This window comes from Hevea brasiliensis, chromosome 1, assembly GCF_030052815.1.
Source record: "Hevea brasiliensis isolate MT/VB/25A 57/8 chromosome 1, ASM3005281v1, whole genome shotgun sequence".
Lineage (NCBI taxonomy): Eukaryota > Viridiplantae > Streptophyta > Magnoliopsida > Malpighiales > Euphorbiaceae > Hevea > Hevea brasiliensis.
The window spans coordinates 34,811,026-34,883,114 of record NC_079493.1 but is presented as its reverse complement, the minus strand read 5'-3'; the positions used below and the strand labels follow the sequence as shown (position 1 = coordinate 34,883,114).

General features: G+C 32.8%; 2 protein-coding genes and 1 long non-coding RNA gene across 3 annotated transcripts; 2 read left to right on the top strand and 1 right to left on the bottom strand.

Annotated features, from left to right (window-relative positions):
• Positions 1-26,506: 26,506 nt before the first annotated feature.
• On the bottom strand, positions 26,507-29,779 carry LOC110656053 (uncharacterized). The gene is made up of 2 exons (XR_002495060.2): positions 29,588-29,779; positions 26,507-26,824 (listed from the first exon to the last, which is right to left on the bottom strand). It is a non-coding gene; the product is annotated as an uncharacterized LOC110656053 (long non-coding RNA).
• Positions 29,780-36,368: 6,589 nt separating this feature from the next.
• LOC131178600 (ubiquitin C-terminal hydrolase 12-like) lies at positions 36,369-41,957 on the top strand. Its single transcript, XM_058143683.1, has 3 exons — positions 36,369-36,475; positions 36,563-36,720; positions 41,355-41,957. Exons 1-3 carry the CDS (start codon positions 36,369-36,371, stop codon positions 41,618-41,620), a joined length of 531 nt encoding a protein of 176 aa, XP_057999666.1. The 3' UTR covers positions 41,621-41,957.
• A 3,782-nt stretch (positions 41,958-45,739) lies between these two features.
• LOC131183142 (uncharacterized) lies at positions 45,740-48,770 on the top strand. The gene is made up of 5 exons (XM_058153229.1): positions 45,740-45,744; positions 46,266-46,470; positions 47,056-47,160; positions 47,702-47,746; positions 47,961-48,770. Exons 1-5 carry the CDS (start codon positions 45,740-45,742, stop codon positions 48,690-48,692), a joined length of 1,092 nt encoding a protein of 363 aa, XP_058009212.1. The 3' UTR covers positions 48,693-48,770.
• Positions 48,771-72,089: the final 23,319 nt, after the last annotated feature.

Genomic DNA, 72,089 nt, shown 5'->3' with positions numbered 1-72,089 from the left:
GGTGAGTAGCTAGAAGTTGATTTGGCAATGGACGGTCTTCAAAGGATCCTTATGTTTCTTTGGTTAGCTCCTAATGGTAAATTGTTGATAAATGTTGAGAGATGCCAAAGGCATATTACTAGTAATGCTGAATGTTTAGTGTGTGGTGATATGGCTAAGACAGTGATTCATGTCTTGAGAGATTGTGTTTTTGCTAAGACTCTTTAGATGAAAGTAATGGTTGTGTCCAATACCATCTTCTTTCTTTGAAGTGCATTTTGCAGATAAATGGTGGTCGTATAATCTTAGCAGCATAGTTAAGTTCAATAGTGATATCAGTTGGGCTCTCCTTTTGGGACTATTTATTGGTTAATGCATGATAGAATCGGGCTGGCCTATTCAAGAGTGGGTTTAGGCTAGTTGTCTTTGTTTTGTCTCTTTGTTACAATATATGTATAATATGCCGTGCTAATCATCTAAAACATATATATATATATATATATATATATATATATATATATATATATATATATATATATATATATATATGTTTTAGATGATTAGCACGGCATATTAGCGTCACATTTGATATTTGCTTCAATGAGAATTAACTTTGGAAGTTGTTAAAACAAGAATGCAAACTTCTGGTCACATTTTTAATTAATCATGTTAGGGGCTGTTTAGTTTTTAATTCTTTGTTCTTGCATTTTTAATCATGTTAAGGTATTAGAGTTATATTTAAAGGCAATATATAAAATGCTACAAATTATCTTGCATTCCATCATGCAGAATACATTTGGAGTGCATTCGAAATATGATCATTTTATTTTACTTGATGATTATATATTGTGTGAGTATTAATTAAAATTTTGGGTTATAAATAGCTTGTATGTTGTTAGTAGAGAGATAAAGAATTTCCATATTGTTAAAAATATAAGAAAGGAAAGAAGTGAAAAGAAAGTGAAATGTATAGAATTATATATATTTAAGTAAATATATATTATTCTATGATGGCACTTGGCATGTATGTGTGTGAAATAAAATAATTATTTTATTTTAATTTTATAATTAAATTTGTAATAGATATGTTTATTAACAAGTAGACATCTCAGTTAATAAATCGACATGTCTATTACACACAAACATTACAATTGTTAGGAGAGGTTCCATAATAGATATGTCTATGATAAATATGCATATTTATTACACATAAACAATTACATCTGTTCGAAAATGTACCAATTTAAAACAAACAAAATAATTACATATGTTAGAAGATGTGCCAATTTAAAACAAACAGTCGTGTCTGTTGAGAATAGGCAGATGCGCATGTCTAGAAAAGATGCCATGACTTTTCATTACCTATAAATATGGATGGGTTGTTCAAATTGTATATACTACTTTTATTTCTTTTTCTTCTCTACTAATCTCTTTAAATTATGTTCGTACAAAAGTTCTTAAGGGAAATCTTCAAAAGTTGCTGTCTGCAAATTTAGGCTTTGTTGTATCCTAAAGGTATGTTGCTATAACCTTGCAGCAATCTTATGGGGGCAATTAATACTTAAAGATAGTGACTCATCACGCCTTAAAGCCTATCAATACTCATTGCCTTAACAATTTTAAGGTATTAATAATTTAAAAGTCAAAGAAGCAAATACTCCATATGATGTTTCATGCAAGTTAACTGAAAATTTTGATAGAAAAATTGCTCAAATTGAGTATGATAGTGCTATTGGTAGCTTAATATATGCTACGCATTGCACTAGATTTGATATTGCTTTTTTCAGTTTGTAAATTGTCAAAATACACTAGCAAATGAACGATGGGAAAAAATTTCAAGGGTTTTTGGATATTTAAAAAGGAACTATAAATTATTGATTATTTTATGATAAATTTTCAATTTGCTAAAACCATATAAAGAGTTGTATCTATACAAAAAGTTATGTCAATTGGCCAAAAGATGTAAATGAATGAAGAGATGCAATTCTTTTGAATAGTTATATGTATAAAGAGATGAATTTGTTGTTAGTATACTTTGAGTAATAAATATAAGAGCCTTACGAGACATTTGTAAGGAGTGACAAAGGATCAATGAGTGTGCATTTGTGTGTGTGCAAAGTTTGGCCTGGTTTTTAATTTTTAGAGGCTTTCATTTTAAATAAGTTGAGGACCAATTTATTTCTGTAAATAAGGTACACATCTAGACTATGAACTATCTATGTAGTTCATGTTGTAAACATGTGATTACATGGTAAACTAGTGAAACAAATATGATGCAGGTTCTAGGGTTATATAGATGGTAGTTGGATAACTAGTGCTAATGATAATAAGTCAATCTCCAGTTGAGTGTTCACCTTAGGTGGAGATGTTGTTTCTTAAGCATTAAAAAACCAAACTTGTATAACTCATTCTACAATGGAATATGAGTTTATAGCTTTAATGACTACAGGTAAAGTAATAGAATGGTTAAGAAACTTGTTACTGGATATTAAGTTATGGCCACAAATAATGCCATTTATTTCTTTACATTGTGATAGTCAAATCACGATATCTAAAACTAAGAGTAAAATATATGATAGAAAGTCTATACATATAAGCCTAAGACATAAAAATATGAGACAATTAGTCTCTGATGGTATTATTACCATGTTTTATGTTAAATTCTATAATAATCTAGCAAATCCTTTAACAAAAGGACTCTCGAAAAATATGATCAAAGGTACATGTGTCAGATTAGGATTAAGAATATTTCATTAAATTTACTAATAATGGGAACTTACTTTGTAGTATTATTACTAAATAAAGTTTTAAAGGTAAAAGCAAGTCATTAATAAATGTTATAATTAAGTACTTAGTGTACTAAGTTAATAGAATAAGGATCAGTATTTATACTCTTTATGAAGTTAAATATTGTTACAAAGGAAGCTTTATCTCTATGAACATAGGAAGTGGTGCTACTTTAACAAAAAGTTAGGATAACTTTAATAAATGTTCATGAAAATAGGAGATAGCACAAGGCCATATTAGTGCTAAATTTTAGTGAACTTTTAATTCAAACTAATTGGTTTATGTATGTAGTATTTTTTGTTCTATTTAATAGAAATCTATTATAATGATCAGGCTACAATCACTAGAGGAATTGTCCACTTTGGCCATAAGCATCACGGTTTTGTCCCATAGGTGGAATGGAGAACTTCCCAGGAGGTCACCCATCTTAGGATTTCTCTCAAGCGAGCACGCTTAACCCTAGAGTTCTTCCAACTCTCCAGGCCATTCCACCAAAAGGTGCCTCTAGTGATTAGTTTCCCCATTTTATATGTCATTACATTTTGAACCCAAGACCATTTCTGTGCTTTGCCGATGTGGGATTTGCCTAAGGGACCTTTCTCCCCCCCTTTCGGGACTCAGCGTCCTCGCTGAAGTTTGCCCCACCATCGCCCAAGAGGACACGCAAACGGCTCTAATACCAATTATAACGAACAGGCTCCAATCACTAGAGGAATTATCCGCTTTGGCCATAAGCCTTATGATTTTGTCCCATAGGTGTAACGAAGAACTTCCCAGGAGATCATCCAGAAAGAGAGGTGCAGTTCGAAATAGAGGTTATACCTGGTGTGGACCTAATCTCCATTCCACCTATGGGACAACACCGTGAGGCTTATGGCCAAAGCGGACAATTCCTCTAGTGATTGGAGCCTAATCATTACAATTGGTATCAAAGCCGCTCGCGTGTCCTCTTGGGCGATGGTGAAGCAAACCTCAGCGAGGACGCTGAGTCCTGAAAAGGGAGGAGAAATGTAATACCCCTAATTCTCAAATAATTATTTTATATTAAAATATTTTATTCTAACCCTGGTATTGTGGACTTCGCGTAGGTACTTTCATTTCGTAGAAATTCAATTGTCGCCCGGATCTACAATTTCGGACCGAGCAGATAAGCTACTGGAACCATTTCAGAATCGGGTCAAGATTATAGGTTATCCCACTATTTTTAGATGCCCCGGATGCGTTTCAAGCATAAGAATTGGCATAGGTAAACCCGAACTTTGAGTTTCTTCAATTTTATAGTGCCGGGTTTAGATTAAAAATTCATAAAATATTTGTGGGTAGTTTCTAAGGACCGCGAGACAAAGTTTTAGAGTTTTTAGAGCTTATTTGGGTAGTTGTTGCAAAATGGTAATTTTTCAAATTGCGATTGTTGACTATTTAGATGGGCTCAGGAGGGGCCATGCGATATGATTGAGATATGGTTGTGTGACTTGTGGATATAGAAGTGTATTTTGAGCCTTTTTATAGGTTGGGTAGGTCCTAGGTATAGGGGGAACTCTGCCAAATTTTTGACATGACTTAAGGCATCTTTGGTCTTTTTCTAAACTTGTATTGAGTCAAAAATATTAAACAATTGTAATGGAATTATCAAGTGAGCCGGGACAGCCTTCCTCCTCTGCCCAGCCGCCGCAGTGACCTCGGTTAAAGTCTATGAGTAAAATATTAATTTTAATTATAATTTCAATATTATTATATGTCCAGGTATGCCCATGCATCACTTATAAATATATATCTGTGTAGTTAAACCCTAGGCATGATTTATATTGCATTCTTAATTGATGAAGTGCTATGGATGTTATTTGTGGTAATTTGGAGCAGTGTGCGTGCGTTGGCGTGCGTGTGATGTGTGGTGTTGGATATGGACAGGACAGGTAGACATGGCTTGAGAGACACTCATTGGGGCTCGGTTTGTTACACCCCTTACCCGTCTACAGTATAGCCGAGTAAGATATCTCACACAGTGTACCGGAACACCCTATTTTATTTCAATCATTTTTATCCTTCCTTATTTATTTTTTTCATAGTTATGAAGTACAATTTGTGAAATATAATTCATTTAAGTCATTTATTGAAATTATAATTTATTTGAGGTTCCGCAAATTTTATAGAAAATCTGGCAGAGTGCCGGCTAAAAATGGATAAAACCGTTCTTCGGAACCTGTAAAAAACACTTCCAAAATTTTCAATCAATCTCAAACTCCATTTCATCAACAAAATCCTAATATTTCTCATATATACTCTCATTCTCATTCATTCATTTCATATGAAATTCATATAAAAGTCATAAATAAATATTTACTTGTTCATTCATAAACACAATTTCCATAATTTACATCAATACTTAAATACATTACATAAGTCTTAATTACACATGAGAAAATAAAAGTTAATTACAAAATTTCAAAATAAAACCTAGTGTCCTACCAATGCACTGATGACGGTGAGGTGACACGGACACTATGCAGAGCTGTAGAAGATCTCACCCAGATTATGGTCTACTGGGCTCTCGGTCGGTCTCTCCAGAACCTACGCGTGGCAAAGAGCAACGCACTAAGTAATAATGCTTAGTGGCGCCAATAATAAAATAAAAAGAAATAACAAAAAATAAATATGCAGTGCATATCCTGATGCCTTATGCAGATAATTTTTCGATCATTATTGGTAATCTTATTTATTTTGTACTTGTTATATTCATAATTGCACTAAATTTATCCACTTTCATTTTTGGTTGCCCAAGTAACCTATACTGGATGACTGGACTGGATAAATGGGTAAACTGGCACTGGGTATCAAGTACCTCGGGCTGTCACACCATCGGTCACATATGTATCTCCCGGTGTGCAACAGAACAGCTAATAAGCTATAATAACATTAGGCACAAGGCCAAGTATCAACACAATGTCAGAATGGCTAAAAGCCATAAAATCACAGAATGGCATGATGTCATATACAGTACTGCTAACTGAACCCTATTGGCATGCCAACCTATCCAAACCAATCTTGCTAGGTATACTAGGGCATGTTACACTTTTAAATTGTACAATTCTTGAAATTTAAGTTTAGGTGTTACTATTCATTTCATTAGTCAACTAAAATATTGACTTTTGCATAGACAATAGGTGCATTGGTTCTAATACTCCCAACATACCACATTTTGCATTCTAAAATTATTGGTATTGGTTGCCAATACCATTTCTAAGCTTAGTGTTAGTTATTCAAAATTTTCAGATTTTGAGCCTCATATTTACTGTTCTATTGGTCATTTATACAGTAGGAATTTGACAAAATTGTCTTCATAAAAGTTGTTCCTTATTTTTTCTAGTTATATTTTCTTTTTAAATCACTCCATTTGGAGTTTTGTAGCTCAAGTTATGGCCTAAACACCATAACTGGCTGGATTGGATAGAATCCAAAATTCTGGGCAAAACTGGTTCTGCCAGATTTGGTAACCTAAGTTTGGTTGAAAATTTTACTAGGTTATGGTAAGAATTTGGATTTATGTTCCTCATGAAAGTTGTAGATATATATCTCAGCTTTCTGCTGATAAAATTTCAGGTCAATTGGACCTTTTTCCACTGAGTTATGACCAAATGAATAGACACTGTTCATTTAGTCATTTTGCCCAGGCAGAATGCAAGTCACCCAAATTAGGGCAATTTTTAACTTGGTTTGGTTTTCTGGGTAGGGTTTCTTTACCAAAGTTGTGCAATTATGTGTCTCGTTTCATGTCAAATTGGCCTTGCACCAATTGCATCTACACCTTTCAAGTTATAGCTACCCAAACCCACTGGACTCACACCCAGCCTTGTAAGTCACCAAGGGCAGCATAACTAACTTCAATTCCATTGTCCTAAATCACTTCAATTCCTCATCACATATAGTTAAATGGTCACAATTGACCATTACAATGTTCCTATACCATTACATGAGCAAACCCTAATTTTGTTCAAGTCTCCAAGTTCTCAAAGTATAATTTATGCATTAAACTTACAATTTCAACTTATATCATGTCCTTAAACATGAATTGAGTGAGAGAGAGAATAAATTGGGCACTAACCTTGATTTAGCTAATTCCCAAAGCTTGAGAACTCTTCTTTTTCTCTTGCTTTTTGCTGCCCAAGACTTGCTCTAAGTGTAAGGGTAAATATTTGTGAAGGGAAGCTAGGGTTTTGGGGTGATTTGTGTGGGTTAGCTCAAGTTTGATCAAGCTTCCATGGAGTTTTCTTCCCTCTCTCTCTCTCTCTCTACGTTTTTTTAGCTGCCCAAAGGTTGAAGAAGCAACTAATTTTTCTTTCTTTTTTTCTGCCCGTTAAGTCATTTTAAATAAGTTAATGCCATGTGTCAAAGTTTGATTGGATGGGAGGATTTTTAATGACATCATAATGATGTCATAATTCCAATTCCTTTAATTTTCTTTCCTTTTTCTTGTCTACTAAATTTCAATTTAATTTTTAGAAATATTTATTCACATTTTATGTCATAATAATTATTTACTTAACTGAACAAGTCGGCCAAAAATCATCTCTGAAGACGAAATGACCAAAATGCCCTCCGTTTGGCTTATTGAGCCAAAATCGTCTGTACCAATTAAAAAATTTTTCTAAGCATTTTCTTGGCATTCTAATGTCATAGAAACTCAATGACCCTTCTCTGGAGTCCCAAAAATTATTTTATGAATTTTTTCCCTGGTCTAGGGCTCCTAATTGTAAGAACCGTAACTTTCCACTGGGTTACCCATCGCTAGGGCACCGGCTCATTTAACTTGGTGGTATTTTATTTCTAAAATTTTTCCTAAATTTTTCTTATTGATATTTGAGTTAATTATGGTTCCTCACTTTAGTTTAAATATTTTTCCAGACATTCTAGCTGTCCGGACCGACACCGGTCACTGAAACAGTAGAATGTACAGAGTTATTACAGGGAGGTTGTTACAACTCTTCCCCTCTAATTTAAATTTCACCCTCGAAATTTACCTGATGCAAACAGTTGAGGGAATTGTTGCCTCATCTTCTCTTCACTTTCCCAAGTTGCCTCCTCGATGTTGTGGTGCCTCCAAAGCACTTTCACTAGTGGAATCTGCTTATTCCTCAACTCTTTCACTTACCGAGCCAGGATCCGTATGGGTTCTTCTTCATATGTCAAATCCGATTGTACTTCAATTTCTTCCATGGAGATGACATGTGAAGGATCTGAGCGGTATCTTCTTAGCATAGAACATATTATGGATCTTGTCCAGCTCTGGTGATAAAGCTAGCCTGTAGGCCACTGGACCCACACGTTCAATGACTTCATATGGGCCAATGAACCTAGGGCTTAACTTACCTTTTCTTCCAAACCTCAATACCTTCTTTCACAGTGACACCTTGAGGAACACTTTGTCACCAACTGTGTATTCTATTTCTTTTCTCTTCAGGTCGGCATAAGATTTTTGTCTGTCTGAGGCAACCTTCAGATTGGCTTTGATTAGTTTTACCTTCTCCTAAGTCTGTTTCACCAGGTCTAGCCCTACCAATTTATCTTCGCCCAATTTAGTCCAGCACACTGGAGTTCTACATTTCCTCCCATACAGCGCTTCATACGGGGCCATTTGGATGCTAGCTTGGTAACTATTGTTGTATATAAATTCTGCCAGTGGGAGGTATCTATCCCAACTTCCCTCAAACTCAATGACACAACTCCTCAGCTTATCCTCAAGGACCTGACATATATTTCACGTTATTATTATCATTTCAGTTCTATATTTGTATTAGTTCAATTGGTTTCAATTGTTTATCTGGATTACTCTTTCTGATTGCCCATCCGTCTGAGGATAGAAAGTTGTGCTGAAGTGGAGTTGTGTACCCAAGGATTCATGCAACTTCTTCCAAAATCTCGATGTAAACCTTAGGTCTCGATCAGATATGATGGAAAGTGGAATTCCATGCAGTCTAACTATCTCACTGATATACAATTCTGCTAACTTCTCCAGTAAGTAGTCAGTCCTAACTGGCAGAAAGTGTGCTGACTTCGTCAATCTATCTACTATCACTCATACTGCATTATGCTTCTTCTGGGTGAGAGGTAGACCACTTACAAAATCTATGGTGACCCAATCTCATTTCCATTCAGGTATACATATGGGCTGTAGCAAATCCAATGGAACTTGATGTTCTACCTTGACTTGCTGGCATGTCAAGCATTTAGTCACATAGTCAGCTATGTCCTTCTTCATACCAGGCCACCAATACTGAAGCTTCAGATCATGATACATTTTTATACTTTCTGGGTGCATAGCATAAACACTGGTATGTGCCTTTTTCATAATACTGGCTTTCAATTTCCCATTATCTGGTACACATACTCTTCCTTTGTAGTACAGACACCCATCTGCTTTCACCTCATAGTCAGTTTCTTTCCCTTCTAAGATTTTACTCACAGTAGTCATTAATTTCTCATCTACATTTTGCCCATCTAAAATCTGCTGTAGCAGGTTTGGCCTCACTTGCAACTCAGCCAAAATAGATCCATCTCGAGCCAAGGATAAACGAGCATTTAATGATCTCAAAGCTGTGATGGATTTTCTGCTCAAAGCATCAGCAACTACATTTGCCTTCCTAGGATGGTAATCAATCACGCAATCATAGTCCTTCAGGAATTCAATCCATCGCCTCTGTCTAAGGTTGAGCTCCTTCTGGGTTAGCAAGTATTTCAGGCTTTTGTGGTCTGTGTAAATATAACACTTTTCACCATACAAGTAGTGCCTCCATATCTTCAATGCGAAGATAATTGCTGCAAGTTCTAGATCATGGGTAGGGTAATTCTGTTCATGTGGCTTTAGTTGCCTGGAAGCATAGGCGATGACCACTTTCCCCTCTTGCATCAATACACACCCTAACCCGTTATAAGAGGTATCACTGTAGACCACAAAGTCCTTTCCCAACACTAGCTGTGTTAACACTGGTGTCTCAGTTAACATAGCCTTCAACTTCTCAAAACTGGTCTGACACTTGTCATTCCAGTTAAATCTGACATTCTTGTGTAACAACTTGATCATTGGAGCAGCTATTAAAGAAAATCCCTTCACAAATCTTCTGTAATACCCAGCTAGCCCCAAGAAACTTCTGACCTCAGTTGTATTTCTGGGAGGCTTCCATTCCATCATTGCTTCTATTTTCTTGGGATCCACTCTAATCCCATCAGCTGACACTATGTGTCCAAGGAATGCAATTTCATTCAACCAGAAGTCACACTTGGACAACTTAGCATACAGCTTCTTTTCTCTCAGGGTTTGCAGGACAATTCTCAAATGCTCATCATGTTCTTCCTTGGTCTTGGAATACACCAAAATATCATCAATAAAGACCACTATGAACCGATCTAGGTATGGATGGAAGATACAGTTTATAAGGTCCATGAATGCCGCTGGTGCATTTGTTAGGCCAAAGGGCATCACCAAGAACTCATAATGCCCACACCGGGTTCTGAATGCAGTCTTTGACACATCTGCATCCTTCACCCTCAACTGATGACACCCTGATCTGAGATCGATTTTTGAAATACTCCTGCTCCCTTCAATTGATCAAACAGGTCATCAATTCTAGGCAACGGGTATTTGTTCTTCACTGTCACTTTATTTAACTGCTGGTAATCGATGCACAACCTCAAAGTCCCATCCTTCTTTTTCACAAATAGCACTGGAGCTCCCCATGGTGACACATTAGGGCGTATGAACCCCTTATCCAGCAACTCCTGTAACTGGATTTTCAGTTCCTTCAATTCTGTGGGTGCCATCCTATAAGGAGCAATAGAGATTGGTGCTATACCCGGCAGTATCTCAATCGCAAATTCAACTTCCCTTTCTGGTAGTAAACTAGGCAATTCTTCAGGGAACACATCTGGGAAGTCTTTTACTATGTGTATGTCACATAGATCTGGCTTAGCCTGCTTAGTATCCACCACATGTGCTAGGTAGGCTTCACAGCCTTTTCTCATCAGTTTTCTTGCAACTGTGGCTGAGATGACATTGGACAAGAAATCTGTCCTTTCCCCCACAACTGTGATCTCATTACCCTCAGGAGTTTTCAAGGAAATTCTCTTCAATTTACAATCAACCATTACCTGATGACGTGACAACTAGTCCATTTCCAAAATCACGTCAAACTCATGGAGAGGCAACTCAATCAGGTCTGCCATCAATTCATACCCCTGAATCCTTAACGGGCAACCTTTGTACACTTTGTTCACCACTACACTGTGGCCTAATGGATTAGTGACCAGAATGTCTTAGTCATTCTCCCCTACTAGTATCCCCCTTTCTATGAGTAGGTTGATGTAGATGTATGAATGAGAGGATCCTGGATCCACCAATGCATGCGCAGATGTATTGTAGAGGGAGAACGTACCCCTGATGACGTCCGGGGCATCTTGCTCCTCCTGAGCTCTTATGGCATAGGCTCTGGCAAGTGCTCTACCCTTAGGCCTCTCTGCTAGCTCAGATGCAGGCCTCTGTGATGGTCCCACTGCCTCAGATTTTCCAGATTTCCTACCCCTTTGTGGTGCAGGATCAGGTCTGTCTGCTTGTGTTGGAGCAGCTGTAGCAGTTCTGCGTGGACAATTCCTCAACTGATGCTCTGTCTACCGACACCTTAAGTAGGCACCGTTCACTCTCCTACACTTCCCCTTATGCCATTTCAGGCAATGCGGACATACAGAAGATGCTGGGGTTGGTCCCCTGAACCCCGTCCCTAGAGAGCTGCCCACTGATGGTGTGGACTGACCTCTCCTAGGGGTGAACTGTGGCCTGGGTCCCTGGGATTGACCCTGACCTTGTGCTTGACCCAAACTCTGTGCAGGTGGACCTTTGAACTTCTTCCCAGGTGTAGGAGATGAGCTAGACTGACCCTGGCCTCTCTTCTGCTGTCTCTGTCTTCTAATTTGCTCACTTATTCTTACTTTTTCAACTTTTATTGCAGCTTCCACTAACTTGGTGAAGTCTGTAATTCTCAAAGCTGTAATCATGATCTTTATGTTGTCATTTAATCCCTCTTCAAATCTCTTACACCTTTCGGCCTCAATAGGGACTATCTCCCTTCCATAGCGGCTCAGTCTAATAAATTTCTTTTCATACTCTGCCACTGTCAGCAGTCTCGGCCTCAGGTTAATGAACTCTCTTCTTCTCTCTTCTAGGTATACACTACCCACATATTTTTTCTTGAATTTTGAGAGGAAGAAGTCCCAAGTTATTACTTCTGGCTGTACCTCACTGGACATTTTATCCCACCATTCATATGCATCATCTTACAACAGAGATACAGTAGCTTCTAGATTTTGTTCAGGAGTGCAGTGGAGTTGTTTTAAAACTCTGCTTGTTCTGTTCAACCAGTTTTCGGCTGCAACAGAATCATCTTCTCTCTTGCCAAAGAAATCTACTGCTCCAAATTTTCTCAATCTTTCTAGGTGGGATTTCTGCTGTGGAGGTGGTGGTGGTGGTGGCATTACCCCAACCATTTGTCTGAAGAACTCGACCATTTGCTAAAACATGGCCTGTGGAGGCTGAGTAGGCTCTGCTGCAGTTGGCGGAGCAAGTTCTCCCCTACCCCCAGTCTCAGCTGCTGCAAGTGGAGCATGACTCTCCACTTCCTTCTCAACTGCCCTCTGAGATGTGGGGTCCATATCCTATTCAAAATAACAAAGACAATAGATCTGCATTAGTGTCACCTCGACTTTTACAAATGTAATGCATGGTATGGACTCGATCTAGGGCCAGAAACGCCTAAATCGTGCTCTGATACCACTAAATGTGACACCCCTTACCCGTCTATAGTATAGCCGAGTAAGATATCTCACACAGTGTACCGGAACACCCTATTTTATTTCAATCATTTTTATCCTTCCTTATTTATTTTTTTCATAGTTATGAAGTACAATTTGTGAAATATAATTCATTTAAGTCATTTATTGAAATTATAATTTATTTGAGGTTCCGTAAATTTTATAGAAAATCCGGCAGAGTGCTGGCTAAAAATGGATAAAACTGTTCTTTGGAACATGTGAAAAACACTTCCAAAATTTTCAATCAATCCCAAACTCCATTTCATCAACAAAATCCCAATATTTCTCATATATACTCTCATTCTCATTCATTCATTTCATATGAAATTCATATAAAAGTCATAAATAAATATTTACTTGTTCATTCATAAACACAATTTCCATAATTTACATCAATACTAAAATACATTACATAAGTCTTAATTACACATGAGAAAATAAAAGTTAATTACAAAATTTCAAAATAAAACCTAGTGTCCTACCAATGCACTGATGACGGTGAGGTGACACGGACACTATGCAGAGCTGCAAAAGATCTCACCCAGTCTGTTGTCTACTGGGCTCTCGGTCGGTCACTCCAGAACCTACGCGTGGCAAAAAGCAACGTGCTAAGCAATAATGCTTAGTGGTGCCAATAATAAAATAAAAAGAATTAACATAAAATAAATATGCAGTGCATGTCCTGATGCCTTATGCAGACAATTTTTCGATCATTATTGGTAATCTTATTTATTTTGTACTTGTTATATTCATAATTGCACTAAATTTATTCACTTTCATTTTTGGTTGCCCATGTAACCTATACTGGATGACTGGATGGGATAAACGAGTAAACTGGCACTGGGTATCAAGTACCTCGGGCCATCACACCATCGGTCACATATGTATCTCCCGGTGTGCAACAGAATAGCTAATAAGCTGTAATAACATTAGGCACAAGGCCAAGTATCAGCACAATGTCAAAATGGCTAAAAGCCATAAAATCACAGAATGGTATGATGCCATGTATAGTACTGCAAACTAAATGCTATTGGCATGCTAACCTATCCAAACCAATCTTGCTAGGTATACTAGGGCATGTTACACTTTTAAATTGTACAATTCTTGAAATTTAAGCTTAGGCATTACTATTCATTTCAGTAGTCAACTAAAATATTGACTTTTGCATAGACAATAGGTACATTGGTTCTAATACTTCCAACATACCACATTTTGCATTCTAAAATTGTTGGCATTGGTTGCCAATACCATTTCTAAGCTTAGTGTTAGTTATTCAAAATTTTCAGATTTCAAGCCTCATATTTACTGTTCCATTGGTCATCTATACAGTAGGAATTTGGTAAAATTGTCTTCATGAAAGTTGTTCCTTATTTTGTCTAGTTACATTTCCTTTTTTGAATCACTCCATTTAGAGTTTTGTAGCTCAAGTTATGGCCTAAACACCATAACTAGCCGGATTGGACAGAATCCAAAATTCTGGGCAAAACTGGTTCTGCTAGATTTGGTAACCTAAGTTTGGTTGCCAATTTGACTAGGTTATAATCAGAATTTGGATTTATGTTCTTCATGAAAGTTGTAGGTATATGTCTCAGCTTTCTGCTGATAAACTTTCAGGTCAATTGGAGCTTTTTACACTGAGCTATGACCAAATGAATAGATACTGTTCATTTGGTCATTTTGCCCAGGCAGAATGCAAGTCATCCAGATTAGGGCAATTTTTAAGTCAACTTGGTTTGATTTTCTGGGCAGGGTTTCTATACCAAAGTTGTGCCATTATGTGTCTAGTTTCATGTCCAATTGGCTTTGCACCAATTGCACCTACACCTTTCAAGTTACAGCTGCCCAAACCTGCTAGACTCACACCCAGCCCTACAGGTCACCAAGGGCAGCATACCTAACTTCAATTCCATTGTCCTAAATCACTTCAATTCCTCATCACATATAGTTAAATGGTCACTAATTGACCATTGCAATGTTCCTATACTATTACATGAGCAAACCCTAATTTTGTTCAAGTCTCCAAGTTCTCAAAGTACAATTTATGCATTAAACTTACAATTTCAACTTATATCATGTCCTTAAACATGAATTGAGTGAGAGAGAGAATAAATTGAGCACTAACCTTGTTTTAGCTAATTCCAAAGCTTGAGAACTCTTCTTTTTCTCTTGCTTTTTGCTGCCCAAGACTTACTCTAGGTGTAAGGGTAAATATTTGTGAAGGGAAGCTAGGGTTTTGGGGTGATTTGTGTGGATTAGCTCAAGCTAGATCAACCTTACATGGAGTTTTCTTCCCTCTCTCTCTCTCTCTCTCTACATTTTTTTAGCTGCCCAAAGGTTGAAGAAGCAACTGATTTTTCTTTCTTTTTTTCTACCCATTAAGTCATTTTAAATAAGTTAATGCCATGTGTCAAAGTTTGATTGGGTGGGAGGATTTTTAATGACATCATAATGATGTCATAATTCCAATTCCTTTAATTTTCTTTTCTTTTCTTATCTACTAAATTTCAATTTAATTTTTAGCAATATTTATTCATATTTTATGTCATAATAATTATTTACTTAACTGGACAAGTAGGCCAAAAATCATCTCTGAAGACAAAATGACCAAAATGCCCTCCGTTTGGCTTATTGAGCCAAAATCGTCTGTACCAATTGAAAAATTTTTCTAAGCATTTTCTTGGCATTCTAATGTCATAGAAACCTCAATGACCCTTCTCTGGAGTCCCAAAAATTATTTTATGAATTTTCCCCCGGGTCTAGGGCTCCTAGTTGCAAGAACCGCAACTTTCCACTGGGTTATCCATCGCTAGGGCATCGGCTCATTTAACTTGGTTGTATTTTATTCTAAAATTTTTCCTAAATTTTTATTATTGATATTTGAGTTAATTATGGTTCCTCACTTTAGTTTAAGTATTTTTCCAGACGTTCTAGCTGTCCAGACTGACACCGGTCACCGGAACAGTAGAATGTACAGATTTGCTACAGGGAGGGTGTTACACGGTCCTTCGGGGTAGACACAGCTTGAGAGACACTCGCTGGGACCTCGTATTTGGTTTATTAAGTGAAAGTCTGGCTTGAAAGACACTCACTGGCAGAGGTTGGATTAAGAGGGCTGTATAGGGGATCAGCTCCCATATATGTATTGTTTAACATTATTAGATGTGTGAGTGCTCCAAATTGCCTTTTCGCTGTTATGATGTGAATTGTATGAAAATTTATGATGATATTGCATATCACTCCATAGGGTGCATTAGCTTTAGATAGCTATAGAGATTATGGTTAAAATTAGTATTTTACTCTTTGAGTCGATCGCTCACTCCTGTTCACCTTATTTTTCCAGGATACAGGAGATTTCTTGTTGAGTTCTAACCTGCCTCTCTCTCCCTCACAGGTCGCCCATTAATGTCTGTAATATTTTGTATAATTCTGTTAACTCCTAGAATTCTGCGTGTGTTAGAAATATTTATTTGATTTGGGTCTGTAATATAATTGCCATGTTAGACCTGTAAACTTATTAAATACATGTATGGTTGGACTGGATGAGGAAGCCAAGCTCCCATTTATTTTTATGGCATCATGATTATGTGGAGGGTGAGCTGAGCTCCCCAGATGATTATATATTGTGTTTACAGGTCGAGTGAGTCAAAAACTCCCCGTTGTATGGTCCATTTTATGGTCTGACTTTGTTCAGTTGAATTCTTAAAATTTGGGCCCAAAATGGGCTTTAGGATTGGGTTGAGGAATAGTTAGGCTTACTACGGGCCTCGGGGGCTTTAGGCCGGCCCAAGTCCTAGTGCTGGTCCAGCCCATAGGTTGGGTCATGACAGAGCTTAGGCTTTAGGTTTATGGGAAAGTTTGTACCTAGAGTTGTCACATGCAGAGTATAGGATTTTGTTTCATCTTCTTCTGTAATTCCTTACTTCTAAATTCTGCGTTATTCCTCGGTTAGTATAAAAGTGCTTCAGTTTAGCACCTCAGTTTTGTGAAGTACATGGTGACGGGAAATAGATTTAGCAGATGTATTGAGGTCTGCCATGAAAATACGTACTCCAAGAAATACTATGTTTTTATCAGTATGGGTTTAAGTGGTGTGGCTATCTGGTACAAGGCACGAGTACATAAAGATGAGTTTTAAAAGTACAGTTGCCCTAGATAAGGGTGAGGATACCACTGCTGGCAGTCATCAGTGGATGACCCAATCAGAGTAAGTTTATGATATCAGTAGATTCAAGAGAGATAAGAGATTGGGAGACCTAGTCTATCGGTACATATCGTAGTAACTATACAATGTTCTTGATGTCCACTCTGCAAGCTGTAGATTACAGTACTGATATGGGATTATTGTGTAGAGCTGTGTGCTTCCCTGTGGTGCTCCATGATAAGGATGTTTGTAGATGTCCTGTGTTTGGTATAGATATGCCAAACAAGAGTTCTATATCTGCAGAGCAGTTGGGAACTCCTAGTTAGGGGTTTAGAACTAGAATATCGAAAGGTCACAGTTGGGTGTTAACTAGAGTCAATGACTCGGTTACCCGAGTATGAGCTAGAGTTACATAAGGAGTTTCCATCAGACTAGAGGTTTTGGATTAGTTGCAAAGTAAAGTTGACACCCATAGAGTGAGACCATTTGGTCTTTGGTATGGGATTTTGGACAGTTTTTGCAGTACGATGGATGCTTTACCTAGAGTGTAGTGAGAATAGTATTTCCCTTGCATGGCAATAAGGTGCATAATACGACTTTGCTTCTAAAAGGAGACAAGATACTATGAATGATGTTTATAACCTGTGAAGTAATGCTTTAAGGGATTTGTAGTATGATAAGACAGTAGACAGTCTAAGATGATTGTGGCAAAGGGGTAGATGCAGTACCTCGACGAAGGTTAGTTGTTATGTAAGGTATGATCTTATCCTTACAGGAGAGACAAAAGTTTACTATTATTGATGGTGACCTACAGAATAGTGTCCCAAATGGGGCTGTAAATTATGGTAAAGAGTTATTGGTTTGGGTATCCTGGAGAGGGTATTAGTTTCACTATAAGGATCATAAGAGATCAAATCAGATCATGATGGATTTAGAGCTTTGGAGTAGTAAGGAAAAAAAGGGATCTTGTAGATTCCCTCTTTGAGGTATTAGAAAGTAGTTTATAGCTAAGCAGAGGAAAGGACAATGACTGCAATTCAACGAGAATAAGTCATAGAATGTCAGTAGATAAAAGGAAATATAGAAATGAAATTTGGATAGTTGGTTTCAGATGTAACAGGAGAGAAATTCGAATGGCAGTGGAAGTGCTAATCAGAGTGGTTGACAGACCAATTATGAGTAGTACAAAGGTGAATATGACCTAACAGAGATACTAAAAAGTATAGTTATCTAGCGTAGTTGTCAAGTTAAAAAGAAGAATGGAGCTAGAGAATAAAGTAATCAAGGTTCTATTTTGGATAAGATAAAAGAGATGAATTAAAGAGCAAATTGAATAATCAAGAATGAGACAAGGTTAGGAAGAACCAAGTGAAATATAAAGTACATAAAGTGCCATCCTGGGCAAGGTAAATAAGATGAACTGAAAAGCAATATTAGAAAGCCACAACGAGATTACACGAGTGAAGATAGTTGTCAAGATATAGGATTTCGAAGTGTAGGATTTAGAGCATCTTATAGTTCGAGCAATGTCAGGAGCCAAAACATGGAGTTCAAAATTGCAAGATATGGATCAAAGTTAATCTATTCCTGTTCCCAAGATAGAGGAGGTAGTAATGGGATAAAATCCATTTAAATTTCTAACAGTATGAGAAAAGTTAGTTGAGGAATGCAACTAGAGCAAGTAAAAGTTATAGGATGTGTAATGGTGTCTTGAACTATCCTATCAGGCAAAGGTGTGAATTAGTAAGTGGTAAGTTAAATAAAAGTAAACCAAATTGTTCAAATAGGCATGACGAATAAAAAGGATGGTGGAAAATGGCACATAGGATTAGGACCTGAGTAGAGATGGTGAGATAGCAGTTATGGGGTCTGCGATCAAGGGTTAGGTAAGCATTTTCAGTATGATCAATAAGATCACTTTGTAAGGAAACATGAATGAAAATAAGTGACAGAACGATAGTAGGAGATAGAGCAGGAAGAGATAGGTATGAGTGGTAGTCACAAGTCATTGCGAAATACAAGGATAAGAGTTATAGCAGGAAGTATGATTGGAATCCATTTTGAAAGAATCTATTAGTGAGAGGCATCTTCTTAAATACAGTAAAGTATAGGGATGCAAAAGAGTTAAGGTAGGCATAAAATGATAGAAATGGAGTACAAGTGGAGATAGAAAATCTTAAGATGATATGTCTGGCAAATCGGTGGTACAACAGAAGGATTGTTGTGATTGATATCTTATAGAAAGAGATGATGAAATTTCAGGGAGAAGACCATGAGGTATGAATAGTGTGCTAATGCCAGTAGGAGAAGATTTCTCTTTCTCTTCAAGTTTATATCATACTTTTGGCTCTGAAAGTCTACATAAGCAAGGGAAATAATGTTGAGATGACCTAGTATTTAAGAATTTGGTAGGCACCAGTCTGTACACATTCTCCTTAAAAGGAAATAACGTTAAGTGTGTACCTAATGTTAAGTATGGAAGGACGATCAGAGTAGTGACAGGAGTTGAATCGAGTTAGTTATCAGGGCTTACAACCTTTCTGAACTATAAGCTGGAGGAAGTACTATTTATGGATGAATTACAGTGGATGAAATTGTTGCTGATGGGTAAATTTGAGGCTAAAGTTTGAAGAACTATGGGCAGTATATGTGGTTATGTTAAGGAGATGGACATGTAAAGTATCTTATCTGGAATTATGGCATAGCACACATTTCCCATAGTCATATTAGTTCAAGTGGAACTTATAGTTTCGAGGGCTCCTATCTAACTATGACGAGTGATTTCCTACAAAGGGTGGTAGGGAATGACAACTTCTGATGGTCAAGTTGAAAAAGAAGATATAAGAAGAATTTTCTATGGTAAATCACAGGCGTTACATAATGTGAAAGATATGCTAGTTAGAGCCAATCGTAATGTTAAAATTCCGGAAGTGATGGAACTAGTAATCAAGATAGGACTAAGAAATAAAAATTAGATTAAAGTTGATGATGGAATGGACATTCTTGGAGGAAAAGGTATAAAGGTGAGAGAGGACAAAAGTTAAAGAATAAGTACAGTAGGTTGAAAAAGATATCAACAATAGCAGAAATAGGAAAAGGAAGTAGATAAGATCTAAAGAATAGGAGAAAAGCTCGGTAGAGTTGGCTATAATAATGAGAATAAGAAGGAACAAGTATGCTAGGGACACACTAAGAGATATTTAAAATAAGTTATGGTGAGATGATATACTAAACAAATAATAGAGCCTCGATTTAAATACTAATGTGTCCGAAAGCACGTCAAATAGTAAGAAGTTTCAAGCAGAAGTTAAGGAACTCTCTTTTCAGGAAATGAGTAGGCTATGATAAGTAGTGTTAACTGGATGGAACTCTACACAACTAATTACCTAAGATAGGTAGGAATAGTTACAAGGAACTCTTTGGTGACACAAAATAAGTTAGAAGCTTGCAATATCATGGAATTAGGAAGGTAAAAATATTTTTAGTATGGGAGGATCTAGCTAAAGCTTCAATGGCCAACAGAATTAGCAATGATCTTGGGTAAGGTGCATGCAAAAGTAGTTGTTTCAGAAGGGTGTTTCATGAGACATTGTAAAATAGACAATATGAGTCACATCCTTACACCACAGAGATTGGTAATAAAGGGGAGCAAAGGTTAGTGCTACAGGATGCCATATCAGAGTGCAGAAGAAGCATAGATGGTGTAGGTACACTTGGCATTTCGATGGAACTCTTCATGACTAGTTGCATAAGATAGACAGAAGTTGGTCTAAGGACCTTAGTAATGACACAAAGAGATTGGAAATTCAAAGTATCATAGGGGATGAGAACATTTATAGGTATTGACCGTTGAGGTCATAAGACAAGTAAAGATTTCAAACGAGATATATATGATAGGTGCTACAGGAAAGCATTTCATAGGATACTATAGAGTAAGGAACATAAGTCATGTTTTTGGGGAACAGAGATTATTGAAACAGAGGAACGAGGACTGAAGTCACCAAGAGACACGTTAGGGCATAATGAAAGTGAGGTAAGCAGCAAAGTTAATTGAAGTTATCAGATATCAAGTCAAGAGCAGTGGAGTTATAGTGAGTCCTAGAGATGATAAAAAAAAAAAAAAAAAAAAAAGGTAAACGAGTAGTCAAATGTGATGGTTTAGTCTCAGAAGGAGGGTGGTAGCTGGCATATTACGACAAGGGCAGATAGATGTAAAATATTTTTAACCATCCATGCAGATCCAAGGCTGAAAGATGTAAAATTTGCAATGGGTGATTGTGTTCTTGAAGGTTTCTCCTATGAAAAGGGTTATGAGATTTGGAAAGAAAAGACAAGTTGACACTCCGTTACATAGGACCTTTTGAGATCATGGATAAAGTGGGAGCAATTGCCTATTAGTTATAGTTGACACTAAACTTTTCTCATGTCCACCCAGTATTCCACATCATGCTTAGAAAGTATCTTCCCGATCATTCTCATGTGCTGCAACCAAACACAATGGAGTTAAATGAGAATTTGATCTTTGAGGAGTAACTAGTAGCCATAGTAGACTATCAGATGAGACAACTTTGGTCAAGGCAAATCCTTATGGTTAGTCCTATGGAGGAGTTAATCTATGGAGGAATGCACTAGGGAGTTAGAGCAGGATATGCACAGCAAGTACTCATAAGTTTGATATGCAACTATGTGTCATTGTTCTGCCTTGTGTAAAATTCGAGGATGAATTTTCTATAAGGGCGAAAGAATGTAACACCCCTAATTTTCAAATAATTATTTTATATGCAAATATTTTATTCTAACCCTGGTATTGTGGACTTCGCATAGGTACTTTTATTTCGTAGAAATTCGATCATCGCCCGGATCTATAATTTTGGACCGAGCAGATAAGCTACTGGAACTATTTCAGAATCGAGTCAAGATTATAGGCTATCCCACCATTTACAGACGCCCCGGATGCGTTCCAAGCGTCAGAATTGGCATAGATAAACCCGAACTTCGAGTTTCTTCAATTTTATAGTGTCGGGTTTAGATTAAAAATTCATAAAATATTCGTGGATAGTTAGAAAATTGTAATTCCTTTTGTATTAGCTTAGTAACATTACTAAGGACCGTGGGGCAAAGTTTTAGAGTTTTTAGAGCTTATTTGGGTAGTTATTGCAAAATGGTCATTTTTCAAATTGCGGTTGTTGACTGTTTAGATGGGCTCAGGAGGGCCCATGTGATATGATTGAGATATGGTTGTGTGACTTGTGGATATAAAAGTGTATTTTGAGCCTTTTTGCAGGTTGGATAGGTCCTAGGTATAGGGAGAACTCTGTCAGATTTTTGGCATGACTTAGGGCATCTTTGGTCTTTTCTAAACTTGTATTGAGTAAAAAATATTAAACAATTGTAATGGAATTGTCAGGTGAGCCGGGACAATCTTCCTCCTTCGTCTAGCCGCCGCAATGACCTCAGTTAAAGTCTGTGAGTAAAATATTAATTTTAATTGTAATTTCAGTATTATTATATGTCCAGGCATGCCCATGCATCACTTATAAATATATATCTGTGTAGTTAAACCCTAGGCATGATTTATATTGCATTCTTAATTGATGAAGTGTTATGGATGTTGTTTATGGTAATTTGGAGAAGTGTGCATGTGTTGGCGTGCGTGTGATGTGTGGTATTGGATATGGACAGGATGGGTAGACACGGCTTGAGAGACACTCGCTGGGACTCAGTCCTTTGGGGTAGACACGGCTTGAGAGACACTCGCTGGGACCCCACAATTGGTTTATTAAACGAAAGTCCGGCTTGAGAGACACTCACTGGCAGAGGTTGGATTAAGAGAGCTGTATAGGGGATCAGCTCTCACATATGTATTGTTTGACATTATTGGGTGTGTGAGTGCTCCAAATTGCCATTTTGCTGTTATGATGTGAATTGTATGAAAATTTATGATGATGTTGCATATCACTCCACAGGGTGTATTAGCTTTAGATAGCTGTAGAGATTATGGTTAAAATTAGTATTTTACTCTCTGAGTCGAACGCTCACTCCTGTTCACCTTATTTTTCCAGGATACAGGAGATTTCTTATTGAGTTCTAACCTGCCTCTCTCTCCCTCATAGGTCGCCTATTAATATCTGTAATGTTTTGCATAATTTTGTTAACTCTTAGAATTCTGCATGTATTAGAAATATTTATTGGATTTGGATCTGTAATATAATTGCCATGTTGGACCTGTAAACTTATTAAATGCATGTATGGTTGAATTGGAAGAGGAAGCCAAGCTCCCATTTATTTTTATGGCATCATGAATATGTGGAGGGTAAGCAGAGCTCCCCAGATGATTATATATTGTGTTTACATGTAGAGTGAGTCAAAAACTCCCTGTTGTATGGTCCATTTTATGGTCAGACTCTGTTTGGTTGAATTCTTGAAATTTGAGCCCAAAATGGGCTTTAGGATTAGATTGAGGAATAGTTAGGCTTACTAAGGGCCTCGGGGGCTTTAGGCCGATCCAGGTCCTAATGCCGATCCGGCCCATAGGTTGGGTCATGACAAGAAAGGTCCCTTAGGCAAATCCCACATCGGCAAAACACAGAGATGGTCTTGGGTTCAAAAAGTAATGATATATAAAATGGGGAGAACTAATCACTAGAGGTGCCTTTTGGTGGAATGGCCTTGAGAGTTGGAAGAACTCTAAGATTAAGCGTGCTCACTTGAGAGAAATCCTAGAATGGGTGACCTCCTGGGAAGTTCTCCATTCCACCTATGGGACAAAACCGTGAGGCTTATGGCCAAAGCGGACAATTCCTCTAGTGATTGGAGCCTGATCGTTACATCTATATTCAAATTAAGGCTACCATGATTTCTTTAGAACTTTGAAATACTTACACTAAAAAAAAAAGTTTAAATCAAAAGATACTTTTTATTATGCATGAAACAATTGGACTAACATTACAAGCTAAGTGGGAGATTGTTATAGATAGCTTGTATGTTAGATAGTATAGAGAGAAAGAATTTCCACATTGTTAAAAATATAAGAAAGGAAGGAAGTGAAAAGAAAGTGAAATATATAGAAAAATATATATTTAAGTAAATATTTATTATTCTATGATACCACTTGGCACGTATATGTGTGAAATAAAATAATTATTTTATTTTAATTTTATAACTAAATTACTAACAAATGTGTTTGTTAACAAGTAGATGTGTCTCTTAATAAATAAACATGTCTTTTACACACAAACATTACTACTGGTAGGAGGGGTTCTATAATAGATATATCTGTGACAAACAAATATGTTTGTTACACATAAACAATCACATCTTTTAGAAGATGTGTCAATTTTAAACAAATAATTGTGTCCGTTGGGAATAGACAAATATGTCTATCTGGAAAAGATATCATGACTTTTTATTATCTATAAATATAGATAAGTTGTTCAAATCATTTATACTACATCTTTTCTACTAATCTCCCTGAATTCTATTCATACAAAAAGTTAAGTTCTTGAGAGAAATCTTTAGAAGTTACTATTTATAGATTTTAGGTTTTGTTGTATCCTGAAATATATTGTTATAATTAATACCTTAAAGCAAGTGATTCATCACGCCTCAAAGTCTATTCAATATCTACTGCCTCAGTAATTTTCAGGTATATTAATATATTTAGTATCATACAATTTACTACACATACCATTAGACAAATAGATAATAAAAATAAAATAATCAAATTTAAATTTTACAAAATTTTACATATATTAGATATTAAAATGATGATGGAATGATAATGAAAACACAAATTATGCTATTTCACTTGCATTAGGACATTCAATGACCTTATAATGGTTCTCCTAATAATAAAATTATTAGAATTTGAATTTGAAATTATAAAAATTATTAGAAAATTTTGTAGTGTTGCCATTTTGGTAATAAAAATGCATACCATTAAAATAATATTTAAAAAATTATTAAAAAAAATTTAAAATTACACCTTATACAACCAATTATTGATGAGCTTGAATTTTTACGCTATAAGCTCAAAGATTTTTTTTATTTTTTATTTTTGCCAAAGATAATTGTATTCAAAAGTGAAACAAAGGATTACAAGTTGAGGCTCAAGGCAGATCCCCTATTAATAACAAACCAACCAAAGCCCATACAAAGAAAGGCCCATAGCCTAAAATAGAAGAAACCATAATGCCATGGGTGGCTTTGACTTGTAGAAAGTGACCTACATTGCAAAAAAAGTAACCTTGCTGGAGTCACTTATAGCATCGAATAATCAATGATTAGGAATGACTACATTACCATGGAATCAAAAGCAAGGAACTCTCCCTAGTTACGTGCAAGGCTCCATTGAGGCTAAGGAGAAGCCCTAGTTATCAAGCGTCATTCCAAACCTGCTGCTCAATCAAAGATAGGAAACCAATGACAGAGGCTTTATGGGGCGGTAAAGCAGAGCTCTTGGCAGTTAGTCTCCTGCCAAAGGGACTGGAGGCTAAAGCTAGTATTGAGAGTGTCCTCGGAGATGTCTACCTACCAATGACCCTAGAGCATAAGCTTTTTAACAAATTAACCCATAAGAAAAAACAACACATAGGGCAAGAAAAAAACACAAAACAGGTCTCCATATCCCTTTCCATGAAGCCCAGACCTGCGGTAGAAAAACCCAAAATCAAAAAGCAATTTAAGTTAAATTACTTTTGAAATAAGATCTATAATGGAATATCAATATTAATTATTTTTATAGTATTAAATTTTTAAATTATAAATAATATAAAAAATCATGAATATTTTTATTCATTCACAATTCCCCAACACTAATTCCTGCATCAAAAGTAACATGGAAGGAAGGTTTTGAATCTGGAGCAATAAGGCACCTTGGATTAAAAAGAGGCCTATGGCCAGCCTCAAATCTCAGTCTTTTAAGATAATTTTTTTTACATTGTTTATATTTATTGTATATATTCATAAGTTAGTTGTCTTTATATGTAATTTTAGAAAAACTTTCATATTAATTAATTAATTAATAAACCTTAAAAATTAATAGAAATTTCCTTTAGAACAAGTTTAATAATATAGCAAATTTAAGAAAACTAAACTAAGGATCTAAACTAAAAGTATGCAAATATCTAAAAAAGTAGTTTCATTATATTCTATTGTATGTATTTAAATAAATAACACGCATTGTTATTTATCAATAAAATCCTTTTTTTTTTCAAAGGAGGATTCAAAATATCCGTTTTCTCACTACAAGAAAAAATCGTATTAGTGACGAAAAAATCCATCACAAATCTGTTACAAATCTAATTTTGTGACAGATTTGTGACAGAAAAATTGACGTCATAATTTGCTTGTCACAAATATTTAGTGACGGATAAGAAAAATCCGTCACAAATTTTGTGATAGAATTGTGACAGAACATACGTCAAATTTGTGAAGAAATTCATTCATCCTTCATAAAATATTAGCCGGTTAAAACACGAATCCATCACAAAAATTGGGACGGATTAGTGACAAAAAATCCGTCACAAAAAATTGTCCATCACAAATTATTTTTGCTAATTTTTCTTTTTGTGACGGAAAGGATCTATCACAAATTTATGACGAATTATAATTAGTCACAATTAATTTTTTTATTTTTTTTAATAATCTAATTTTTTAATAATAAACAAATAATAGTGAATTAAGAATTATTCTATTTATATAATTAGTAATAAGAATAAATAAATATAATAATAAAATTTACAATAATTAGAAAATAAAAATACCATATATTATATAAAAGTACAAAGTTAACCATACAAGTAACAAGTTCAATTAGCAAATGTGTATAAACATGATCAAGCTATAGATTCAGCGTGCTCTGATCATGGGGATCAACAGAATCACTTTAAGGGCGGGATGATACGCCATCTACCTCATCTCCTCCTACATAGAGTGAAACTGCTCTTCACTCTGTTACCTGAGGCGCGATACCTCCTCCTCAATGCATTGCTAGAGAATTCACACTTGATTTTCCCTCATGCACGCATGATCTCCTCCTCCTGATGAAGTTAATGCTTTTTTTCCCTACTAATAGCAATGATAAAATTAGTATATGAAAGCATTTAGCACAATGATAAGTGCACACAGTCGCTATAAAATCAAAACTTATATAACTGTTTCTGATCAATTAGCCACTTTTATTTATAGAAATGCCATTCCCTTCTGTAAAGAGAATACTACAATTGAAGTCATAATTCAAGAATTAAGAAATGCCCAGTGCTTGTGAACCCTTCACAATGTCTGGTGTAAAAGCAAGTGATTGTCAAAACCATGAAGGACTTTATGATGTGTCCATAATTGGAATCATTGTGTGTGATTAGGACTGATGCATACCAAAGGCCGAGTTCATAGGAACCAAAAGCTAATAGCTGGGTGAGGCCATAGTATGAGAATGAGCAAGAGTGAAGATATAAAATACCATCATCCATATTAAAAAGACAAAAGAAGGAAGCCCATTGGAAAATAATTTGTAGCTCAAAATAAGGGAAATTGATTAAATGAAATTCTTCTAATTAAGATCAGTTGGATTTCTCTTCAAATGGTGGAGATTGAGGGAAGAAGATCCAATACTGGGAAAAACATCAACATAAGGATCTAAAGAATTAATGTTGTTCCAGTGCATCATTTTTTGACACTTTAGTTCTTGTCCAGAGAAGATGTCTGTGCCTTCTGATGGTATGAAAAGGCAAATTAGGAGCAATATGAATTCAAAGTTTTAGATCCCATAGATTAGACAATTGATAAGGCATGGGAGCGGAGGAAGTGAGAAAGTGACAATATGAACCAAGAGGTGGATGTACTGAAGGATTCATAGCAATAATCAGATAAAATAATATTTTTTACATGAAACATTTACAAGAACATTTATCCAGTAGCCATTAGCTAATACCTACACATACTCATTTAAGCATAGCCGCAATTAGCAATTTTTTTTTTTTTTATAGAAAAAAAGAAGCTCCATATTCTTTGATCATCACACATAAATGATCTTCTAGCCTCTTATTAGGCATATATTCATACACAAATAACCGCTGGATCCCTATTTCATCATCAATCGAGCAGTAACAGAGATTAGTCTAAATTACAAAATGCAAATAATTCATTCATCCAAAAATAAAGAAAAGAGAGAGAACAGATTCAAGAATGAGGACACATATTTCAAAATTAAACCACATACCTGAGTTTTGTAAATCAAGTAACATTCCTTGCTACACAGAGCCTGAGAAGGAAAAGCAAAAACAAATCAAACCAAACTGCACTCTTGCAAAAACACCATATCGAGCCTATACCACAACTTTAGGTGCCAATTTACTTGCCAATATATCAGGCCTCTTACTCACAAAATTACATAACACATTATAAAAGATAAAAAGGTGAACAAGTTTTTTCATCCACTTAAAATTCTTTCAGTTTATATATGTCCCAGCAAGTAGGTACCCAAAACTCCTCTTTGAAAGCAACCTTATCTGTTCATTAGTCTTGGTTATCAGGATTAGAAGAAAACCTATACCACAACTTCAGCTTTCTGATCATTAGTCTACATCATACTGATTTTACCAGCAAAATGATTGAGAAAGCCCATATTTTAGAATTCATTTATGCTAGGAATAGATGGAACATAATTTTATTTTAGATAGGTTAAGATTTGAACCTGAAAAACTATGTACATGGCTTCAATTTGCTTCCTATATCAGTTGGAAAGGACTCCATTTCTGTTGCAGAAAATTAGTTATTTCTCCCAGTTACGATTTGGGTGAGTTGTTAATCTTTGAACTTTAATAAGATCTAATGTCATATTGCAATCTCCAAAGTCTGAGGAGTGACTGTTACTCTTATTTTATGAAATATGAAATTGTGAATAATAAAATTTATAGTAACTTTCACTGACATGGATAAATGACTAAAACCCATTAAATACTCAAGTAGCAAGTTCTATCAATTATAATGCTTAAAGCAAGAAGGAAACCAAAATAGAAATAGGCTTATTTGTTTTGGCTAAAGAAGAATAAAAGGAGATTTCTCAAAACTTAGTTTTTTATACATTTGATCCCAATATAGAAAGAACCACCTAAAGCATCTATGGCACCGTAACTTTCAGGGCCAAATTGACATTTGCCAATAAACCAAGAAGCCATAAATTTAGACTTAATGTTTCTACATTTTTCATTCTTTACAAATTTTATCTCTGTCCTATGCAATTTTATGTTTTAAGTATCAGATTAAGATGTAGTTTCCATCTCAGAGTATAAAAGTATATGTGAATCAAACAAACACACAAACTGACCAGAACAAGATAAGTAGATGCATAGACAACCAAAGAATCAGTCAGTTCAAAATCCATTCGAGTTTAATTTTGAGAACTCACTAACATGAATAAAATCTGTGTTATCAACAAAAGACTCCATGAGTATCATCAATAATCAAACAGAGAACTTTAAGGACAATGTCAGAGAAAAGAGCATATTTGTTTTTAGATATAATATTAACGAAAAACTCAAATAATCCAAAAAATTACATGGGGCTAATTAGCTGTAATGGGGTTTCTCTAAACAAAGAAAAGAAACTCATAAGATTAGAAACTTCAATTTCACTTCCATTTTCATACTTTCTCAGCAACCATAAAACTAAATATAATACTAATTGCATCATTTACACATTGCCAACAACTTAAACAAACACTTAGGCAAGAAAAGTTTCACAAGGAAAAATAAAGGAACATGAAGGCTCGAAACCATTTCTTACGCTAATATCACTACGGTTTCACGTATCAAAAAATGAAAAGCGAACCTTGTTGGGTTTTCTTAGGGCCACCATTGCCATTCAAAGCAGCCTCAGGCCTGCCTCTATTGCGACCACCGCCGTACTCCATCGTAATTTAAGATCCACCACTAAGAGGAAGGAAGAGAGTAGCAGAAAGAGAAACACAGGTAAAGAACAAGATAAAAAAAAAATAAAAAAATAAAAAAAAAGGAGAGAAAGAAAAACCTAGACAGAACTAGAAAGCTAGGTTTTGAAGATGGAAGGAGAAGGAAGAGGCAGGAGCGCCGGTGACAGCTGAGAAACAGAAATGAAAAAGACGCGAAATAAAAAATTAGGTTTAAATGATATTATTATATATAATTTTTTTATTTATATAAAACTTTAATATTAATTTTTTTTTCATTTTACAAATAAAAACATTTATTAATTTTTAAAATTTTCTGTACCAGTACTTTAAAAAATTGACATATAGTATTTTATTTTATGGTATTGTCACGTGATGTTCATTATTATATTATTACGTGAATTTCTCTATTAAATTTTTTCTATGTTTAATTAACTATATATTTAATTACTTTAAATTATAATAAAGTTATTAATTTTCTAATTATATATGTAATTTATAAATTACTTAATAGTTACCTTTTTACTATTAAAATAAGTAATTATTGTTATAAAGTAAGTTATAATATATTAACATATATTTTTATATATTTTACTTGTTATATATATATATATATATATATATATATATATTGTAATTATTTTTATTACGAAATTTTTATTAAAAAGTTTGAGAAATGAAAAAATAAAAATAAAATATATTATAATTAATAAAAATTTAAACATATTATTTTTATATATTAAAATTAAAATATATATATATAAATTAAAATTATTAATAACTATGTATATAAGAGGGTTGATCGTTTGGCTAAGAAATTTTAAATTTTTAAGGTTGAGCTTTAGTTAATCCGTCACAAATTTTTTAGGGAAAACATAATTCTATCACAAATTTTTGATGGAAAACATAATTTTATCACAAAATTTATGACAGAATATGTTATGCCATCATAAATTTGTGACGGATAAGTTAATTCGTCACAATCCGTCACAAATTTATGACGGATACGTTAATTCGTCATAAATTTGTGACAGAATAATGTATTTCGTCATAAACTTTGTGATGAAATTATGTTTTCCGTCAAAAATTTGTGATGAACAATTATTTTTCGTCAAAAATTTATAACATAAATATATTACATCACAAAGTTTTTGATGGTAACATTGTTCGATCACAAATTAGTGATTGATAAATCTGTCAGTCACAAATTTGTGATGAATTAGAGACGAAATATTATGTCCGTCAATAATTAAAATATTAAAAAAATAACTAAAATTTTTTAGCGGATATTCCGTCATAAATCCTTCTAATGATACAATCTGTCAAAAATCCATCTCTAATTTGTGACGAAATTGTTCCGTCACAAAAAATCTATCACAAAATTCTATTTTTCTTATAGTGTGCTTAGGTAAAGTATTTCCTACTCCCAATTTTTTTTTTCATAATTTCAAAAAAATAAATTAATCCTAATAATAAAAATTTAACATTTTTGCACTTTTTGCTATTATAATTAATTGTTTAAATTTTGGAAAGTTTAGCTTGCTTTTAAATATTATTATTTTTAGTTAGAATTTAAAATAAAATTAAGATTTTAATATCTTAATTATTATTTATAATAAACTAAAATTTATAAAAATAATTTAATCAATTCATAAATTTTCTCTTTCATATTTTTATATTTATCAATTAATTATTAGAAAAAGAATGCAAGATACCAACAAATGTTGAGAGCAGTGGTAAGCCCTACTGCACTCCCAAAGGGAGAACTTAAATTTGATCCTTGGAGAAAGCATTATTGATAGCGGTTGCCACAAATCCTAAAGGGATTAGTCTTTTATGGACCATAAAATGAATATAAAGGATGCTTGATAAATCCAAAAAGAAAAAGAATACAATACTATATGTGTAAAGTTTTATTAATGATTGAATGGATTTTATAATTTTTTATAATTATATATATAACTCTATACAATATAAATAAAAATATAATAAATTGAAATATTTATAAAAAAGCATATATCACAAATATTACACCATTAAAAATATATCTTATAATTATATATTATATGTTAATTTTATTCTTTAATATAATTTCAAATGCTTATATATTTGAGTAGTTAGATAATAATATAATTTTTTTTAAATAGATAAAAATTTGAAATGAATGAGAATTTAAATTTGATATTTTATTATATTTTAATAAAAAAATATTTATTTTTTAAATGATTAACTATCTAAATAAAGTCTAAATGATTTTTATGAATAATATTTTTAATTTTTTAATAAATTTATATAAATTAGAATGTTTTGTTCACACAAAAAAGTCAAATTTATTTGAAAATAGGACTAATTAATTAAAAAACAACTCTATGCACTTTTTTCAAATTTATTTAAAACTTTAATTTAGTTAATATTATCGAGATTATAAAATTACTATTAGTTTTATTACATTTACCAAAATTAGTCAAAATTTAAATAATTTTATTAACGTTTTCAATAAAAATTATCTTTTAAATTTATTATAGCTGAAAATATTTGAAAATATAAAAATATTTTATTTTTATTTTTATGAAAATTAAATAAATGAAAATTTGTTCATATGAAAAAATGAACTCTAAGTTTGATTAAAATTATATTTTTATCAATATCAATAATTTTTTTAAAAAATAGCTATAAATTTGTGATAAATAAAGTAACTGTTATATTTGAAATGGATTAAAAATTCAAATTCTTCTATTACGAATATTTTTTTTAAATGGCTAAAAATTTGGGACAAATAAAATATTATCTTTGAATAGGATTAAAATTTCATATATATTGATATTATTGTGAATTGTGAAAGTGTGTAAATTACAAAGAAACAAAGGAAATAACAATGATAACATTCACTCTTTTAACATAAGACTACATCCACAAGCATGTCTTTTTTCCACTAACTTCAATAAAATCATCAATTACAAACTCAAATCTATACCATCCATCAACTCAATTGCATCAAAGCGAATTTTACATCAAATAATTAGTCCCTTTCTTATTTTTTTGATATAATTTAATATATTTATTATTTTAATTGCATTATACACCATATAAGTGTCTTCAACTACAATAAATAATAATCCTTTTCTCTTGGGCTATACCCTTCTATACCTTAAGTCGAAACCTCTTTAAATGGATGAGAGCCTCTGTTTGTAATGGACGAGCCAAAAAATTTTTTTTCACAATAACACTATAATAGAAATTTTATCTAATATATAATATAATTATTTATCCTATTGAGAAATATTTCTCGCATTCTAATTAAAAAAATGTCTTTTCAAATCCTACTAAGATTTTGAGTTACAAATCTAGGAAATATAAATACATATTTTTATTTAATTAAATATTTAATCTTTTAATAATAATTCTACAATTATTTTAATTAAATAATTAATTTTTAATAATTAATTTATAATTCTATCCCCTCGCCTTTCCACTTATATATATATATATATATTGTAGCACAATTTTAAAGGTCAGTTGTAATTGTAGCCTATGATCAAAATTGAATTTAAAGAATGCAGGTGCGTCATGCAACTTAGCAAAACTGTATTATTATTTTATTATTGGGTTCATATTTCTTACAAACTAAATAATGATAAAAAAAAACCTTTTAGAATTTTTTATAATTTTAACCTAATTTAAAGGTTAGTATTAATTATAGTCATTGAGTCATTTGACCCAAATTAAATAAAATTTTATTACTTAATATAATAAAGATGTATATATAGTCCTATATAACTGCATTTATAACAAATGATGATATTTTTTTCATTTATTTAAATATTGAGGATAAAAATTTTATTCTAAAAATATTTTTATTAGTTTTTGTAATAATTATAAAATAAATATGTTAATCTTTTTTTTTCTAAAAAATTGCCAAAAATAATATTTTTATTATCACAATTCATAAATACTGAAAATTATGTTTATTTAAATTTTTTTTTTACTTGATGAAATTTGAACTTTTCTTAGAAAAATTGAGGAATTATATTTTAATAATTTTCTTAATAATAACAAAAGTTCAACTTTAAAATTTTCAAATTTGTCCTAATTTTTTTATTTAATTCATTTTAACCAACAATATTAATATTGATACAATAGGGGAAAATATACTTAAAGTATCTTGTACTATCGCACATTTAATATTAAGAGCATGTACCTTTTTTTTTTTTTTTTAGCTAAAAGGGACTTATGCTTTTTCATTCTATTAGAACATTGGTGATAAAATGACTAACAACATTAAAAATTACTGACTAGCTGCTAATATAGTAGGAAAACATTAACGTGGCGCTAAAGTCTATCTAACGTTAGCAATTTTAATATCGTTATTTATTTTGTCATCTAAATGGTTGAAAGTACATGTCATGAATGTTAAAGATATTTGTCCTTAAAATGTTTAATTAACCTAATGCCATCAAGTTAATGACACTTAATTTTGGCACCACATAGAATTTTTTTTTTTTTAATATTTTACAATTTTGTTTTGGATTTGTGAATCTTGCAAATTCTTTTGGATTTTGGAAATCCTTTGAGAAAAATAAAGAGATAAACATGGAAAAGATAAGAAGAGAAACACAAAAAAGAGAGATAAAATGATAAGAGAGAAAATAAGAAAGCAGGAGAAAGAAAGAGAGATAGAGAGAGACATAAATAAAAAGAGAGAGAAAGAGAGCGAACGACATGGAGTGAGAGAGACACGGGGAGAGAAATGGCAGATATATTATAAAATAATTATAATATTAATTATCTAAGTAATTATTTATCAAAATATAAGGAGTAAGTACCATATAGTTTTACAGCTTTATAATTTATGGCTTGAACTTTTTTTTTTTGCCGATTTAAAAAGTGTACTTTCAATCTTTTTTATACTTAGATAACAAAATAAACAATGTCATTAAAATTGTTAATGTGGTGCTGACGTGAATCTGACGTGGCATTGACGCTAAATAGTCTTTAGCATAATGTACATTTTTTTCCTACTACATCAGCACTTAATCAGCAATTTTAAATGCAATTAGTTATTTTATCACCAAAGTGCTAACAATGCAATAGCGTCTTAAATTACAACAACAAAATTGTAGGACTTGAATACTAAAAAGCATGACAATACAAAGAATGTAATTTTTCCCAGCAATAATAACATATTTATGAGTTAAAATATTCATGTAAACCCCATATAATTATTTTAATGAGCAAATAAATATAATTATTATATAGAATTTATATTTACACTTTTTTTATTTTATTAAGTAATAAAATATTATTTCTAACTTTTAATTTTGATTAATTTAGGTCAAAATTATCAACTGTCTATAGTTAATGCAAACCATTAAATTGGGCTAAAATATAAAAAAAAAAAAAATTGAAAGGTTTGAATTTTTTTAACCGTTACCATGCAAGCATCATGAGACCTGCAATTGGCTTTTTTTTTTTTTTTTTTTTTTTTATAAAATCTGAAATTTGCAACAAAAATTAAGAGAAAGCTTTCCAAAATATTTCATTAAACTATAATATCGATAGATTTCTTAAATTTTTTTATTAGAAAGGTAATATATAATTTAACTTGCATTAAAATATCACGAAACAAATGTGGATATTATTGAAAATTGATATATGAAATACTTAACATGATAATGTATTTACAAATAAAATCTAAAAAATGCAAAAAAAAAAAAATCGATTTCCATTTAACTAGTTTTCATTTTTAAAGAGCATATTAATTATTGTTATCAACCAATTTATCCCACGTTAGTTTAAGATAAAGACTTTGTGCTAAATATAAGATTTGAGAAAATTTTTTCCTTTTGAGCTAATTTTTGGGGTAGAGTTAGGTCCGGTCCATTTTTTCTATATTCAAAATTTGCAAGTTAGAAAGTAAATTATTTTAAAAGAAATGGAAATTATATAAAATATGATTTTATTCTATAACAATTCCCATATATTCAATTTAATTTAATTCTATCCATGACTTTTGTCGGCAATGACAAAGAAAAGCACCGAATGAAACATAAAGGAAGAAAGGAATATTGATGCAACAAACAAGTAAGAAGTGGAAAAATTGGATAAACTACACACAGTGTGCAGGCAATTCCTTCATATTAATACAAAGGAAAAGAAGGAATCTTAAAAATTGAAAATTAAGAAATGGGTCAGAATATGGAAAAAACCAAATTAACAAGAAACTAAAGCTTCTCTCTCTCTCTCTCGCTATATATATATATATAGCAGCAAGAAGTTGATTAGCTTATGAATTTCAAGAACTTGGATTTTGTCAATAGTCATTAAGTCATGGCAGGTATTTAAGTTGTTCTTAGTTTGATCATATCAAATCAAATTGCTTCATAAACAATTTCCTTATTTGTTATTTTTATCCTGGAAAACACAGTAGAGAAATGCTATATTATCTGAAATATTTCATATAATTAGAACAATTTGAATTATTTATATTGGCTTTTCTTTTTCATAATTTTAGATTCTACAAAGGTATTATAATATTTTTTTTTTATTAATTTCAGTACAATTAAAATTCAAACTTAAAACTTCAAACTTTTTCATAATTTTTTCTTCTTCAGACTATTGATTGTGTGATATGATTATTATTATTATTATTATTATTACCAATTGCATTATGCAGAAGGCAAAGCAATGTGGAATGCTGGCCCATTTAAATTCACATGGAGAATTAACAACTTTTTCAAATTGATAGAAGACATAGTGCCTTCAGAAGTTTTCTGTGCTGGTGGTTGTAATTGGCATTCTTTATCTCTTCTTTCTAACCTTTTCTTTTCTTTTTTTTTTTAATTTTTTTTGAAACGTTGTTTCTATTTGTTGTTTGGCAGGCGTTTGGTTATTTTCCCCAAAGGAAACAATGAGAATTATTTGCCAATATACCTGGGAGTTGCTGGTTCAAAAAGTTTGCCAAAAGGATGGAGTAGAGAAGCAAGATGTAGCATCGCAGTTGTCAATCAAATCGATAGCAGGTCCACAGTCAAGAAAGGTACTCTAATTTATTAAAGCAATATATATATATATATAAAATCTCTTATCTATCCTTATCCAAATAAAAAACTTTATTAAGGATTCATCAAGCAAGATGGGCTGAAAGTTGCAAATATACAATGAGTGCCTTTTCCTTCCTCCCTAACTTATACTTCCATTTCCCAATCAGAGCATTAACATCAAGAATTCTAGATAGAGAGATAGAGAGACAGGGGTGGGAAAGAAAGAAATTGGGCTGTTTATATGAAGACCTTTTTTTTTTTAATCCCATTCTGAAACCCTTAAACTATAAGATATATTTTTCAATTGAGGTCTATTCAGCCTTTTTGTTTGTATTTTTTGTCACATTAAGTCTTTTTTAAGGGTAAAAATAAAAAATAATTAAATAAGTTAACAATATTAAAAAATAATAATTTTTTATCTATTCTGCAAGTTTCTAGTCCTCTCATGAGTGCAAACAAAATCTACCTACTAAAATTTTCTTTAAAATTTAACTAGTCATATTGTGTAAATTATTTTTTATTTATTTTAATAATATAGTTTAATATTTATTTTTATATCTTATAGTTTTAACATCATATTAAATTTTTGTTAATATTAAAATTTTCAATTGATTATGTTAAATATAAATTGTATTTTATTAAAATTTTAAACATTAGTATCATTGGCCCGCCAATAAATGATAAGAGATATGAATAAAAATGAGCATTTCCATAGAAACTTTTATTATCTTATTTTTTGGGCAAATGTGTTTTTTAAATCTAATATACATAATTATTAAAATAAAATTATTAAGTCAAATATTATTTAATACTAATAATTAAGTTTATAATTAAAAATAAGTTACAATAAAATTTCAACTAATTAGGCCTTATATAATAAAATCAATTTTACTTTTAAAATGAAATTTTAAATATTTTATATTTTTAAATAAAATTATTATTTTTTTCTAATAATGTTAGGTGTATATATATATATTGTTTTACCGGTTTGCAATTTCGTTCATTGTATTATAGGTATATTAAATTAAAAAGTTATAAATTTATCAATTATAGAATTAAATTTATGATTTATTTGTAAATCAAAACAATCAGAATTTCTCTACAATGACGACAATATCGTCCTAAAACAGGCGGAGAATGGAAATGAACATTACAGATGAGGTCAACATTGTAATTTTCATCGATGAGATTTAGATTAATACTTTCTCGATGGGCTTCGGCAGGGTAGAAGAGTTAGGCGATTGTATTATCCGGGGTTAGGAAAGAGGTTTTCACTAAGGCTGCGCATGTCAATGATAGGAAGAGGTTGGAAGATGAGGATTGAGGTTCGGGTTTGAGCGGAGATACAAAAGGGAATCATAATTCAGTAGGACCATTTATGGATATAGAGAATTTGGGAGTAGGGTTTTGAGAAGCCATTCTTTTGTTTCAAAGGAAACGTGGAGAGAGTGATGGATAGGGTTGTGTGTTTTTTATTTAAGCTGAAATTTTTCTATTTATTCCGTTTGATTTTTCAATCCAATCAGTTAGGTTTAGTTATAGATTTTTGAAAAATTCGATTTTTTGATTCGATTAAGTTAATTCAATAAAAAAATTGCAACCGATTTTCTCCATTGCCTAAATACTATATTGCTTTAGCCATGTATACAAGTGCCATTTACGAATTTTCATCCTTTCCTACGCCCTCTAGCATTGTTTTTTTTTTCTTTTTGTTTTTTTCGCTCGACAACACCCTCCCTCCTCCTCATGCTTCTTTTTCTCCAATTACCTTTACCATTTCGCCTCCCTCCTTTGTCTCCTCTTCCTTAGCTCCTTCTTATTCTTCGTATTGTGCTCCTGTGTGCTGTGTTGCTTCGATGCTTATTTTTCTCTGGTTACCCTTGCTTCTTCTTTGTAGAGGCTCAGATTTCAGCTTCATTGTTGCTGTGTTGTTCATGATTGCACTAGATATCTTCATATCACTAGATATCCTGTACTCATTGTTGTTTTGTTGCTTCATGCGTTGGGTCGGATCTCTTGCGATTCTTCATGGTTTTGTAATTCTGTTGTGATTGATCTCTTCATAGGTGCTGCAATTGAAAGAACAATATATGGGGATTGTTATATGGGTTTCTTTCGGGATTTACTTCTTAGGTTTAACTTTATTTTTTTTTTTTTTTTGATTTGATTTGAGGATGTTTTGGTATTTATTTATTTTTTTTTATCATGATTTGTGAATCAATAATTGAGTATACAGTTAGGTAGTGGTGTAGTGGGTATTGGGAATTGTTTATGCTTGCTAAAAGCTGAAATCATCATCGTTTGCTCTCTGTAGCATTTTGTTCAAAACTGATTGAACTGAATTGAATTCAGTTTGATTACTAAAAATTCAATTTAGTTTCAGTTGATGTTTTATACAAAATCTGTTTTTTGATTTTTCAACTTTGGTTCGGTTCGAAACCGAGCAAACCAAATGCTTCTCCTAGTATCCCTAACTGGAAAGCTAAAAAATAGAGCATCCTTAACTGACTCGAGTCAGTTATAGTGATCGTGAAAAAATATGCTAGACGCACTTAATTGGTGGGTGAAATTTTTATCCTAAAAAAATAAAACAAATGTCAGATAATTTGTTGTTTGGTCTCGAGGGAGTTTCATCAATCCGACGGTACCTTTCTAATGCCCAAGAGCCTTTAATGTTGAATCTAAACTCCATTTTTTTGATATTCTTCGACATATGCCCAAAATTGGTCAAATTAGTCTCAACAATCTATGAGTCTAAGCCACAAGGGTCACGATGGCGCCCTTGGGTTGCTTGTTTGATTAGCATTGCAATTTGGCCAGAATTGCGCTAGAAAGATCATAGCATTGCAATTTTCACTTTTTGATTTTGCCATTTCAAGTGATGTCTAGGGGCGGGGTTGGCCAAAAAATGTTATCTAGAGAGTGAGGAGCTTTTTGTTGGCAGTGATGTGTCCTTTCAATCTCGGGAACATCAAGAAAATGTGAAAAATGTTCTAGAGGTATTTTTTTTTTTGTCTCCTCCTATTCTTGCCATTTTCGTCGTTGTTCATCGCTTTTTTTTTTTTTGGGTGCCATGGAGTCACTCGGCACTCGTAGTGGCGTCACTAGTTGAAAACAATGATTGGAGGTGGAGTGGGGAGAGAAATTGGTATGAGGGAAAGGGGGAGTTGCGGATTGCAAGTCGTATGTTTGACCTACTCATTGGTTCTCTCTCTCTCTCTCTGTCTCTCTCTCAACTACCCAATCTCTCTTTTTCTCTTTTTTCGTTAGGGAGAGTTAAGACAAAAAAAAAAATATTTTTAGCTTATTAAAAATAAAAAAAAAACATCGAACACCAATAAATCATTTAGGATTTGAAAATCAAATCCTAAAATTGCCATATTGAACCTAAATCATTTATAAAATAAATAAAATGAAATAATTTCAAATACTTTAAATAAATTGAAAAATTCCAATAATTCCTACAAAATCAAATACATAGAAACAATAAAATATTGAAGCTGAGTTTACACTATGGTCCATAGATAAAACCAAAGTCAAAATCTAATGATAAATTTAATTGTCAAAATTACCTTTTCCATTTTCTCTCTCTCTCTTATGTCTCTCCTCCCGGGTTTTCTCTCTCTCCCAATGTTCTTCTTTGTGAGAGATTTTGACTTTGAGAGGTGTTATTATTTCTTTTAAAAGACATGTCATATAAGTAGACAGTTTTATTTTATTTTATTTTTCTTTTTTCACAAGCAAATTGTAAATATGAGTTTTCTATCTTATTTAATTACTGAAATCATTGATTTTGATAGAAGGATTAATTTACTAATAAAGTTAAACATTAAGGATTAAATTATTAGGTATTCAAATAGTGGGAAGAACTAGTGAAATTTGCATAAACTCGGGATTTTTTTTTACATAAAATACCCTTATTAAAATAATAAAAATAAATTAATAAACTCAAAACTTTTATCACTACTCATCAATCCAATTGCACTCAAGAAATACCATGGTAAATGCACGTATGCTGCTAATATATAACTAATATATGCACTAGCTTTACACCATAGTACACTATCAAGGGCATCTTATCAATATTGACAATAGTCTTATCAACAATGAACATGATTGTCTTCCTTTGGACTCTATACTCTTTTTCCATGTATGAGTTGCAACTCTCTACAATATTTGTATTTATATTCCAAAAGAAGCCATTAGGATTTACGTTCTCACCCTAGCTAGTAAGTTAAATCAATTTTTATATTATTTCAAGTTCAAAATTTTTCATAATATATAATTTAATTTTTTGCTATGTCAAAAATTATCAATAATTTGATGTTAGTGATTTGTTAGAAAATAATATTTATTTTGCGAAGAACTTAAAAACAAAAAGTGCAAAATATATTAAAACATCAAGTATTGTATTGATTTTTATTGTAATTTAATTTGACAATAGATAAATTCTTGAGTTCAATTTTTTATAATTATCAACTCAGTTGAGTTACGGCCGAGTATTATATTGAGCTATGTTCAACATGAGTTTTGCAGTCAAGTTTTGTGAATTGGATTATATATCCTTATAAATTAAATCATAATGCCTACAAACATTTGTTTTTCTCCTTAATCTATATATGTTTTGCAGATTCACAAGCAAAACATGTATTCAATGAATTGGGAATCATGTGGGGTTTCAACTCTTTCATTCCTCTTAGCAAATTAAGAAATCCTGCAGAAGGGTATCTTGTGGGAGATACCCTTATAGTTGAAGCTGAGGTTCTTGTTTATAATGTCCAGCATTACAGCTCAAGCATTGACCCTAAAAAAGAAGTAGCTAGTAATGAAACTGTAGAAAGAGATGATTCTCATATCTTTCAATTAATCTGTACATGGGTATTTATATACAATTGATTCCTATAATTGTGTTATACTAATTAGGAAGAAATCCTAAATAAGAAATCCTAAATAGGAATACAGAATACATAATATACACAGAAATAATATAATGATTGACTTTCCATAACACTCCCCCTCAAGTTGGAGCATAGATGTTAATCATGCCCAACTTGTTACAAATGTAGTCAATCCTAGCTCCATTCAGAGCTTTTGTGAAAATATCTCCTAACTGCTCTCCAGTTTTGATATGTCCTGTTGAGATGATCTGTTGTTGAATCTTTTCACGAACAAAGTGACAATCAATCTCAATATGTTTGGTCCGCTTATGAAATACCGGATTAGAAGCAATATGGAGAGCGCTTTGATTATCACACCACAATTTCGCAGTGTGGGGGTCTTAAAACTGTCTCATCTAGTAATTGAAATATCCACATTACCTCACATACGATTGTGCCATGGCTCAGTATTCGATTCACACTAGATCGAGAAACTACACTCGCTTCTTGCTCTTCCAAGACACCAAATTTCCTCCAACAAAACGCAATATCCAGAGTTGACCTCCTATCAACCTTAGATCCACCAATCGGCATCAAAAACATTCAACATTTAACTGCCCATGATTACCATAAAACAATCCTCTTCCATCAGCTCCCTTCATATAGCACATGATTTGTCCAAAGTCTTCCCTATGAGCAACAATTGGGGAAGACATAAACCGACTTACCACACTAACGGCATAAGCAATGTCAGACGAGTGACAAGAAGGTAGTTCAATTTTCCTACCAATCTCCTGTATCTCTCGGATCTTCAAACAACTCACTATCCTCGCTAACAGCTTGTAAATTTGGAGTCATTGGTGCACTACAAGGCTTAGCACCTAATTTTCTGTCTCACAATAGATCAAGGACATATTTTCTTTGAGACAAGAAAATACCCTTCTTACTTCTCATAACTTCAATACCCAAAAATACTTTAATAATCCCAAGTCTTTGGTCCAAACTGGTTTGGAGGAAGGTTTTAAGAGATGAAATACTGCAGAGTCACTCCCGGTGATGATAATGTCATCCACATAGACTACTGTGAGAATTAGACCACCTCGATTGCTTATAAAATACCGAGTGATCACACTTACTCTTTTGCATACCAAATTCTCAGATCGCTTCACTGAATCTCCCAAACCAGGCCCTAGGACTTTGTTTCAAGCCATAAAGAGACTTCCGAAGCCTACAAACTTTACCCAACTCCCCCTGAGCAACAAACCGAGGCGGTTGCTCCATATACACCTCCTCCTGAAGATCATCATGAAGGAAAGCATTCTTGACATCCAATTGGTGCAGGGGCCAATCATATGTAGCTGCTAAAAAGATAAACAAGCGAACAGAAGTAAGTTTAGCTACAGGAGAAAAAGTGTCAGAGTAATCAACCCCATATGTCTGAGCATATCCTTTTGCTACAAGGCGTGCTTTTAATCTAGCCACGTAACCATCGGATTTACTCATCAGTAAATACCCATTTGCAACCAATAGCTTTCTTACCAAGTAAAGGCAACAGCTCCCATGTACCATTAGCATCTAAAGCCTCCATTTCCTCTTTCATAGCAAAGACACCGGCCCAGATGAGACAAAGGCCTCACCAATGATTAGGGATGGGAATAGAGTCTAAAGAAGTAACAAAACACCGAGAACAAGAAGACAATTGATTATAAGAAACAAAAGAAGAGATAGGGTAAGTACATGAACGTTTACCTTTACGAAGAGCAATGGGTAAGTCTAGATCGTAATCATGATCGCATGAGGCACAGGATCTCCCAACGAAGTAGCCGGTGGAGGATCTCGAGTCAGAATCTCCAATCTCCTAGAATAAACATGAACAACGGAGGCCGAGTAGGTCTAGAGACGGAAGAAATAGGTGTGAGAGAGGACTAGACATTGGTTGACAAGATATATTAAGATATCATCTTCCTCCCCGACTCTCATACACAGATGATTGAGAAAAAATGGAGTGGACTCAAAAATGTGACATCTGCGAAACAAGATAACGATTAAGAGTAGGAGAGAAACAACGGTACCCTTTTTGGATCCGGAGTACCCAAGGAAGACACATTTGAGAGACTTTGGATCCAATTTAGTAACTCATGACGAACATCACGCACAAAACAAGTACAACAAAAATACGGGTTCAACGGAAACAAAGATTTTGTAGGGAACAAAGCGATAAGGAATATCCCCATTAAGGATGTAAGAAGGCATACGATTGATCAAAAATATGCCGTAGAAACTGTGATCACCCAAAAGTGTTTAGGAACTTTCATCCGAAAAGAAGAGCACGAGTTACCTCAAGAAGATGTCGATTTTTTCTTTCGCCACGCCATTTTGGGATGGGGTATCCACAGAAGACGATGAAGAATTCCTTTTTTTGTCATATAAGAATGAAATTGTGATGAAAAATATTCTTTAGATTTGTAACTTCTTAATATGCGCACATAAATATTAAATTGATTTTTGATTTCATTACAAAAGGTACAAAAGATAGAAAACAACTCTGAACGATTCTTCATTAAATATAACCAGTAACACGAGAATAATCATCAACAAAAGTAACAAAATAACGAAATCCGCTTTTAGAAGTAACAGTAACAAGGACCCCAAACATCGAATGAACTAACTCAAAAGGGGATGAAGCCCGCTTTATTGACTCTAGACACGTAAGGCAAACGATGATGTTTTGCAAACCGACACGACTCACATTCTAAATCGATAAAGATCAAATCGAGGACACAACTTCTTCATGGTAGACAAAGAAGGATGACCCAATCTACAATGAGCTTCAAGAGGTGTTAAGGTAATCGAGCAAACAAGCGATCGCGTACATGATTTTCCGAATGTAGAGACCACGACTCACGCCCTCTACCAATAATCCGCCGTCGTAAGATCCTCAAACAAACACCGATCGTAAAAAGGAAATAGAACAATTTAAGGTACGAGTAAGTTTACTAACAGTAAAGTAGATTAAAAGAGAAATTTGGTAGACACAAACAGATGACAAAGAAATTGTGAAGTAGGATTCGCAGCCTAACCCATGACACAAGAAGTAGAACCATCGCCTAAAGTAATGAGAGGAAGTGGGATTAGATGAAAAGTAGATAGAAGACTAGAATTACTGTCATGTGATCTGTTGCACCGTAATCAATAACCCATGTGGATGAGGAAGACACAAGGCATGTAGTGGATTTACTCGACTCGTGATCGCAGATGATAGGGAACTGGTAGGCTTTAGAGATGCCGATACTTGGGAAAATCGTGCAAAATCCTCTGCGGATACCAAACAGCTTTTCTCAGAGGAAGATATCAGAGAATCCTCTGCGCCATATTTGCCATCCGTGATCGCTGATTTTTCCTCTGAAGTTGCGGACAATTATATTTTGTATGGCTGTGCTCATGACAATAATAACAAATGACTCCTCTTGAGTCCCGATTAGAACTAGCCTCTCCATTACGACATTACTTGCCTGTAATTCCTCCTCTACTTCCTCTTCTATTACCCTGTTGTCCATTTGGATTATGGCTAATAAGAGCACTACTGGCAGGCTGTGAAGATTGGGTACTCTTTGTACGAAGGACCCGTGTGAATGTTTCATGCAAAGAGGAAATCTCAGAACTGGAAAGAATCTGAGATTTAGCAGTCTCATACTCTGAAGGAAGGCCTGCAAGAAAACTCATAACAGCCAGTTGCTCCCGTTGGGCCTGCTGAACTTTCAAATCATAAATAAAAGGCAACAATACATTAAGTTCCTCATATACACGTTTAAAATCCATAAAATAATCCGTGAGAGACTTATTCTCTTTCTCAAAGACAGTAGAATGCCTTACAAACATCATAAATACGGAGATATTCCCTTTACGAATACGTAAAATCTAAGTAATCCATAAATTCCTTAACAAATTCACAGTGATTAATTAAACTAATTACCTCACTGTGAATCGAGTTCCGAAGCTGCAAAAACAACCGAGCATCCTCCCTTAGCCAAGTTTGTTGTGTATCATCAGTAGGTGGATCTTTAGTAAGGTGATCATCCTTATCAATGCTACGAAAATAGACCCTAACAGCCTTACTCCACTCAAGATAATTCGAACCATGAAGTTTGCGTTCCGTGATCTTAGTCATCATCGGAATCACATCAGAACTACCATTCTTATTGTCTGCCATTTGTTGAGACAAAGAAAACTAACCAAACGCTAATCCAAAGTCCGACAACAAAATAATCCAAAATCACAAGCAAATACGAAATAGGATCCGAGAGCCAAACCTCAAAAGTCCTTTAATAGTGTAATTGGATCGTGCAACAAGACACGCTGGTGGAATGAGGGGATTGAGGCGACGGGCAATGTTGATTGAGTCGAACGCCACGGCCAAGGTCTCTCCCGAAATGGGTGGTGAGAACAAATAATCACCCTAGATAGATGACTCGCTCGATACCATGTAGAAAGAGATGATTCTCATATCTTTCAATTAATCATACATGGGTATTTATATACAATTGATTCCTATAATTGTGTTATACTAATTAGGAAGAAATCCTAAATAAGAAATCCTAAATAGGAATACGTAATATACATACGTAAATAATATAATGATTGACTTTCCATAATGTAAAACAAAGTTTCGAGCCGCTGGTCGCACTCGCACCACCAACAGAACAAAAGGATACTGAACCAAAGGTTGTCACAGGAACTCCTGTAACAACTAAACCATTGAAGGAGACTAAAGATCAAGCCATTCAAACTACGGCTCCCGCCAGTGATCAAGAACTCATCAAGTCATCACCATCTCCTTCAATTACTGCTGAGACAAAGATTCTTTCAATGGTAATTCTGTTCAATTTTTATATTATAGCAACAAAATTACATTTTTAACCCTATTAATCTTAGAGCTTGTTTATTCGTGGAAAACAATTTTCTATTTTTTATTTTTTATTTTTTAAAGAAAACTCAAATTTTTATTTTTTATGAAAAATAAAGGTAAACATAAAAAACGAGTTTACTTGTCAATAATAGAAAATAATTTTTTAATAAAAATTTAAAAAATCATGTTTTCATAATTAAAAAATAAATTATTATAAATTATATTTAAAAACTAATTTTATTTTTAAATTTTTTAATATGTGTATAATAATATTGTTAAATTTTTTTATAATTGTAAATAAATATTTTCTTAAATAATTATTTAATTTTGAGTATGATAAAAATTATAATATAGTTTTGATGATGGAAGTATTATTTTGCATTCATTCAAAACAATTGGAAAAATAGAATTTTTATTATAAAGAAAAACGGTAGAAAACAACTTAAAAGTCATTTTCAAATTTTAATTTTCAATTTTTTAAAAATATTTTTTCAGAAAATTACTCCAATTCTTCCATCGTTACTGAAACTCCTTTATCTTTGAACCAGACTAAAGAGGCCATTCAAGCTACTGCTCCCGCCAGTGATAAAAAACTCATCGAGTCATCATCACCGCCTCCTTCAATTACTGCTGAGACAAAGACTCTTCCAAAGGTAATTCTGTCCACTTTGTACATTGCTTGCATAGAAATGGAGTCTATTTATTAAATTAGCATTAAATTAATATATTGCATAAAAAATATTCAATTAAAATGAATAATAATTGGTTATTATAATTTTTAATTCATTGTTATAAGGAATATGATAGATATTTATGACACAATTATTAAATTCTTTTTAGAAATATAGAGGAAAAAATTTTACATTTTTAATGTATTTCTCTTTTTCCTCTTTATTTTCGTTTCTCTCCAAATGAGAAAAAAAATTTATTTTCATTTCATTTACATTCATTTTTCTCCCATCCAAACAAAAGAAGGAAAAATAACAAGCTATTTTCTTTCCTTCCTTGTATGATTTCCTAAACAAAGCACCAGTTTTAACATCATAAATATATGATATTATGAGCAATTTTCAATAGCAACAGCATGTTACCACCTGTTTTGTAATGGTGTTATAGACTTTTGGTTATAGGTTTTTATGCATTAACTATTATTTGTCGCTGACTTTGTTAACATTTTTTATCTTGTAATAACAGGCAGAACCTCCTCCTGATGTGGTTGAGAAAAAGCTTCCTCCAGAAGTACTAATTCTTCCCATTTTATATATTATATAGAAGAGATTTCGTCAATTGCTCAAATTTCAAACTCTAAATTTTTATATAACATCTTGTATCTATAAGCTCAACTGGCCCAAACAACTTTCTTTCAGAACCCAAATTATTTAATAATTGAGCTTGAGCTATATAAACTCTATAAGTACTCAGCAGATAAACATTTCTTTTGTTTGCACGGCAGGATCTTCCTTCTGAGACTAGAAAATCTTCTCCAGATGTGCATACAATATCTTTGGGTCTCCTTACAGAACTTTCCAACAGGACTAGAACTCAGAGATCTCCTTCGAGCAGTGAAATCTCCAGGTCAAACCAAGCACCTAATCCTGAAGTTTTGCAGAAACAATTAGAAGGGTTCTTCAATATGCCTTTAGAGGCTATACAGCAAGCTAATGCCTATGGCAGTATTGAGGGAATTATCAGTTCGCTCATTCAAGATTGTAATGATTTGCGTGAGAAGACAATTCTTGAAGATCTTCTCTCTCGCTTGGCAGAATTTAAAGAGAGTATTCCTGTGGCTACAACCATTACAGAAACTGCTCAAGCTCGCAGAACATCTCTTTCAGGGAAAACCACTGAACTTGATGCAAGATTGGCACAAAGACAAAAGAAACTAAGTTTCTTGGAGATTGAATTCTCAAGACTTTCGAAAGAAGAAGAAAAACTAGAGGCTCAAATTCAACTCCTAATTAGCCAGAAGGAGAAAATTCCTGCTAACAAGAAGCATGTTTTAGCTGACTTAGAGAGAAACAATGAAGACGCTGCAAAAGATTTAGAAGAATGGCGAAATCTGGAAAGTGAAATCAAGCAGGCGAATGTCGATTGGCTTGGAGCTAAAGAGAAACTAGCCTTAGCTAATGTCCGTTGGAAACTCTTCAAGGAGGATTTGGGTCTTGGAAAGCTTAACATTTCGTAATCGCTTTTATGTTGTTAATTCCTTGGATTTCTCATATTATATTAATGGTCTCATAATTCATCGCAATTTGGCCGTGTAATTAAGTGTACTATAATTTTATTTTAATTTTAATATACTCGTCTTGACGAATCTAAGTGAAATCCCACTGCTTATACTCTCATCATTTAATTTTAAGGCCGTAATTTTGTTGACATGCATCACTTTTATGGCCATAATTTGTCTCAAATTTGGCTGAGAGAAATTCACACGTTAAATATGTTTTCAAATAAGTGGTTCATGTTATTTGGGACTGTAAATGAGTTGAGCTGCTTGAGTTTTGATTGGATAAAAGTTCAACTCATTTTAGCTCATACTAAACAAGACAATCTTAAACTTGCCATTATTTAGCTCGTTAAGGCACTTGAAACGGCTTGTTTGCAAGCTCGCAAATTGACTTGTGAACAAGCTTGTAAGCTGGCCCATGAACAAGCTTGCAAGTTGAATTGTGAATAGGCTCACGAACCGGCTCATTAACAATATTGTGAGCTAGCCTATTTGAAAGCTCATGAACATGCTCATTTAATAGATTTGTGAGCTAACTCAATAAAAATACACTTACAAGTAGGCCCGTGAGCTGGCTCCTCTACGAGTTCATTTATATTAAGGCCAACTGAATAGAAAAAGCCAAATGTTTTCACTAATTAACAATTATATCCAAATATACTAATTTTTAATCACATATTTCAACCTTTAAGATTGGGAGCAATTGTATTTAAATTAACCCTTCAGTTTTAGGATTAATTTTGTTAACCACAACAAAATGCATTGATTATAAATTATTTTTTGGCTTCTTTTTGTTATTTTGTTATCAATCACTGCTCTAGGTTGGCAAAATTCAAAATCTCCCAAGTTAATTTTATGGTTTTAGCTATAATTGCTTTCATTCTTAAAAGTCAGCATATAAAGTCCAAAATTAGAATGTTAAGTGTGGATATAATTGCTAATTAGCGAAAACGGTTCTTTTTTTCTATCCAATAGGCTTTGTATTAGTTACACATTTTCTAATGATGTAAATACATTAATTTTGTTTATGATTATTTCATATAATAATATATTAATATACCTATTTTTTAAAAAATATTATAAATCTTTATAAAATTAAGTTATATATATATAAGTGATATGCCTTTAGCCGCTAGATCAAACCAAGCTATTATCATTTTTATGAGATGTCTTCATCTAACTAGTTGCTTTCTTATAATTAAGCAACTAAAAAGACCATTCTTTAAGGATCACATCTAGTGGCATTATACGGGGCCTTATTATTATTATTATTATTATTATTATTATTATTATTATTATTATTATTATTATTATTATTATTATTATTATTTTACTTATGTTTCAATAACACACCTTGCCAACCTTAAAAGAATAATAGCCATAAATTTTTTAGTGGTGTGATTAAAGCAAAAATGGGAGAAATAAATGCAAAACTAAAATCCAGATGCTTGATTATACAGAGGTTCTCTTAAAAGGCATTAGGCTAGTTTAGATTATCAATGATAATGTTAGTTATCTTGCTTGAATTTTAGATATATCTTCATAGACTTGAATTGTGACTCAGCTTAAAAAATTTTGCATTGCGACCCGAATGAAATATTTTCTAAGGTCAATGTTGGGCTCTGGGCTATGATATTAGTATAAATATTGTATTTTCTGCAAATTGCAGTAGTATTTGAGAAATTCGAGAAACACCCTTGGATTAAGGTTTGAGAGTTTTGTGCAATTTTATCTTGCTTTTTTCATCGTAATGGAATTTTTTTTTTCTTTCGTATCTTGCTCGTGGACATAGACTTTACAGTTGAACTATGTAAATCTTGTGTTCATTATTCTTCTATTCTCTATATTGTGATTGTACAATATTTTGTGTGCCTTTTAAAAAAAAAAATCAAAATAAAGGGTGACCCAATGCACGAATTATCCAGGTAGTTGACCAAGCTAGGCTAAGCATGTATTAATGTATTAGGCCTATAAAACAATGCCCTTTTGGACATAAAACACCAAATGTTTGCATGATTTTGCATTTTTATCCAAAAATTTCAATTTTGGATCAAGTATCCCAACATTTCACATTGGGAGCAATTATAGTCAAAGCCTAAAATTGACTTAAAGAAATTTAAATTTTGTCCACCAAACTTACGAGGCTAATTGACTGAAAAAGTCAAACCTTTGCGTGCTTTTGCATTTTAATCCTATCATTTCAATTTTGAAAAAAAAAAAAACTAATTTTGTGGGGAAAGTGTGGCTCTGATAACGTAGCATCCTATTTGGCATTTTTTATTCTAAAATCGTGAAAGCGACTTGACACATCATTTTGGCAAATCATACAAAAAAGCCAAATCTTTACGAGCTTTGGCATTTTAATCCTATCATTTTAATTTTGACAAAAAACTAACCCTCTCTCTCTCTCTCTCTCTCTCTCTCTCTCTCTCTCTCTCTGCATTTTATGATGGAAGTTGGTAACTTTGTGAAGGTGACTTCTCAATAAAACTTAAACAATTTTGTGGACCTTTCATAATAAAACAAATAGATGATACAACACTTTAATTCCTTTCCTTTCTCTTCTATTCTTTCTCCAAACTCCTTTGTTTCATCTGTTTCTACTCTCATTGATACCATTAAAACCAGAAAACCATACCTTGAATTTTTTCTACATAAAACTAGTGCAATTCAGTTCAGAGGATTTCCCATAAACACTACTTCAGACTTCAATGATGCCTTCAAGGCATTTGCCTTATGTTAGTGGAGCTGCTCCTTAGACCAAATTGTTTGATGCGTTTTCAAAGCCAATGAGTCCCCACCTAACCATAAGATCCCCTTCCACCATGAGTGGTGCAGGTGTGCTTCTGTTTATTGATCAAAGCTTTTGGGCAATAAGTAGTTAGTTGATTATGAGGTTATTTTATAATTATTAGTATAAAAATTTGTTGTTTTTTATTAATATTTTTCAGGTTTCAGAGTTCCCATCGAAATTTTTCTTCTTTTATGAAGTAGAACTAAAGAGTTGGGGAGAAACTTTTATGGGTCTTAGCCATATTTCTTGAAGATTCTTGAAGATGAAAGTGTTGCCATTCCTTCCATAATGAGAGAGAGAGAGAGAGAGAGAGAGAGGTTATTTTTTTGCCGAAATTGAAATGATAGGATTAAAATGCCAAAACGCATAGATGTTTGGATTTTTTGCATGATTTGCCAAAATAATGTGTCAAGTATGTTCCACAATTTTAGAATAAAAAATGCCAAATGGAATGCTATGTCATCAGAGCCACACTCCCCCCAAATTAAATTTCAAATTTAGATAAAATTTCTCTAAACCTTTTAATTTTAGCTGTTTTTGCCAGAATTGAAATGATCAAATTAAAATGCAAAAGCGTATAAAGGTTTAGCTTTTTTTCTATGATTTGGCCAACTTATAATATGGTAACCAAATGCCTTAAACTTATAATATAGTAACACCCTAACTAAATTTTGGACTTTGGTAATTAAGCTGATTAATTATTTTAAAAATTATGACTATATCAATAAAAAAAATAAAATCAGCTCTTTTAAAACATATATATATATATATATATATATATATATATATATATATATATATATATATATATATATATATAATTTAAAGTTTAGGACATTTGTTTACCATAATTATAAATTTAGTGGATAAAATTTAAATTTCTCTAACCAATTTTGGGCTTTGGCTATAATTGCACTCAATGTCAAAGTTTGGGATGCTTAATTCAAAATTGAAACGTTTGGATAAGATTACAAAATGACACAAACGTTTGGTGTTTTATGTCCAATTGCACATAAAATAATAGATAATAATTAAATTAAATTTTACATAAAAATTAATTATAATCATTTTATCCCTATTAATTACTAAATAAATCAAAATTACGTCATTTTTAAGGTGTAAAAATTAATGTTTATTTTTATGTGTTTTATTTGCATCTTTTAGGCTGATTTTAGTTAATTTTTGCATATGTCTATTTATTAGTTTATTAAACTAATTTTATTGTTTTTTTGTTCTAGTAGTGTTTGTGGTTAATTTTTGTTTATTTTTGGAAATTTATTATGGCTTTGCACTTTTGTTAGAAAAAAAAAATCCTAATTTGAGCTGAGATCATGAGAAAAACTATTTAAATAAGGAGAGCACAAGGTTGCCATTTCGTGGGATTTGTTGTGTTATTTTTAAAGATATATACGAGCAAGGCCATGTGTCAAACACTGGCATGCCCATGTCACATACAAAAGTAGCTGCAGATTTCCTTGTTTCAATGGGATTTCTTCCCTTTATTAAATTTTTGGTCTCCAAGGCTAAGTGGGAATTAAAAAAGGGTATAAAAACCCATCTTTAAAGCTTAGAAAAAAAAAAAGAACTTTTGGATTGAAGGAAACCAAGCTACCATACTTAGAAGAGCAAGGAGAATATTTTATGCACATTGAACCTTGAAGACACATGAGTTTGATCTTTCTATTTTTCTTTAAGCTTTCATGATGATTTTTCTTTCTTTTTCCTTGTGTTTTTCCATCTTTAGGATGGAGTAAAACCTTAAATTTGGGTAAGATGGATCCTAAACCTATGTTTGATTATTTTAACTTGAATGCAATGATTTTATATAGGCTTTCAAGATGATTTTTCCTTTCTTTCTTCTTGTTTTTTTCCATCTCTAGGATAGAATAAAACCTTAAGTTAAGGGAAGATGTACCCCAAACCTATGTTTTGATTATTTTAATTTCAATGCAATGATTTATTTTCTTGAGATTATTAAATATTGTGATTAATGCTTATGTATGTTGATTGATTGATGGTTCTAGTTAGGTTTGAATGGAAAAGCTAGGACTTATTTCACAATTGACTGTATAATTGAAATTGGAGGAAAATATTGCATGTTAAGACTAGGCAAGCTGAATAGGAATCCTAAGAATAATGTGTGGTCCACTTAATTCATAGCCAAATAGGGTGAATTAACCATAAGGGCATCCTGTTCTCCATGTATTTGGATTATTGGCTATCCAAATAGGGATCTTTCATTTAGATGAATATTCATCTTACAGAATGATTAATTTAAATTAAATTACAATAGTATATTTATGGTTATCGCCTTTTTGGTTATTTTACTGTTAATAACATTTTAAAATTTTAACTAAACACATAATAACATCTTTTTTTTTACTTAATAATATTTTTATATTTTTTTGCCAAACAAGTAAACTACTTTTCAAAATGGTATTTTTGTGATAAGCACTTCTCAAGTTAGTGATAGCATAATTTAATAGTAATGTCAAACAGACTTTAATTTGGTCACATGGGTTTGAGTTTTGTATTTACAATATGTTAAAGATGAAGTATTGCAGGCTACTTTAAAGAAGAATTTGAGTGTGGTTAAAATTAATATGACTGAATGCTTGACAATTTTCTTAGGTCTATAGATGGCTCATAGTAAAGGGCTTTAGAAGGTAATAATGGAGACAGATTTATAGGCTCTATTCAGTGCGCTAAGTGGACATACTGCTGATTATTATTTCTTTCATATAGTGGATGATATTCACCATTTGGTTGTTGTGTTTTAGAAATGTTCTTTTTCCTTGGTGAGAAGAATCGACAACTAGGTGGCTCATGGCCTTGTAGGGAATGCCATCTCTCAAGTTTCAAATTTAGATGTTTATTGTGTTTTATTCCCACAATTGCATGCTCTTTCTTTTAGGTGATATGCCCGAACTTTAACTACTTTAATGCCAGCTATTTTTTCATAAAAAGTTCTATTAGCTGAATAAATCTAAACCTATGTGTTGATTACTCATTTAGAACTTTTTGAGCACCTCTAAGAACTTCCAAAATTGAGCATTAAGCATCGCCTTTAATGCTCTTTGTGGAAAAAGCAAAGTTGGGACATCTAGTTTGGGAGGTATGTATGTGGCTTCCTTCTCTTCAACATCTTTGTCTTTAATCATTTTCTTCTCTCCTACTAGTGGAGCCTTTTCAACTTCATCCACTCCCCCTCTTTCTTACACACCATTGCCTAGTTGATTCTTTACTAGTTTTCCACTACTTAGTGCAATAGCATTACAATGCTCTTTTAGATTCATGTTTGGTTGGCTAGGTAGTTTACCATGGGCTTTGTTTGAGGAGCTAGCCTGCTAAGTAATCTGATTCTCAAGCATTTTATTGTAAATGGCTAGTTAATCCACTCTGGAAGTGAGCTACTTGATCATCTCATTTTTTTTTTATGACTGTGTTATTAAAAAGTTCTCCATCATTGCTTCCATGGCTGATTTCTGCTCTTGAGGTTGAGGTTGAGATTGAAGAGGTGGTAGCAAATACGGTGGATTAGGATTTCTTTGCTGAAACCTAGTGGTGGTGGTTTATAGCCTTCTTATTAGTTGATGGGTTGATTCTACTGATTAAACCATGAGAAGTTTGTGTGATTCTTCCATCCAAGATTGTAAGTATTTGAGTAAGGGTTTCTGCCCACTCTCTCCCTAATGTTTCCATTATTATTCATATAGTTCACCTATTTTGAAGAGGGATTACTATAATTGTTGCATTCTGAGCTTTGGTGTCCTTCTCTATAGTGATTATAAAACATATCATTGGCTCTAATGGCATTAGCACTCAACCTACCTAACCTCTTTATCAGCTGATCAAATTAAGCATTGATCATGCTCAATGCATCTAGTTAAAGCACTCTAGCTAATTTTCTTGTGTCTCCTCTTTCATTGGCCTACTCAAAGTTATGGTAGGCAACCTTCTCAATGAGATTAAAAGCTTCAGTTGTGGTCTTTTCCATCAGATCTTCACCAGTTGCTGAATCAATGGTACTCCTTATTGATAGTAGCAACCCATTATAAAAATTCTAAATGAGCAGCCAATTTTGGATGCCTTAGTGTAGGTACTCCCTTTGAAGATCTTTGTACCTTTCCCATGCATCATAGAGAGATTCATTGTCCCTTTGTCAGAATGTATTAAGTTTGGTGTGAAGTTTAGTTATCTTCCCAAGTGGAAAATATCTAGCTAAGAAAGCTTTTAACTTATCATCCCATGTGGTGAATGAATCAGTGCCCTGAGATAGTAACCATTTCCTTGCCTTGTCCCTAAGAAAGTATGGAAAAGCTCTAAAGCAAATGGCATCTTTAAAAACCCTATTCATCTTGAATGTATCACATAGAGCAAGGAAGCACTGGAGGTCAATATGTATATCTTCTAATAGAGAACTCCTAAACTAGCCTTGTTAAATCATCTGAAGCCATACTGGATTCAACTCAAAGTTGCTAGCGGCCGCAGTAGGTCATGTCATACTTTGTCAAAATCCTTGGATGTTAGGTGCACCATAGTCTCAGAGGCTTGGCGTCCTGCTCTGCCATTTTTAAGATTTGGCCTCTTGTTGCTTCTTCCCCTTTTTAATGGCTTTTAGAGTTCTATCTATTTCTACATCTCATTTAAGCAATTCCTCTTCTGATTTAACTCTAGTCATTAACTAAATATAAGTTTCTGAAAAGTGATCAAATAAGCCAAGTGAGGTATGAGAATTAAAACAAAACAAAATAAAATGTCTAAACTAATTAAATTGCCTATCGTTCAATATCAAAGCACAAGTCCCTAGTTAAGGTGCTAAAGACTTATTGTGCAAAATCCCGCAAGTACGTGGATCGTTAACAAGTAATAAAGTAATGGGTAGAATATTGTTCCCATGAGGATCATATTGAATACTAAACTAAACATCAATTACAATTATCTAGACGATTGAATTTTAGAGAAATAGAAATTAAAATCAAATGAAATAAATCTAAAGAAATTAACTAAACTTGAATATCAATTAATAAAAGCATTCCAAAACTAGGGGTTCACACTTCAATCAATTACAGGCCTAATTCAATTCATTCAATAAATGAGAAATTATTACTTTGAAGGAAATCAATCTTAAGTTATCTTAAGTCCTCTCTCAAGGCACTCAAATTGTATTTTAATAAACTCAAGCTCTATTTTCATGGCGATTAAATTAATTAAAACACATTGTATTCTTATGATTGATTATTAAATCCACATAGAATTCTAGCCTATCTCTAGATCAAGAATTATAAGTTTACAATCCTGTTTATTATTAATACTCACCTTTTAATCCTTTAATTAATATCTAAAATCAATACTAAGTAGAGCTTAACACAAAACATGCATTAAGAACATAGGAGATTGAATCAAAGCATAAAAAATCCCAATTTATTAAATAAAACCAAACCAAATCTATAACTGAATTGAAAGTGCTACATCCTTAACCCTAGAATAAAGAAACTACTCATTTATGGTGAGTTTTATAATCACGTTTATAAAAAAATAAAGAAAAGATATGAGAAAAAAAAATAGAATAAAAGAACCCAAATGGAGAATCGCAGCCTTGGATTTTTGGAACTTCAACTAGAACTTCCTTTGAAAACCTTGTAGATCTGTTTCTCTTCTCGCCTTTCTTAAAGCTAATGTGCTCTTTTGAATGTAAAAAGGTTGATCCCCCTTGAAACCCTGACTTATTGTATTTATATCTAGTGAACAACCATTATTTTAGAGTCCAAATAGTCTTAGAAAACCTCTAGGAATGACCAGGAGTCGTGGGAGGTTGAATTTGGATTTCTATAGCTGACAATAGCATGAGATGTGTAATGGCTTTAGTTTGCATGGCCTTGCCTTGTGTAACCTTCTGGAGCTTGATTTTTCAAAGTTTCAGTAACTCAAAACATGACACGAGCTGTATTATTTTATCAACCAAGAAACACGGTTCATGTTTTTTTATTACTTGAGCCGTGTTGTTCCTTACTTCAATTACACAGGCTGTGTGACTCATAATAGGGGCCGTGTTGTCTTCTTTCACATTTTTTGGTGTGTTTTGACATTCCAACACTTCTGCAATCACCTCCATGCCATTGTAGGCCATCGATACATACCTAATAAAGGCTGAAAACTAAGGAATTGGACCAATTTAACATGAAATTTAAAAGTAAACTAAACACACTTGAAAATAAGCATGAAAATAATAAAATACTAACAAAATGCAATGAATATGCTTCCTAAATGCCTATGTGATTTGACTACATCAACTTTTACACCTAAATGCTAGGTGACTTGACATGTCACAATTTTTAAATTTTTAAAGTGATTCATTTGTGTGAGTGTGTAAATTTTGATCCTTTCTGGCCTTTTTAATTTTAGTAAATTTTCAATCTTCTCTCCTTCCGATTTTCAATCCTCAATCTCAATGCCTGTTGTCAAGTTTTAAACTCTTGTTACTGCCTCTGATCAAATCCACCATGTTCATTCCGCTCTATCCAACTACACTTCTCTAGTCAACTGATTCAAAAACAGTATTGCCATTGAAAGTAAATCAAGTAATCTTCTCTTCTCTTTTCTTTTCTAACTATTTGTTTTTTTTTTTTCTTTGCATCATAAATTATGGCAGAGGATGATTAGTTTCTCTCTCTAAAATTGTTTAGAGTTTCAATTTCCTTTAGCTTTTACTTAACAAACAATTCAAAAACTGAAATCGCGTAGTCATTTCATTTGGAGTGATGTTTTATTGATTCATTAATTTGAATGCGATATATTATGGAGGAAAGTCTCAAAAGTAATTAGCAAAGAAGAAAAGAAGCTCTAAAAAGGACTAGCTTGAGCTCAAGCTTTAATATGCAAGGTAAGCACATCATGTTTAATCATCTTATTGATTTCTAGTGTTAACTAAAGCAATGTGGACACTATCTCTCTCTCTCTCTCTCTCTCTCTCTCTCTCTCTCTCTCTGTGTGTGTGTGTTTAAACCTATGCAAACCTTTACGATTGCCAATAAAATGGTACATTGTGTTTTAAAAAAGAAAAAAGTGGGGGAAGTGTTCAACCTATGGTTATTTGCTGGGGAAAGTTGAAAGTATCTAATGGAGGACTTAAAGGATGTTGAAAAAAGACTCGGGTTTTATCCCTGATGGTGTCGATGGTGAGGTGATGAGCTGATTTGGGTTGAGTTCAAAAGATAGGCTTTGAGTTTATGGAGAGGAAAATAAGACCTAGGTTGAATGGGTGTATTGTGGCTTGAGTGAAGCTATGTGTGTAGACACCTATTTCTCACTCCCTTAATGCATGCTTTGTAGAGATAGTGAGGAGCTCTATAATGAAATACCACTTGATGATAAAGAATCCTAAAACACTTTGAAAACTTACAGAATGGTTAGAAAAATGAATAAAATAAATTAATTTGTCATTTTAGGAGAGTAGAAAATGCATTTCAATTTTAGGAAATTAGAAATTATTTTTAGGAAATTAAGAATTAATTTTAGGAAACTAAAAGATTTTAATGCTTAATTGGACCTGAGTAGGGAGCTTGTGTCAATTAACTAACCTAGGCTCTTTAAGGCCTTAAGCGGGCTTAAAGGAACCACTGGCAAGCTAAATTAAGTGACTAGACTCGCTAAGCCCAATTTCAAGATGAAGATAGGTGAACTGGGCTTAAAGGCTTTAATGAGCCTTATAACTTTAAAAAACCTTTTAATTAATAAATAAAAAATAAAAATAAAAATAAAAATAAAAAGATAATTAAGGATAATATCCTATCATAACTGAAATTTTGAAGAGATACAATCTCATTGTGTTTTGATAATTAAGGATAATATCCTATTGGCAAAAAAATCCAAATCTCATTGTGTTTTGATAATTTTATCAAATCTTTTCAATCTTGGCATAATTAGCCAAAATTTTCTAAAGTTGTTAAAAGTTTACCCAATTTTCGTCAATCAAATTTTAAACTCGATTTTCCGACTTGTTTATAGCTACTATTGAAAATCTAACATTACTACATTTATCAACTCTTCTATAATTTCATTTTGATAACCATTAGTATCAAATAGTAATGAGATTTCGTGGTAGTTTGGAAAGAGAGTTCGTGATTAAAAATATCCATTTTGATCAAATAACTAAGAATTTTGATGCATCATGGATATCAAATGAAGTTTAAAAGCAGTTGATGGTATTGTTAAGGTTGAATCAACCAAAAAATAAAGTGAATATTCTATCAAAATTGAAAGGATCAGATAAAATTGCGAAAACTTGATAAGGTTTGGCTTTTTTTTATTAATGGGCATTTTATTTTATTTATTATTCTTATCTTCATCTTTTAGTTAGATTAGGATTAGCATAGTCTAATCATTTTTTCTCTATAAATTCCTAGGCTTGTTTAGTGTTTATGGCATCTAAAAATTAATTAATTTTAGGCTACATTCTGTCAAAGTTGGCATGAGGGTGAGCTTCTCCATAGAAGTTTTCTTCTTCATCCAACTTGACATACATATTCACCTACAACTTCACACATATTCACTTAGTGTAATATAAATTTAGGTTAATTAATTTAAATCACCACCAAATTAATTTGTTTTATTGAATTTCTTGCAATTCCAAGTCATCCAAGGTGCCAAGGAAATTTCATTTTTCTAAAGGAAGCAATTATAAAAAGGTATGCTTCTTATTTTCGGCACCTAAAGTCTAAAGATGCACATTCATCACTTGTGTATTTACTACATTTTCATCATGCTATTGTTACATTTAGATCTTTCTATGCATTCCATTGGATTTCATTGGTTTGTTTCCATATAAAATAGCCTTTTAAATCACTTTAAAAGCATTTTTCTCTAATTTTTTAAAGAATTTGTAAAGTTTAAATTCATGTCTGGATGTGTTCCTGTGTAACCCAATGTTACAAAATTAATTTCCATGTTTTAGACTACTTATTTTGAGTTTTAATTTTTTTTCCCTAGTATACTATTAAGATACCTAGATTTGGCTAGTATTTTTAGATTTGTCAAATTATTAATAGATTAATAGGAATAATTTTTACAAATTTGTTGGTCAAATCTATCCAATTTTCGGTAACAATTTTTTTTTTCATTTTTTCTGTAATTAATCTTGCAAAATAGGTGTATTTTTTTTTTTTTGGATATTTCACAAGTATCCCTAGCCCAATGGACTAGGACTAATCCTGTTCATGCTTGATCAACCCACTAACGAATAAAACGCTCCTAATGGGTATCATTTCTATCTACGAGGATCAAACACTCGAACTCGCTTAAGGGATAAGAGTGCCGAACCATTCATACCAAACGCCCGTTAGTAATAGGTGTGATTCTTTGTTTGCTATCATATGGTAAAACTTTAGAATTCTCTATGCAAGTTTACTAATTTTTAGTAAATTTTATAAGTTTGCTATCTAGATTCATCTTTTTTGCATCAGGTCAAATTTTTTGAATTTTCATGGGTCCATGTGGTGCACGATTTTGTTGTTTATTATTTTCTTTTAGTTTAGTGTCTTTGGAGTCTCCAAAAAAATTAGTATGAATTTTAAAGCTATTTTCTTGTGTGAATTAATTTTTATTTATTTGGTACTCAAATTTGTCATTTTTGATAGGAAATTAGAGTCCTTGTATTATTTGTTATCTTTTGTTTCCTAGTCTCATTTTAACTTGTCCTTTTTTGTGATTTGGATGAGTTAGGAGACCTAAAAGAGTTAGAGATGAGGAAGAAAATTAAGAGTTTGGCTAAAAAAAATTTCCAGCTAAATTCAAATTGTGGAAGAGTACCAATTATATTCTTTTAGGAGTTTTATTTTTAATTTAAATTTAAATTTATTTTGATAATTATCTCTATTTATCTTGTTGTATTTCATTCAATTTCCTTGCTGTATATTTTGGTTATATGGATTTTTATAAAATAATTTTAAGTATTTCTTAATAATTTATAAATTTAAATAAGTACAAGCCCAATTAAGAAGATCAAAAGACTTCCTAGGCATAAATGGAGCAAGATGGACCCAACAGCGGATTAAGACTAAAATCAAAAACCCAAGATGGAACTCCAAGGCTTCATGGATGAGGTTAATGGGTCCTAAGGCCTTGTAATAGTTGTAGGATTTTATTAGGTTGCAATAAGCATTTTTAACTCTTACTCTCCTTTCTCCTCCCTCCTTTTTATATATTAGTTTTAGTAATTTGTTTATTTATTTATTTCACCACTTATGCATGTAACATAATTTAGGTAACTAATTTTGAAATTAGGTTTAATTTGGTAAATTAAAATTAAATATTGCATGATAGAACCTAGGAATATTTAACGTGGAGATAATTATGTCTAGGTTCCCTACAAAGAGTAAAACATAATTAACATATTTAATAAGCATGTAAGGTAATTTGGTAAATTAAAAAGATAATATGTATGCTAGACTTAGGTTAGTTAATTCTTTCTACTTGTATCGCAAACATAAAAGAATTTATATGAAATTAATATAGTTAAATATGCATGTAGGGAAAGATGGTAAATCAATTCACTAATTTTAGCAACTTGATATGATTAGGAGTTATATGTGCATAATTCTACTTGTTTGTATAAACAAGATGTGTGCAATAATTTAGTTTGCATAATGTGTGTTAGGGAAATTAATTAAAAATAATAATAATAAAACAAGCTTTAGGAATCCTTAGTAGACTAGCCCTTGCTCTAAAGTAAGTCCAAGTAGAGAGGGTGCCAAACACTTTCCTCTCTCGTACCTATCATCCTGAATCTAGGCCATTGGGTTCATGGGAAAATAAGGTTATTTGACCTCTGCAAGGAGTAAGTTGCCACTCACATAATTTGTTATGAACTTGTCCTAGCTATTACCCAAGTGACGACTCATTTCCTCTGCCATTGTAGCCTAATATCCAAATATCATAGTTGTATTATAGGAAGACAATGCCAAACCAGCTGAAAGGAGTAGTGCCAATCAAGACACCCCACAGTGTTCGAAGGAAGAGTATCTGTTGGTGTTGGTGTTGAGCAAGAGATAATGAGGCTGTGAGGACAAGGGAGTTGGTGGAGTTTTTGGGTCTTTGATCATTTGGAAGAGGTTAGATGAAATGGGTTTTGTTTGTGAGAGTTCTACATAGGTATGGAGGTTCAAGAGGGAGAGATGAATCACATTAAAAAAAAAAAAATTGTGACTTGTCAAGCCACTAGCTATCCTAGGTGACCAAAGTCAAAATCCTCAATTTTGATTTTGATAATTAGAGAAAATTTCTTATAAATGCAAAAGTTTTGATTTAATAGTCCAAAATTATAAGATTTCGATAAAATAAGCAATCAATGCAAATGTTTGGATTTTTTTTTGTCAATAGACCTAAAAAAATGTTGAATATGAAAATCCATTTTCTTTAAAATAAAATTCAAATGCCAAAAATACTATCCAAAACTCCATTAAATTCATAACATCCAAGAGTTGCTTTGCCTTTCATGATTAGTATTAGCTTTAATTTGCTTTTGGCGGCATCAAAAACTTGATGGAATGGATCAAACTCAAATCCAAATCTAAATCTCCCACTAGATTCGAATTCAAATTGAAAAAATGAATCAAATTGATTTAATTAGAAAATTTGATTAGGTTTTTATTAGAAATTTGATTTGATTTTAAATTTCAAAAACTTCAATCTATTCGGTTCGGTTCAATTTTTTGGTAAAGAAATGGATTGAACTTAATAGAACTGAATTATTATAAAACACTGGCCATTGGGATATTTAGGGTTGGAAAAGCCTTTAACACTTTCAGTCCACACCGCTTGTCTTCATAAATCTCATCCTCAACCTGCAACAGCCCTTTGTAGACTATCTTACAAATACGCTAAAATTAAATCCAGAAGAGATCGATCCTCATTACAAAATCATTTCGCAAATCTAACCTAAGAAATCAACCAAATGCAATCCAAAGGGAGATTTGAATTAGTTTGACCTTCACAAATACTAAGTTGTGGAGCACATCTTCATATTTGGAGATAACAACAAAAATTGAGGATGGAGTAACTGCATCATGGCTCACTAGATTCTTCTCTTTGAAGCCCACCTACGTGCGAATGATTCGCAAAATTAAAATTCAATCCCATAATACCTGATTATGAGCAAATTCGAAGCTGACCCATTTGGGCTGACCCAATTAAATTGTATTTTGACCCGAAAATTAAACGAATAAGATTATTTTTTTAAAAAAGTTTAACTTTTTAATCCTTAAACACAACTTACAAATTGACTTAAAATATTTTTGCATAATGATTTGTGAGTAATCCAAATTAATAAGCAACCTAAAACAACCTGGATTGATCGACCTAATTAAAAAAAATATATATATATTATGATGTGCATCTCGAAATAATGTATGCTCAACTGGAACCTGCCAACTTGTTTGCCAACACTATCATAAAATTTCATGTAATTTACTTGTAAACTTAAATATTAAGAGTTCTTAATGAACAATGATTTGCAATTGATTTTGAAATTATACAATTACATATTGATCCCTTGCCACACGCAATCAGCTTCTACATTCCTTCGTCTTTTCCAGCATTTTTCCTTCACGCTTTTAGTCATGTTTGCACTGTTGTCCATAGCCCCACTTTAAAACGACGTCGTTCCTCCTTTTCTTTATTCCCGGCCTTTGCTTTTCTCCAGATCTATTTTTGTGCATTTAATTCAAATTCACAGTATTATTCTGTTTATATCCCTATTTTTGTCATGCCTCTGAAACATTTTTCTTTTTTAAACATTTTTTTTGAAAGATTATGCAAAGATACGATGAGATTTGGGTTGATAAACAAGATTTCCATTGGAGAGAGAGAACAACGACAGATGAGAGAGTGAGAGAGACGACCCTCAAAGCATCAGCGTCCGAAGAACGCAATAGTACCAATCTGGCCGCATGGGGTGGACCCGCAGCAGAAGATACGTTGGGGTCGGGTCACCAGACAGCGCAAAGACCCGGCCATTTAGCTACAGTTTCCGTTGTTTGAACCTCCCCAAGCATGGGCAGCTTCTGCAACTCCAGCGACCGGAACTTTCTCAGAAAAGGATATCTGTAATATATATGATCACACCGGGGAACAGGATTCTCTATCATTGTTATCTTATGTGGTGGTGTGTGATTTTTATTTTTATTTTTTCCTTTCTTTATCTATGTCCTGTTTTCATTTTTATGGTCACAGAATTTTGTGGGACAAATGGCTATTAAATTTGATATACCGTTCTGTATTAATAAGGCTTCCAACGATCAGTAGTCCCCCCGCCAACGTGCTCTTTCCCTCGACTCTTCCATCCGTCAGTGCCGTTCCCTCTTTGATTCCTCCTTTCCTATAAGCTCTTCGATCCCAAGCTAGCTGATAAGGTAAATTTCTTTCCTCTTTTGCATAAATGGATCATCAATCTACTTTCAATTTTGAATGATTTGTTACCCGAATTTTTATTTTGTTTCTACAGTCCTGCAGCTCAAGAAAATTTACATAGAGCTATATGTATTATGGCTGATGGAGACGTCGCTGCTTTCTTCCAACCAAAGCTCAAAGTTTCTATAATCCTAATTCTTCGTTTTTATTCTCTTTCCTTTTTCATTTTTACTAACCCATTCACAAATAACTCGATTCCTCTCTTTGATTATGTATGCGCATCTCTACATGCAGGCGGTTTTCTAAAAATGTTACTGGGACCAATGAATGTCTGAGCCTCTCGCAAAGACCTTCAATTGAAGGTTAAGGAGGAGTACAATTGTTACGGGGTAGTCTCATTCCTTCCCTCCTCTCTTATAGTTGTTTAGTATTTGAGCGTCTTGAATCATATTATCCTTTATCTTTTCTTTGGGTATTTTGTAATTGTATAAATTACTTTATTCTTGCCTTTTGTAATAGTTTAGTTCATTGAAAGTAGTGTTGATTTGTTACTCGATGTTTCTTTGGTATTGGTTTTTATGATTTTGCTTAGTAAGCTTTCTTTTTTATTTCAATTAGATATGGTGGATATATAAAATTTTAAAGTTAATTTTTATATTAAAGCAACTATGTTGATATGAAATGTTTGCAGTAATATTCAGGTCCTTCGTTGAAGCATCAAGGTACCTCATCAAACATGGATTTTACAGAGTTATTGAGTTATTTGGCATGATGGTTGATGTTACTGTTGATAATAAATTTGTATTTTCTACGCCTTCTTATTACCCTTTATAAATGATCACCTTCAATTCTACCATTCTGTTAAGCTTTTCAAACCATATTATTGTGATGTTAATATGATGATAGTGCTACAAATAAAGAACAAGTAAGTTCTCAAATTTAGTTTCAGCGCAACCTATGAACTAACAAAACAAGTATTAAATACAGTCATTGCAAGGACTGAATTCCTAATATATGTCATCCTGATAAAACAAAAGGGATAAAATCAATGCCAATTTGTAAAAATTTAGATTGTTCCTCAATTTCTCCTTTTTTTTTTTTTTGTTCCTTTAGCATAATTCAATCTGACTGTCTCCAACTACTCTCTCAATTTTGAACTTTTATTAGCGATGATTAACTATTATCGATTTCTTAATATTGCAAGACTAAGAACCACCGGCAATTAAAGAAAGACCTTAGAAAGAAACACATAGCTCTTGCCAGGAGTCCTCTCGGATGATTAAGTCATTAATTAGGAGCCTGATTAAATATAATTTACAGGGAGACTTGAGTAGGTTTTCATACCAGAATAAGGCCTTTTTATGTTGCTAGAGTTGTATTATAAATAGATAACATAATCTGTATTGCATCTAACCATAGAGTAAGCTTAGTTAATTGTAGTTCGATTTTCATATGCTATTAATATGTAATTTCAAATTGGTTGAAATTTGAACTTTGCCTATTGGAATATGTCCAATTTGGTTGTAATCTCTATATTTTTGAGATATCCATAAAGATAATGACAATTTTTTTTCCTTCATTTTTTCAATGTCAAATCCATGAAAGAATTCTGTTTTTGCAGTTTATGGATTTGGATATTGTCTGTTTTTTCTTTTTATATATGTTCTTCGATGCACATAGTAAGAGCACAAAGATAATCATTATTAGCTAAGGAATCCTTTCTTTGACTAAAGGCAAGCTCATCAGTAGGTTCAATTGGTTCGAAGTTGACAGATCATTTTGTGGGGATGGGATTTCCTGGAAAAATGGTTGTCAAACCAATTCAAGAAAATGGTAAAGGTTCTTTCTTATTCTGATTTGAATTATCTAAACACATGCGTGCAAGGCACAAGTTGAAATTTTCCTTTTCTACACTGCTGTGCTGAAATAATTCTTCAGGAAAGGAAAATACCGATTTGATACTTAAAACTTTTCTTAATTGCTCGGTGTGATTCATAATTTATTTTTCCTGGAAATCAATTTCAAATCGTTAATTTTCTCGAGTTAGAAGCTTATTGGAGTACTTTTCTCCAATTGTTGGTTTTCTGCTGCTTTCAAAGGATTGGTATCGTGTCTGTGAATCATATAAATCCAATGATGTTCAGTGGGCATTACGAGCAAAGGATATTCTTGATCGGGTGCAACTAATACTTGCTGTTAGGTCCCAGAACCCAATGTGCAGTACATTGGAAATTTCCTAGGTATTAAAAAATGGGTGGTAAGTTAAACAGATTTCGATTGAGTCAGTTTTAATGTGGTCTCTTTCTAATAAATTATTCGTTTTCCTTAATTTCTGTTTAGACCTGTTGTCAGATTGATAATTTCAATGAGAAGATTAAGGCAGGGTCAACAGCCGTCTTGTCCATTGATGGCTGTCGAATTCACCAGAAATTAAATTAACTGAAATTACTAATTATAAAATATTTTCTGTAGTAAGTGGTAATTCTAAGTCGAACCCTAGAGACTGAATTATTAAATTTCGTGTGCTTGTGTAATGGAAAAAGAAAAAGAAAAAGAAACAAAAGTTGGGAGGTAATTCGCAATCCAAATAAGAAATAAAAAATCAGAAATTAAGAACTAAAATTAAATATAAAACTCTCAAATTAAATAAACTTCAGTCCAAAGTAATTCGCATTCCAATGCATTGATTCGATCATAGACAAAAGAAATACAATTATATCTTATTGAATACTTAACGTAGATTTACCAAACAGCGATGTAAAATCTCTAACTTCTCTATAATCATCAATTCGAGCCCAGCACTCTTGTTAACTCTTATTATTAACTAAATTGGTATTAAACAATCCTCATCAAATTAATAACTGCTTTAAGAATAGGAAGTAGTTAAGCTGAATAATAATTTATGAAGCATAAATCATTTAATTCATCCTATTGTTTCCTTAGATTATTATCGAAAACTGGGATCATAATCAATAAAACCTAATTGCTACTCATGTTCAATCCTACACAACAATTACGGATTATGAAGATGAATTAGTAATTGACCACATCAAACGATTAACTAATACGCCTTTTTTAGCAAATCATTCAATAGATCAAAAACAATGAAATCAGAAAATAACAGATATTCAAAAAGATATAAATTAAATTAAGAACATGATCTCACAAATCAAGCAAAAGAACTTGAATCCTTTGAACTGAATTAAAAATTTAGCCACTCATGTTCATGGCTTACAGAAAATTAAAGAAGAAAATTGAAGAAATCTAGAACGTGAATGGAGAACGAAGGTCTGATTCTCCTCCTTTGTGACGGCTACTGCCTCTTCTATTTATAATAAATGGCCTAGGGTTAGGTTTAAGAGTCTTTCTCTCTGTCAAAAACTATAACTGGAGCAAAATCAGAAAACTGATTATCGACGGATACACGGCCCATGTATCACTACACGGCCCAAGGCCGTGTAACTTACTGGAGCTGAATGGGTATGTCTTATATTGGCACAGAAGGTTACATAGGTCTCCAGGATTTACATGGGTCAAGTTACACGGCCCGTGTACTTTGTTTCTTCCTCGGTTCTCTGGATTTATTCTGGCAGAATGTTACACGGGTCTGTGGTTGTGCTTACACAACCCGTGTACTTTGCATCAACAATGCTTCTCAATCCTTCGACCTTTCCAAGCTTCCTTCCACACTTCTATGCTCTGGAACTTCACCAAAACCCTGAAAAATACAGCAAAAGTCAAATTAATGCAAATACTAAAAATTTCTCCATTTAACATAATTATTTCAATAACTCTCTAAACATATGCCTAACAGATAATTATACTTTAATCAACTGAATTAGGCATAAAGATACCCTAGAAACATTAAATGTGATGGGAGTAAAATTAATAAATTATGCACTTACCAAATTCCCCCATACTTATTCCATGCTTGTCCTCAAGCATGACTTAAATTCTCAATAAACTCCACTTAGAAGTTCCTTAACTTCATCCTATCACAATATTTTCTAACAAAAGATTAAAAGTTTAAAAGAAGAGGCAAGTAAGATAATAACCATCACAATAAATTCCATCAACACCATACCGCTATATCAACAATTCTCCAACACAAAACAAAAAGGTTTAAAATCAATTAATCTCACACAATTAAAGTTTCATAAAATTTTAAATCAATACATACTAAAACACAAGGTTAATTTATCAAGGCACAACAATTATAGCTCTTTGCAAATCTTAGGGGAGATAGAAATGGTTTTTTTTTTTTTTAATTTGAAATTGGTACTTCTCTCTCGTCACAGTTACTTTTTTTTCTTTTTTCTTTATTTTAACCGTCACCTTCAGAAAAGTACCTTGCTCATATCCTAGCTAGCTTTTGGCCTGAGAATCGACATGGGGTTCATGAAGACCCCTGGTTACTTTGCTTAACTAAATAGCAGAGCAATTTTCAAGTTTAGCCTTTTATTTCCCCTAATTTATGCATCTACATATTATAAAGTGCCTTGATAGATTAAACAAAGTTCTGAAATATGCATGATACTAGTTTAAAGCACACATAACTAATCATTTCACCATTAAATTAAGCCTAAATGATTTATGCAAGAAAAAAAATTATTCTATGGTATGGAGAAGAGAGAAAATCCATTATTAAAGTTACTATTACCTTGCCTAAAATTTCAAAAATTTAACCTAAAGTAGAAAAGTCATTTCAAGGACAAAGCACTTCTCTCCGAGAGTTAATATAGAATCATGAATCAAGCTTATGAGAACGATTATTTATTTATTTATTTATTTTTATTTTTATTTTTTTAAAAAACTGCAGCAACAAATTTCTCCTCCCCCACACTTAAAACTTACATTGTCCCCAATGTAAAGCCCAAATGCAAAAGAAAAGGAAAAAAAATGCTAGAAAATAAAATAAGATAAAGGAAAGAAAACAAATCTAATTGGGGCTAACAAGCCACCCATGGGTTGCCTCCCAAGAAGCGCTTTTGTTTATCGTCGTTAGCTCGACATGGCAAAGCTCCTTAATCCACATAAATTGGGTTACTCAATTTGAGCTACTCCACTGTATGCTCCTAAAACCCCTCATAAAATGGCTTGAGTCTATGACCGTTTACCTTGAATACCTTATTAGTTCCTAAACTTTGAATTTCAACTGTACCATAAAGAAACACATTAGTAATAACAAAGGGTCCAATCCAATGAGAACGCAATTTACCAGGCATCAGCTTCAATATGGGATTATACAATAAAACTTTTTATCTAACCACAAACTGCTTCCTTAAAATTAGTTTGTCATGGAATGCCTTGGTCTTTTCTTTATAGATCTTAGAGTTCTCATAAGCCTTAAGTCGAATTTCCTCTAATTCCTGCAATTGTAATTTTCTTTCCACACTAGCAGTATCCAAATATAAATTACAATGTCTAACAGCCCAATAAGCCTTATGTTCTAACTCAACAGGAAGGTGGCACAACTTACCAAATACCAATCTGTAGGGGGACATACCTATTGGTGTCTTATAAGCAGTCCTGTAAGCTCACAAAGCATCATCAAGTCTAAGGCTCCAATCTTTTCTATTTGGCTTCACTATTTTGTTCAAAATAGACTTGATCTCTCTGTTAGACACCTCTGCTTGCCCACTTGTTTGAGGATGATAAGCTGTAGATACTCTATGGAAAATACCATATCTCCTCAACAATACCTCAACAGTTCTATTATAAAAATGTGTGCCCCGGTCACTGATCAAAGCTCTAGGAACTCCAAACCTGCTAAAAATGTTTGATTTAATAAAACCTACAACAACTTTAGAATCATCAGTCCTAGTGGCTTTGGCTTCCACCCATTTTGAAACATAATCAACAACAAGTAATATATAAACAAAGCCAAAATAAGAAGGAAATGGACCCATAAAATCAATACCCCACGCATCAAAAATCTCACAAACAAGTATTGGATTCTGAATCATCTCATTCCTACGGGTTAAACTTCCTGTTCTTTGACATTGTTCATAATTTTTGTAAATCAAATATGAATCACGAAATATAGTGGGCCAGTAAAAACCATAGTCTAATATTTTTCTACCTGTTCTCTTAGGTCCAAAATGACCTCCACATGCATAGGCATAACAAAAAGCAAGAATAGATTGAATCTCATTATTAGGAACACATCTCCTAATAATTTGATCTGAACAAAATTTTCACAAATACGGGTCATCTCACACATAATACTTAGCCTCACTTTTCAATTTCCCTTTCTTAGCTCTACTCAAATCAAAAGGCACAACCTTAGTAACCAAATAATTCACCAAATCAACATACCAAGGGATCATACCTTGCAATTTAAATAACTGCTCATCAGGAAAAAATTCCTGCGAAGGAACTAGCTCTTCTTATTTCACTAACCTGCTCAAATGATCTGCTACCAGGTTCTCAGCTCCTTTCTTATCCTTGATTTGAAGATCAAATTCTTGCAGTAGAAGGATCCATCTAATCAACCTTGGTTTTGCTTCCTTATTTGCAAAGAGATACTTCAACGCTGCATGATCAGAGAAGATAATTATTTTAGAACCAAGCAAATACGACTAAAATTTATTTAAATAAAAAACTATAGCCAAAAACTATTTTTCGGTGGTAGAATAATTGCGCTGAGCTGAATTGAGTGTTCTGGATGCATAATAAATCACATGAAAGAGCTTTCCAACACATTGCCCTAAAACTGCTCCCACTGCATAATTACTTGTGTCACACATAATTTCAAACGGTATTGTCCAATCAGGAGTCTGGATAACAGGGGATGATGTCAATGCAGATTTTAATTTGTCAAAAGCCTCCTTGCACTCTTCACTGAACTCAAAAGAAACATCTTTTTGCAAGAGTCTAGATAAAGGTAATGCTATCTTAGAGAATCCTAAATGAACCTACGATAGAAACCTGCATGACCAAGAAAAGAGCGTACTTACCTCACAATTGTGGGGTAGGGTAAGTTCACAATTAAATCAATTTTAGATTTATCCACCTCAATACCCCTATTAGAGACAACATGACCTAAAACAATCCCCTATTCTACCATAAAATGACACTTCTCATAATTCAAAACAAGATTTTTCTCAATGCATCTCTCAAGAATAGAAGTTAAATGATGTAAACATGCATCAAAT

Coding starts and splice junctions, on each gene's coding strand:
- LOC131178600 (XM_058143683.1), top strand. CDS start 36,369: ATGTGGAATGCTGGCCCATTTAAATTCACATGGAGAATTAACAACTTT. Junction 36,476..36,562: donor TGTGCTGGTGGTTGTAATTG/GCATTCTTTATC, acceptor GTTGTTTGGCAG/GCGTTTGGTTATTTTCCCCA. Junction 36,721..41,354: donor CAGGTCCACAGTCAAGAAAG/GTACTCTAATTT, acceptor TATGTTTTGCAG/ATTCACAAGCAAAACATGTA.
- LOC131183142 (XM_058153229.1), top strand. Junction 46,471..47,055: donor AGACAAAGATTCTTTCAATG/GTAATTCTGTTC, acceptor TCTTTGAACCAG/ACTAAAGAGGCCATTCAAGC. Junction 47,747..47,960: donor AGAAAAAGCTTCCTCCAGAA/GTACTAATTCTT, acceptor TTTGCACGGCAG/GATCTTCCTTCTGAGACTAG.